At 38.7% G+C, this 60948-nt stretch overlaps 2 protein-coding genes across 6 annotated transcripts; one reads left to right on the top strand and one right to left on the bottom strand.

Moving 5' to 3' along the window:
- Nucleotides 1-246: 246 nt before the first annotated feature.
- Nucleotides 247-19583, top strand: klhl32 (kelch-like family member 32). Of its 5 annotated transcripts, none has more exons than XR_010895944.1 (12): nucleotides 247-390; nucleotides 1025-1253; nucleotides 1981-2096; nucleotides 4452-4632; nucleotides 8324-8431; nucleotides 10126-10224; nucleotides 11112-11327; nucleotides 14199-14925; nucleotides 15081-15139; nucleotides 17357-17572; nucleotides 17923-18017; nucleotides 18101-18129. XR_010895944.1 is itself a non-coding variant. In XM_067394403.1 (12 exons), exons 3-12 carry the CDS (start codon nucleotides 2074-2076, stop codon nucleotides 18260-18262), a joined length of 1863 nt encoding a protein of 620 aa, XP_067250504.1. In that variant the 5' UTR covers nucleotides 247-390; nucleotides 1025-1253; nucleotides 1981-2073; the 3' UTR covers nucleotides 18263-19583. The 5 variants fall into 5 exon arrangements, 4 of the variants coding, with proteins under 4 accessions (XP_067250504.1, XP_067250513.1, XP_067250522.1 ...); XM_067394403.1 differs by having other exon boundaries at nucleotides 17357-17549; nucleotides 18101-19583; XM_067394412.1 differs by having other exon boundaries at nucleotides 247-399; nucleotides 17357-17549; nucleotides 18101-19583.
- Nucleotides 19584-20670: 1087 nt separating this feature from the next.
- mms22l (MMS22-like, DNA repair protein) lies at nucleotides 20671-39361 on the bottom strand. The gene is made up of 25 exons (XM_067406136.1): nucleotides 39293-39361; nucleotides 38766-38967; nucleotides 38567-38692; nucleotides 38422-38474; nucleotides 38238-38325; nucleotides 37945-38122; nucleotides 37123-37216; nucleotides 36887-37017; nucleotides 36680-36793; nucleotides 36430-36606; nucleotides 36292-36354; nucleotides 36013-36132; nucleotides 34473-34708; nucleotides 31159-31668; nucleotides 26575-26762; nucleotides 26151-26301; nucleotides 25927-26057; nucleotides 24737-24876; nucleotides 24503-24659; nucleotides 24205-24374; nucleotides 23430-23641; nucleotides 23107-23273; nucleotides 22014-22110; nucleotides 21763-21930; nucleotides 20671-21632 (listed from the first exon to the last, which is right to left on the bottom strand). The coding sequence occupies exons 2-25, from the start codon at nucleotides 38939-38941 to the stop codon at nucleotides 21557-21559; spliced, it is 3723 nt and encodes a 1240-aa protein (XP_067262237.1). The 5' UTR covers nucleotides 38942-38967; nucleotides 39293-39361; the 3' UTR covers nucleotides 20671-21556.
- Nucleotides 39362-60948: the final 21587 nt, after the last annotated feature.

The following is a 60948-nucleotide window of genomic DNA, read 5'->3' as shown; positions in this document are numbered from 1 at the left end:
ATTATGACTAATTAAAACATAATTATACCCTTTCAAATAATTTTGTAAGGTTCTATTTATTCAATAATTAAGTTTTCAAATATAAAAACGTGCCTCATTCTAATTCAAAAAGAAAATCGCAGAATGTTTCAGTCATGATTTGCTCTTCATATTCGGCGCCTCGTGGACACGCATGATCCCGGGCATGTGACCGCAAGAGGCGGGGACTGATTAAGACTCCAGCGTTTACAGTAGCTCAGACGCATTGGGCATAGACATAGCGAGTTACACCCCCAGTCTCTGGACAGTTTTCTCCTGGGGTCGATGCAGATATTTTGTTTGGGTCAGTCAAAGTTGACAAGTGACACGACGTCGGATAAAATCCGAGAGAAGAAGGCACTGGACGCGAAGGTACACTGCGTACGTGCGTTTTTAGCTCGTGAATGTTGGTATATTTACGACATGTCTAACATACAGGGACGCTTAGACAGTGTTTACAGATGGATGCTGAAGGGATGTACCGAAACAGTTCACAGCTGAATGTCATGAGGTTGCAGTTGGGCGGGTCTTCAGTGAGGATTACATTTATTGTTGCCCAAATATTCTTGGTTCTGCCCTGTTGCTAGGAGACCTTTGACAGTTGGGGTTTAAAAGTGATTGTGGACGGACTCGAGACCAAAGCACTCTAATCTGTATTTAGTGACAGCTTTTCTTTGGGTTCGTGACGCAATTAACCTGTCAAAACAATATTAATAATAGACAATATATCATCCGCCTACAGGTTATTATTGTTATTTTTAGCAATGTAACCTACTCGTTGATTTTAACACGACGGTACCTAACTGTCATTCAGTCACCCTTAGTTTGATGGATTAAGGGTGGACTCTGGTAAAGTAGGTCAGTAACGGGCTAGAATAATCGATGGGACCATTTGAGTGACAGACCAAAGCTATAAAGGAAATATCTGTACTACTGTATGATGGACATTAGATTTATTGCTATTTTCTTCCCTCCTCTTTTCTCCTCCATCGTCCGTGGACTACAGTCTGCTGACTGAAGGTCATTTTGTAATCAGATCAATATCTGCTGGGATGGCTCAGACACAATGGGCCAGTAGGCTCCAGTGAGTCCTGCTTCAGATCACCTACTCTCTGCCTTAACACCAGTTGACCATCACATGAGGCTCTATGAGAGGAGCTGCACAGTCTGATTTTGGATCAGAATGAACTTTGACTGTAGCTGTTTTGTATCCAAACACATTGTGCATCAATAGGGTGAGTGGTGTTTTTAATATTTCTTCTATTGTGTTTTCTTTAGATAAATATTTCTCTTTTGTATTCTTCTGCTTTTCATACAGGAAATAATGCTTGTAATTAACGTTAGCTCCATTAAAAAGTTAGTTCACCCAAAAATAAAAATTCTGAGCTTCCGTTTTCCGTTCAGTTTTGCACATATCACCCCAAAATTATAATTAATTTAATTTGTACAGATGTTTTACTTTTGAGTTTGTTTGCAATTGTAATTATTCTCAATTTCTCAATTTCTTATTAGATTATCTTTAGAATATCCTAATTTTATAGTAATAAAAATCAGTTTGATGACACAATAATTTTATTTAGATTTTTATTTTAATTGATTTTTTTATGTTAGCATAAAGCTAGTGGAACAAATGCTTCATGTTGTATAAAAACAATTTAAATAATGTATAATTAATTTTTGTAGTACAGTATAAGAATTGGTGGAGGAAATGTGCTTAATTTTCATGAAATTAATGTTGGACTTCACTTTCAGCCTAGAAAGTCTATAGCATGCAGCATACATCGGATATGTTTCTCGAGGGATATTTCAATCTGTTTTGCGCAGACGAATCATTTCAATCTTTAAAAGCTCTTCATCTCAATAGCTCCATCGAGATGCTCATATATTCAGGCTATCATAGGCTTCTCCGATATGTGTCCTTATCCAATCTCAGTCTTTGCTGTTTCTGTTCTCTCATTGTAGAGTGCTGCACATGCTCAGTCGGGCCTGTTTGGTGTTTTGTAGCATCAACAGGAAGCACTCCTTCCTCCGCCTCCTCCTCTCTCCTCCAGGAGCATGCCCTCTGAGCCTCCTCCCAGGTACATTCTCAGTCTACCTTAAGAGATTACCTTGTCCTCACGAGTTGAGTTTTAATTTAATGTAGACGCTGTTGGATTTGATGGGTGGTGTTGTGACATGGTCAGCGTTATTTAAAGAGCTCTGGAGGATATCTGAGGTCATCCGAAGCTTTCATCTCCCAGAGGGCTGTACTACTCTGTGTTAACCAATACTGTAAAACATTTTTGTTAAAGGGGGGGTATCACACACCATTTTTCTGCCAATCTCATGTTAATCTTGAGTACCTATAGAGTAGTATAGCATCCTTCATATCTCCAAAAAGTATTTATAAAAGATACATACGCTGTACCAAGTATTTCCATAAAACAGCCGAGTGCCTGGAGGCGTGACGTGTGAGCAGAGATAGTGAAGAGCACTCGCAGCTTTTGTGTAGAGATTGTGTGCAAGCTGTCAATGGTCAGCTAAACATATAGTGAATGATGGTGTATAGTGAATGATGAATAACGAATTTATGAATTCACTACGTTTGTGTTGTTTACAAAACAGACATTTGAAGCAGTTTTACTCACCACCTGCGGTTCTGACTCATGACCGGGATCATTATCGCTGTGACTGCTCCATCTTTCAGTTTCAAACTTTCTGTAAATCCAGCATAGAACTGGGCCTTGTTTATGAAACCATAAGTGCCAATCCCTAGGGCTCGAGCAGCCATGGAAAACCACGAGATATTCTCCATTCATTTTAACCAATAAAAAAGTGATTGAAACTATCAGTTTCTATGGTTATTTTAATAACAAATGTCGAGAACACATCAATGTAATGCGAGAGCACAAATCTCTCAGCTCAACTTAACGCTGGGTTCTTTAGGAAGCAAGGTTATCTTTCCCTCACAACCAAAAACGCACTTCTTTGGTGTTGATTTCGTGAAGTCAATATATATTAAAATGTCCAGTGGCCATAGCTGTATCCCTTCTAGTCTTTACCCTGTGACCTGTGCAGCGCTGCCGTCGACTTCCGTAAAGCTGAACGCACGTTGATGGGCGTGCTTTTGCTCTCTCGCTCTGGTTGACATGTGCGCACGGGCCCTTCCGTGAGAAGTGCCTGTACAAGGAATTCTGCCCCCGTTTACGTCACTTAGGCCCATACTTGAAAAAAAGACCCCGAATACTGTAAGCATTTGGAAGAGAATTTTTGGCACAGAAATACTCCTTCATACGTCCAACTCGTGTTTTGAAACTTTGGCCATGTTTAGCATGAGAATCCAACTCTTTAAAAGTGTAAATAAGTCAGAATACATGAAATAGTATTACACACCACCTTTAAATTTACTGCAAAAATAAAAAATAAACAATGATAATGTCACTGACATTGTGGCAGACATTTTGGTGACTATATTGTCCAATTCCTGTCAGTACATTTAAGATTGAAAACATATAAGATTAATATTAACCAGTATTAAAATGTGTTTGTTACTGCAAAATATAGTGAAAATAAGACAGTTAAAATGGATGGCTTCATCAATAGTCACATGATGACTTCATCAGTACACCCACAGACCATCAGGGTAATACATCACACTACTATAATGCAATTAACATGAATGAAATAATGTAAAATGTCGCATTTAACACACCAATGTGAATAACTAGCAAAAAAGTCTAAAATAAAATCTCAACAAATGTGATGGTTTTTGCAGGGACTTTTGGTAATACCCATATGCATACAAATTCAAAGGAGGTTCATACTGTTTACTTATTGAAAATGTAATTTTTATTGTAAAAGTGTATATTGCCTTGTAAAAAAATGTTATAAATATACATTTAAAATTTGTTTACAATAAATTATTGTAATAAAATACATATAACATAATACATGAAATATATTTTATTAAAATATATTAAAAATAATTGTATTTTAATAAATTAATAATAATAATAATAAGCTTTCAATAAATTAATTTAATACATATATATTAGTCTTTAATACATATAAGTCTTTACAGTAAAATTACATGTGGTGTTTTTTTAATCATAGCTTTTTATGTGGTAAGGTAACAAAGTTAATCAATGAACATGTTTTTTCTATAGCATTTCTGCAGTCTTTTTCTGCTAACATATATAACATTTTTTAGTGTACAGACAGAGAATGAGTGCTAAATCTGAATGTGCTGTGCTGAAGAGAGCTATTCATGGCCATGGGAGCAGTGAGAATCAATGACATCTCACATACTGAATAGATGTATTGATAGACCTAGTGGACAGCAGGGAGAAAGACACATACACACACATGCACACTTCATTGTTTCTGGGCACATGATTAGATGATGAGAAAGTCCAAGCATGGGCTTGTCTTGTAGTGTTGTTTTTGTGTCTCAGCTCTCAGGACATGCTGACAGGACAGAGGCTGTGTCAATCCAAATCCCACCAGGACTCTGTCCTCTCTGCCCTTAATCAGCAGCGGAAGGACGGACTGCTTTGCGATGTCACCCTGGTCGCCGGGGAACAGAAGTTCCACGCTCACAAGGCGGTCCTGGCAGCCTGCAGCGATTACTTCCGGGTGAGATTGTATACTCTTCTTGCTAATCCCAGAAACATGATTAAAGGGTTAGTTCACCCAAAAAGGTGAAAATTTCTGTCATTAATTACTCACCCCCTCACGTTGTTCCAAACCTGTAAGACCCTCAGTTGTCTTTGGAACACAAATTTAGATATTTTTGATGAAATCCGAGAGGTCGGCTATTTTAACAATGTCTACTTTTCTGGGCTTTGAAAGGTGCAATGACATTACTGCCTATGGGTGGTTCAAAAACCTCTCGGATTTCATCAAAAATATCTTGATTTGTGTTCCGAAGATGAACGAAAGGTCTTATGGGTTTGGAACGACATTATGGTGAGTTATTAATGACAGACATTTCATTTTTGGGTGAACTAATCCTTCAATAGTGAAAGTGTTTGCCACACAAGTTGCTTTATATTTCTATGCTCTGTAAAAAGCCATACTTATTCTGATATCTATTAAAGGAACAGTTCTGCCAAAAATCTTTTAGTTCCATATTAGGGCTGACCGATATATTGCATGCGATTGTTACGCGCATTTCGTCAGTAAAGCCGGTTCCCTGATTACCGCTAAATCGCCATCACCTGATTTCAAATGGAGCGGCATTTAATAGACAGAGCCGTAGTTCACTGACAAGCCACGCAATATCACGTTCATATCGCAGATGAATCGCCTTCGATAATGAACGCGATATTGCGTTATTAAAATATTGCGAAATAAAATAGAAATGAGTGCTGCCAACCTCTAAAAACGTTTACTTTCAGTTGTGGTGTATCAAAATGTTTAATGTCTGTTTTGAAATCAGTGCGAAATTAAGAGAGAGGTACAGCATCGTTGTCTTTCTTTACACGAAAAGAGCAGCCTAAACGCACAGTTGAACATCTTCTTTTGTGTTCCACAGAAGTCATACAGGTTTGGAACAATGTGAGTAGTGAGTAAACAATGACAGGATTTTCTTTTTTAGCTGCACAATCCTGATGCAAATATGTACAGTTCACACAGGAGACAAGAGAGCAACAGACCGGAAATGAAAAGTCGTCAGCAGCCTGAAAACCGTATCAGTGAGATTTGATTTTGGTTTGTTCAAAAGATTACAAAGAAGAAATACATCCAGCCTTGCATCAGAGGGAAAGATTATGTGCACAGTCCAAAGAACAGAATTAAATAGGGCAGGTATATTTATCTCTATATGTCTCCTGAGAAGCTCTCCACCTCAGTTGGGCTGGAATGATAAGATATTATCCCTCTGTTTTTGATTTTAGCCCTAGGTTTCTGATGAGAACACCTTCTGCTGTTGTTAAGGCTAGTCGTTGTAGCTTATGTAAAACATGGACTGATCCAAAGCTTCAGTCAATATAGTTACTGTGTAAACAAATCAAAGCTGTTGGCTCTGTTTGACAGCTACCCTTTGACATAGTATGCCTGCAAGGTTTGTATTATTCCTGATTTCTATTAGGTGGAACGGTTGAATGGGTATAAATAGACAGGCGTGTACATGAGTATGTGTCTTATGCTCTATTGTGAATATCAAAATGAGTTGTGTTTTGAAAATTAATCCCAATTCTTAGTATCTAACTTTGATATATTATTGGTCCTGCCATGTGCATGAATTATACCTCCAACTTTAGGGCTTGTTTAAGAGAGGTGTATTATTCATCATCTGAAACACAATTAGTGGGTGAAAATCCCTTAGAGGGAAGGAGGGATGCAAGCCATATTTATGCACATGAATACAGTATCATAGAAAGGTGGGCTGTTTTGACTTTGTCCAGTAAGCAATGACCTAATAACCATCCAGAACTTCCTAGCAACTCCATAGAATTTCAGGAAAACTTCTAAGAACCCTAGCATCCACTTAGAAACACTCTGGGAACCACCCAGAAAAACGTAGAATTGTGGCAGTGAGGTATGTAACAAACCAGTCATTTTTTTTTTTTTTTAGAAAATGTAAAAATCACACCAGTTTACCCAGTGGCACCTGACTAGTTTTATTTTTAGGCCTGATATTAAAGGATATTGCACCCTTTCGAGCTTTAACACCTCAGTGGCACTAATGAATAAATGCGAAATGTGTAATCTGCGCCTGTGGCACTGGCATTAAAGACAAACACTGTAATAATGTCATTACACATTTGACCAGAGAAGATTGTTTAGCAGAGTTCTCTGAGTAAACACAAATTATATATACTTATATACTGTAAATATAAATGTGTATCTTTAATGAGTAATAACATCAGCAACAATCAAGAGTAATGGTATGTACACAAGCTTGCTTCATTTACTGAATATATTGATTAGCCTGACTGATTCAAACTGTTAATTCATCTTTTTGATTCATTAAAAAAAAATCAACAGCTCATAAAAGCTCATAAAAGTAATTTGTTTGGGAATTAGACTACACTGTTTGCATTTTATGTTTTTTATTTATTAAAAAGAGCTGACTCATATGAGTCATTTGTTCGTGAATCAGACTACACTGGTAGTGCTGTAACTATATTGCTTTTGTCTGCAGTCTCTGAAGGCAGCTCAATAGAAAGACAATTCCTGCCATTAATTTCGTGGTACACAAGTCTTTTTATTCTATTGCTTTCAAAACAGACATAAAACTCGCAGTCACTGCTCATGTGAAATATGATTTTTTGCATGGTGCTGAAGAATCAGCAGCTACTATTTAGATTCACTGTGCAGCAATGCCAGAAACACTGAAGTGAGGCGTTGATTGATTGTGTATTTTCATATGGCTCATAAAGCATGCATTGTAAACTCACAAAGCTGCTGTCTGACCAGCCTGCATTGCTTTTCCAAGGTCAGAAGTCATCCAGCCAGACATGTGACACAGGACTAGTCATCCTTATTACCCACAATTCCTTTCCAAAAACCCTTAAGTCTTGCTTATGGGCAGTGGTGTCCCAGTAAGGAGCTCTCTGAGTAGCTGTCAACAAACCAACAACCCTCTAATGAGTCCTTTTGAAAGTCTGAATGTGAGCCGAGGTCAGTCATTAAAAACATGCTGCTCTTAAAATAGAAAAGAGAAAAACAAGGTAGACTTTACCAGGCACATTAAATGTGACGCACTTCTGGGGAAACAGTTTCTGAAGGTGAGGTGACAAAGATAAAAGATAAACATTTACCATCTATTTTCAACACACCGAGGCTTCAGATGGAGCCAAGACCTGCAATAAATGTCTATTGATTCTTACAAAAGACTATGCACTGATACTAATTTCAATCCAGAATGTAGATGGATAGATAGATTAGATTATAGATAGATAAATAGATAGATTTCTCCTTTATTTCACACTGGAAGTTCAGTTAGGTTTGATCAGTGGAGTTTGGTAGGTGTAATGATGATCCAGTGTCCTTTGACTTCCTCTTCTCCATGGGCTTTGATCAATGACCATCCCACACTTGCTCTGTGACAGCAATCAATGCTTTTGATTAGTGTATTCCTGCCAGAGAACACAGTGGGACAGCACTGGCCTCTTGGTCTCTTTATTCTGTGACTGTGCGTGTGTGTGAGAAAGTACAGTATGCACTGATTGATGGTCATGGACTCATTCTCAGTATGTAACTCTTTAGACTTGAATGAACAGTTTATTGACATTTTTCTTTAACACCTATTTACAAGGTGCTATATTACTCTAGTTTTGTGGTGCATCCTACTTATGAGCTTGTGTGTGTGTATCTTCAGGCCATGTTCAGTCTGTGTATGGTTGAGAGTGAGGCAGATGAGGTAACTCTCCAGGGTGTGACGAGCGTCGGACTGAAGCACGCACTGGACTTCGCCTACACAGGCCAGGTAAATTCAGCACAGCCCACACAGCTACATACAGCCCAGAACATGCAAAACAAACAAAATTGACTTTGCTTCAAGCAAAGACAGGTCTCTAGATTCTGGAAAGACACTATTATGAATCATATGTAGCAGATAAGTGAAATACTTGTGAATAATCATATTCATTCTGGAGCTTCACAAATGGGCTTACACACTTGAAATTCTAAATCCGGTTAAATATAATCCTAGGTTATCTTATCCCCTTTTCAATGCTGTTCTCGTTGTGTTCCATCTTCTGTTTTGTATTTCCACACTATGAAGGTAATGTCTTACGGATTTATGAATGGAGCAGTGAGATTTAATTTAAGAATTGAATACTATTATACAGCTAGGATGCATTAAATCAATTAAAAGTGACAGTAAAGACATTTATAATGTTAGAAAACATTTCTATTTCTAATGCTGTTCTATTGGACTTTATATTCATCAAAGAATTCTGAAAAAAAATATTCCTCAAAAATATAAGGCAGCACCTTTTTCAACATTGAAAATAATAACAAATGCTTTTTGAGCACCAAATAATTGTATTAGAATGATTTCTGAAGGATCATGTGACACTGAAGCATGTCACATTCAGCTTTGCATCAGTGGAATAAATTACATTTTAAAATGTATTAAAATAGAACATTTTAATATAAAATTAAAAATAAGAAAAGTTATTTTAAATTGTAATAATATTTCACAATATTAATGTTTTTATGGTATTTTTGACCAAATAAATGCAGCCTTGGTGAGCATAAGAGATTTCGGTAGCACTTTACAATAAGGTTCATTAGTGAAACATTAGTTAATGTATTAACTAACATGAACTAACCATGAGCAATACATTTGTTACTGTATTTATTAATCTTTGTTAATGTTAGTTAATGAAAATACAGTTCATTGTTTGTTCATGTTAGTTCACAGAGCATTAACTAATGTTAACAAGATTTTAATAATGTATTAGTAAATGTTGAAATTAACATTAACGAAGATTAATAAAGGCTATGTAAGTGTAGTTCATTATTAGTTCATGTTAACTAATGTAGTTAAATAATGTTAACTAATGAAACCTTATTGTAAAGTGTTACCGAGATTTCTTACAAAAACATTAAAAAAATCTTACCACCCAGTAGTGTAAATGAATGGGCGAAATTGTAATGCTCACTATCCTTACAGTTAAAAGAGCCAGTTGTTTGTGTATGCACTTTAATTGGATCAGCCTGAAAAATAAACAATTTTTTGCATGATTTGAGCTAACCATCTGTGACACAGTAAATGTAACATTTTTTGTCTTATTTTTTATTTACTCTTAAACCTCTACTCTTAAACCTCTTTTTAAAATGTGTGTCCTTATTTAATTTTTATTCAAATTAAAGTGCTTTTGTATTGTCACATAATACACATTAATAATGACTATTTTAATGGCTTTGCAATCAAAGCATCATAAATATGTAAATATGTTAATATAATAGCTTGCTATACACATCTTTTATAGAGCAGGTTTATGCAACACTCAGTTTTATACAAGTTTTAACACAGGGTCCCTGCTCCATGTCTTTCTTCATCAAGGGGTCCATGGCCTGAAGACCCCTGATTTGGAATGGGTGGAAACATGGAATGAGGAAAGCAATGTTGTGGTTTCTTACAATAGTCTTACTCAGGTCCTTTGTCTGTAGATCATGCTGGAGCCAGGAGTGATACAAGACGTCCTGTCTGCTGGAAGCCACCTTCAGCTGCTGGAACTGCTCAGCCTCTGTTCCCACTATCTCATTCAGGTGTGTTTACGGGTTATTTCTGCCTTGAAAACATGCATAGTTTTGGTAAAGCTTAATTTGTGTTTTCAGCAAGTACTACATATAAAGTTACTGTGTAATCAGTAATCATTTTGTAAAAGTTTTACTCATTTCATGCTTCTTACATGCTCATTTTTTATAGTATTTCTGAAAAAAATTCTGTCATAAGTGATTCACCCTTCATTGATTTGAGTTTCTTTCTTCCACAGTTTTACATGCTCTTTTCAGTTTAATCCCAATGAACACATACTACTAGAGCTTCCAAGATAAAAAAAAAACACAAATAACCATAAAATGATCTTAATAGTAGATTTTATGATGCTGTTATATTCCAAGATTCCTGAAGCCTTTGTGCGAAAAACCTAGTCATCATTACCTAATAATTTTGCCCTTTTTCTGCAGAATTCCATAGATTTCCCCCTAATTTAGCCCAGAAAATGTTAAAAAGATTCCACCTGAACCTGTTCATAGCTCATCACTTGTTATTCATTTTAACCAGTAGATGGCAGTCTGTCTCTGTGTGAAGCGTCTTTCTTCATCCTGTATATGTGGACCAGATTTATGTCTCCGTTGTTCCTTTTTTTCACTTTAGGTTTTCCAGTCTATATTTTTGGATGTTGTGGACTTACATGAGATAAAGATCCCAATAATCATTTATCATAACTTTATTATTTACTGTATTACAGTATTAAATGACTGTATGTATGCACTCATGAGGGTATCTATTATTGTATGCGTTTGTGTGCTTGTATGTTTCAAGGCATGTAAGATTTAATTTTGGATTTTAATGCTCAACTAGTTTTCATACATGAATAATAAAAAACCCCCTTAGACTGTGAATCTGTCTGTATTTATATCTGTGCCTGTAGGAGCTGAACAGTTTTAACTACCTGGACCTGTACAGGCTGGCAGACCTCTTCCACTTGCCGGCCCTGGAGGAAGCAGTGGTGGGCTTTCTGGTGGATCACCTCTCTGAGCTGCAGAAGAACAGACAAGAGGAAGTGCTGCTCCTACCTTATCGGCTCCTCAGGGAAGTGCTAAAAAGCGACCGGCTCACCTCTCTCAGTGAGGAGGAGATATGGCAGGTGTGTGGGCCGCAAATTCACAGACTTTAACTCTTCAAAACATCTCTGAACTGCTAAGATAGCTTTAATGCAAAATATCAGCATGGGGTTAAAATTCTGAAAACTTTACAACAAAGAACATTTACGAAATATGTAAGCATCTATATCATTTATAGTACATAAATGTGAACCTCTATGTTCAGATGCTCTCATCTCGAGTCATGTTGGACAATATGATCATCAGGTTTTACACAAACTTGTGGTGCTCATGCAGCTCAAGTGCTGCTGTCATTAAAGCACCACTTTGTAATAAATGTAAATTTCTTAGTTCAACTTTACATATTCAAATAATTATGCATATAATGTCATTTGGTAGTGAAAAGTATTGTACTGAATCAGAAAAAAAAAAAAAAAGATTTCAGACTTTTGGACCCCATGACAATCTCTATAACAGCTGCCAAACACAAAAAGCCTTGTTAAGTAAATCTGAATGCTTAAGGTCATATTCACACAAACTCCTTCTGTTTAATTTACGGTATAAGAGTGAGAAAAGAAGGTGTACGGACAACGTGAGCATGTGTGTGTATATGTACACACGGGCGGAGGCTGTAGTCAGGGGGCTGTGGTGTGACTATTCATTTGCACCAATCAGGCGCCCCCCACCACCCCGCCCCCCAACCAGCCTCTCTCTGATTAGGCCCACCGCGGCTCCATCAGCGCCTCAATCCCCCAGCTGTCACTCCGGCCGCCCTACTGATTGAAAACAATCAGGCCTCTGATGGCACAATTACCCTGACCCTTTAACCAGTCGCTGCTGCCATAATCAGGCCCTGATTAGGCTGCTTTGGGCCTCCTTCACTTTGCAGAGAAGGTTAATTTGGGCATCAGACGGAAGCGTGATGGGCACAGGGGCTGGTGCTGCCGTCCGCCAGTCCGAACGTGCGCCCGCCAATACTACCCTCGATATAGTTTGGCTGTCAATCATCGTCATGCAGAGTTCTCTGAGTCTCATGCTCTGGAAATCACATTTTCTTCCTCTTTGTTTTTTTTTTTTTGTTCTTTTTTCTTCTCTCGCACTCACTCTCTGTCTGTCTTTCTCCGTGCGGGAGTGGGTGGGGGAGTTCATTTATTTTCTGCCCCGAGGAAGTTCTCTGATCCAGTGTGACCTTCACAGTCAACAGACGCTGCCTCGCTCACACCTCACTCTTTCTCTCTCTCTCTCTCTCTCTCTCTCTCTCTCTCTCCCTCCCTCTCCCTCCCTCTCCCATTTTCCACTCTCACTCATTCTCTTTCTTCTTCTCTTCTGCTGGCTGTGAAAAGGAGGAGGGTTGGGAAAAAAAACAACTAAAATTCAGAGAAAGGAAGAAGGCGAAACAGAACCTCAGTAGAGCGTTACATGATTAATGACGGCAAACATTAATAGAGGGTTTTGCTGAAGTCTCTGTACACTTAAAGCTTAAATATGTAATTATTTAGGAATGCACACTATATAGGTTATTGATCAGTATTACAGACCATTTTATTTATTGGAATCGGTCCATTTTGGATATATATTGGCTAATAGATCTTTAATTTTCCATGCTCAGTTGTCATGTAACGCTCACTTGAAGTTAATCAATGTTTAAAACATTAAGAACTGAATAATCTGTAATCCATAATATTACATAAATATCCATTTTCCATACTGCACATTATAATGTTGTGATTCCTAAATTCACTTGTAGCCTTTAATCAGATTTTTTTAGTGTTTTTTTAGACAGTATAATATGAAATTTTATCAGTAATTTATTGCTTATTAGCCATAACATACTGTTACATATAAAATAGACATTTTAATTTGAGTAAATGTTTTATTTTATTTCTACTGAGTTTAATTTATTTATATATTTTTTTAGACAATATAGTATACAATTGTATATACAGACCATTTATCTTTTCTCAGCAATAACATAAAAATAATAATTATATGCTTATTGGTATTGGACATAATTTTAATATAAGTAAAAATTTGTATCATTTTTTATTTAATTTGAAAAACTATTTTAATCCTTAAATATGCTTAAGTATGCCATAAGTAGTTTAATGGTCTCTAAAAGTGACTTTGCTCTATTTGAGCATCTGACATCTCAACCAATGGCATGAGTTTGGGGCCAGGATTACCTGTTTGAACGACCAATGGCAGATTGGGGGAGTTTTTGGGAAACCTGTCTGACGGCAGTCATTATCTCTGCAATTCGGTGCTGCTAATAGTACAGAAATAACACAACGTACCTTCCTCAAATTAGTGTACTGTAAATCGTTTTGTGTAAGTAAAATCTAACCATTTCACAGTTGAAATACTCCAAGAAAAAATATATTACAAGCATTTAAATTTGCCATTTGTGTGTAGGAGATAGCTGCGGAACGTCTAGAGGTGGTGGCCCATGATCTCAGGATGCTATAATAAGTTCTCTGTCTCAGGGCTGATTGTGTTAAAAGCCACTTTGTTTCCATGAGAGTGGCATCGCTTATCTCCTGCCATCTCCGCCGTACTCGCATGCCTCTGCAGCTAAACAGTCTAGATTGCTCTCAAGTTCAATTAACTCCCCTTTGTCTAACTCCCTTGGCTGTGCCGGAGTGCATATGTGTGTATGCATCACACGCACACCTCATGACTGCGCGTGTGTGCGTGCTCATAGATCCCACCCTCCCATCTCATCTGCAGCTGTCTTCTCATCACTGTATAGAGACACAATATCTTAAGCATTAGCATGCAATGATACAAAGCGTTGGCCCTGCGTAGACAGACAGTATTGTGTGGATGGTGTGAGCTGCAGCCTGTAATATGAGCAGTGTGATCTCCTGATCCCGAATCGTTGCTGAATACTGATGAGCCACTCTGCCCTGCTGTAGTTATTGGTGCGTTGGCTGGAGCACGACTGCAGATACCAGTACATGGAGGAACTGCTGCAACACGTGCGCTACGGCCTGATGGAGGTCTCCGCCCTGCACCGTGTGGCCAGCAGTCACCCCTTCCTCAACTCCAGCAGCACTGTCGCCGCCCTGGTGGAGGAGGCGTTGGATTACCACCGGTCTGTATTTGCACAGCCTTTACGTCAGACGGCCCGCACAACGCCTCGCTTTCAGTCACTAACTTTATATATCATCGGCGGGCGCAAACGGGAGGTCAGCCGCGTACGGGAGTTGCGGTTCTTTAACCCTGCCGCGCAGGAGCACACGCGTGTCGCCGGGGGTTCGAACTGGAGTGAGTTAGCACCCATGCCTGCTGGACGAAGTCACCACTGTGTGGCTGTCATGGGCAACTTCCTGTTCGTGGCTGGCGGAGAGGTGGAACACGCCACTGGAAGGACATGTGCGGTGAGGACGGCATGTCGGTACGATCCGAGGGTGAACCGCTGGACTGATATTGCACCAATGAAGGCGTGCAGGGAGCACTTTGTGCTGGGAGCTCTGGGACAGTATCTCTATGCCGTAGGGGGGAGGAACGAACTAAGGCAGGTTCTGCCCAGTGTGGAGCGCTACTGCCCCAAGAGGAACAAGTGGACTTATGTGCAACCTTTTGACCGTTCGCTGTCCTGTCATGCAGGATGTGTGGCTGACGGGCTGCTCTGGGTGTCAGGTAATAATACGTTCCTTCACATTTACCCCACTATTCTGCATATATCTGGAATTTCCCAATACATGTAAGACTCTCACAGAGGTTCTAGGCCCAAAACTAAAAAAAAACATTACTAGCATCAGTTTAACATATAATGTTGACTTCTTCTGTTGCAGGTGGTGTCACTAACACAGCTCAGTACCAGAATCGACTGATGGTGTATGACCCAGGACAGGTAACATATTGTATTTATGTGGTTATGTGAGAATAATGTGGCTGGATAAGTGCCTCTTCATCTTAAAAAATTAAAATATTATATAACTATGAATTACCTTTAAATGCTGTTCTTTTGAACTTTCTATTCATCAAGAATCCTGAAAAAGTACCACGGCTTCCACAGAAATATTAAGCAGCACAACTGTTTTCAACATTGATAATAATAAGAAAATTTTCTTGAACATCAATTCAGCATATTAGAATCATTTCTAAAGGATCATGTGACACTGATTCTTTGCCATCACAGGAATAAATACAATTTTAAAATATACTATAAAGCGGTTAGTTCCTGTCCTTTATTCTAATTGGTCAATAGCTGTGTTTTATCCACGATAAAACACAGCTATGACCACTTCACCGAAGGGTTTAGTATTTCACTATACAACACCCTTAGCAACCACTCTTAGCAAGGTAAGCTGTTTGTTCTCGGTTGATATTGTTCATTGAAGCTTACTGTATTCTGCAGAACTAGAAGAGTATTGTGAGAAAGAGATCGATTGAACGAGTTTATTACCTGCATTCAGATTTAGCATTTTTCTTCAGGTCAGTCCTATGTTCATAATAAAAAATCTGTTTAAATGTCCAATGTATTATCTTTTAACAGTTAAGGGGTTTTCCCATGACTGACAGCGCTATTCAAAGCATTTGTCAGTTGTGAGTTCACAACAATTCAGTCTTTTCAATATAAAAGTCTTCGCTACTGACTGACACACTCATAAAGACATAAAGAAGTCTTTGCCGCCATCTAATGGCTTAATAATGTAACTTCTGTTGCTGTTCATGGTCAGGGACTATATTTTCTGGTGGAAGGAAAGCTTTTAGTTAAAGTTTACTTCATGACAGTTGCATTGATACATATTTTGGCTTTAATATTTGTATTGTGTGGTAACCGCTTTATAAAAGCAAGGCTAGTGCTGTATCGTGAACAAGTCAAGGCGGAAGGGTGCTGTGTGGCTGTCCGCTTTGCACGTGCCTAACAACTCCCTTCAGCCGTCACTTATTCACGATACAGCACAGCCTCTCATACCTTATTGCTTACTTAAAGTAGAAAATAGTTATTTGAAATTGTAATAAAATTTGACTGTTTTTATGGCATTTTTAATCAAATAAATGCAGCCTTGGTGACTTCATTATAAAATCTTGTTGTATAATTGTAGTTTCTGAAAATTTTAATGTGTTAATATTAAGTACATGTTTTTCAGAGTTTTGTGTCACCAAGAATTGTTTTGGAAAGACATTTTCAGTTTTGCGTCAACTAAATGATTGACAACAGAGCTAAAAAAACATTGTGACCTATCGAAAGGGCTGTCCATCTGTTAGCGAAAAATTACATATGGCATCCACCCTGATTAAGGTCAATGATGTTGCATACGCCTTTTAACATGCAAACTGCATTTAACATTGAATAGAGATAAAATATTAAGTTACATTGGGCTCAAAAAACAAAAACAAAAATCAAAACAAAAAACCCAAACCCACTCAAGGGACTTTTAAAATCCTCTACACACCACTGTAATTTATTAATGTTACATTCAAAAAGACTTAAAAATAAGTATCTTCTAACTTCTGTGGTCAGTGCAACTGTGTGTTTTTCAAAGAGAGAGATATAAAGAAAGAAGAGAGGAGGAAAGAACAGGAGGCAGAGGCTCATTGGTATTCAAAGTGGCTTTGCATTCACCTGCCAGGAACAGCAACCCCCCACCCACACTACCCTCAACAGATGGTCGCCAAACACACACGTGTATATTCACACTCTCACTCACCACTGCTCGTGCAATCTCTGCTTATACACGCACCTCTCACAAATAAATGCACACGCACATGCCCTGGAATATGCAAAAGAAATTAACGTTAAATGTTTGTTTTGACAGTGGTTTTGAAAATGTTTGTTTTTTTCATGGAGAAAAAAAATAAAATAAAAAAAAAAAAAAATAAATATATATATATATATAGATATATATATATATATATATATATATATATATATATATATATATATATACATATATATACTGCATGTGCAGTTTTAAACTATACCAGGAAAAAACTATTTATTCAAATATTTGGTAAATCCTTTTTTTCCTGCTCATTTAGTTGCATAGTTTAAAATGGTTGTTTTTAACAGTAATTGAGTTTTCATACTGTTCTTTCTTTTGTAATACCCTCTCTGTCTTAGAATCAGTGGCTAGCGCGCAGTCCCATGTTGCAGAGGAGGGTGTACCATGTGATGGCAGCAGTCAAAAGGCAGCTGTATGTGCTTGGGGGGAACGATCTAGACTACAACAATGACCGCATCCTGGTTAGACACATCGACTCTTATGACATGGACATGGACCAGTGGACACGCTGCTCCTTCAGTCTCCTCACAGGTCACCGCACGCACTAAAATCATGTAATAGATATGATAATTCACCTACTCTCCCAGAACACATTTTCTTTTCTCTTTAAAATGTAGCTTTACTGTATATACTGTTTTTTTAAGCATTATTACAAGTGCTAAGCTTGTAATGTGTGCTAAAATGAACCTAGTTTAGCTCGTAAGAAATTTTTTAAAAGCACAGACTTTGGAGACAAAACTACTGTCATCCAATCAAAACATAAGATTGTAAAGAGTAATACTTTCACTCAAAATGAGCAACAAGGTTTTTTTTTTTTTTTTCACAGTATCCACTGTGCCTGAAAGGGTTAATAGACCTTGGTAATTCTTTTTTTGTGTGCGTAATCTTTACATTTTCCTCATAGGCCAAAATGAGGCAGGAGTGTCTGTCCATGATGACAGAATATATGTAGTTGGTGGATATTCCATCTGGACAAATGAACCCCTTGCTTGCATTCAGGTGAGTTTGCTTGAATGCTGCATATGTTTGAATGACATGTTGCATAATTAATGTTGAAATCCTATCATTTGTCTGTTTGGCAGGTGCTAGATGTGAGCACCAAGGGTAAAGAGGAGGTTTTTTATGGGCCAACGCTCCCATTTGCTTCAAATGGAGTGGCGACGTGTTTCTTGCCTGCACCGTACTTCACCTGCCCCAACCTGCAGACCCTACAAGTGCCACATCATAGGATAGGGGCTCTCTAACCACTCCACTCATTACTCATTGAGGATATTCCCACAAACACACTATGAACCAGAGGAATCATGTAAGAGCCTATTGTACTCTCACAAATTGTGACAGTGGAGTCATCGCTGAACATACATTGATCATGTAGAGCCAATATGAAGTGTTCTGATGGATGTGGAAACATTCAAAAAGAAGTTGTTTTTTTTATTGTCAAGCTTGACTGGCGATCATGCATTTCTGAACTGGATATGCTATGGTGCTGCAGCATGCTAATCCAGTTTAACAAGCAGTGTGTAAATCTGTCTGAATGATTAAGAGACACTTTATGGTCCAGGCCCAAATGGCACACTTGATGTGAACCTCTAAAAGACTGTAGGTTGTCCCATTTGTCATTTTAACATTCAAAAAGGTGTTCATACGGCACAGTCAACTTTTACTCAACAATCCATGCAGAATTACATCTAAGGAAAAATGCAAGTGCATTTGGGACAGGGCGGAAGTGCGAGGGACCGGTTTTCATAGATTCTTAAGATTCAATCCACTCCGACCTTAATGTTCTGCAACAATGTTGGACTCAGCTGAACATCAGTTGAAGTTCCTTTTCATTCCATGTCATTTCTCAGCATGTGAAAAATTGTACTTTATCAAAACTCAGGATGAAGACTGTATTGTTTACTGAATGTGTATCATCACAGCTGACGACAAATACACACACAGCATCTTCACAATCTGCGTCAACAGCGGCATCGTGACTGTTCTCCATCCTACCACCAAAAACTGCCCATTCCATAAGAAAATATTTAAGGGCACACTTTTTTTACATAATGTCTATAATAAATTTATGCAGTTGTGCAATAATGATTAAAATGGTGGGTTCTTTCATCTTTGATTCACTGGATGCAAACAGACGAGCGGTAGCTTTATTCCCAAAGTGTTTCCGCTCTACTTTTTGACCAGTGAAGTTTTCCAGTCATTTGTGATCGCTGGCACTGTTGGGGAAAGTTACTTTTAAATGTAGTGCATTACAGTAATAGCGTTACTTAGTTACTTTTTATGGAAAGTAATGTTAAGTTACTTTTGCATTACTTTTTCTGTTCTGGGCTGGGCTTTTCACACCAAAAGTAAAATGAATACGCCTCAGGCTGAAGGAAATGGAAATTCACGTGCAGCTCAAACAAACCTTTCAGCCGTGCTGCCATTCTGGACTGCAGAAAAATAGGAGTAGGACACGAGAAGAAAGTTCAACACTTTTATTTTAGTAATAAAAAACAAAAAGAATTAACACAAATGTGATGTTTCACTTAAAGGGTTAGTTCACCCAATGTCACTTCCTCTGTCAAGATCCATAAAGGTACTAAAAACATATTTAAATCAATTCATGTGAGTACAGTGGCTCAATATTAAAATTATATAGGGACGAGAATACTTTTGGCGCGGCAAAAAAACAAACAAAATAACGACTTATTTAGTGATGACCGATTTCAAAACACTGCTTCAGGAAGCATCAGAGCATAAATGAATCAATGTATCGAATCATGAATCGGATCGCGGGTCAAACCGCCAAACTGCTGAAATCACGTGACTTTGGCGCTCCGAACTGCAGATTCTACACACAGATTCACAATGCTCCGATGCTTTCTGAAGCATTGTTTTGAAATCGGCCATCACCAAATAAGTCGTTATTTTTTTTTTTTTTTTGCCGCACCAAAAGTATTCTCGTCGCTTAATAATATTAGTATTCACATTTGCACTAACTTCAATTTTCTCTCAATATGGAGACAGAAGAGGTGTCAGGAAATAAATGGAAAAACAAACTAACTTGCATGTTTGAAAAAGTAACTCTGCAATTTTCTTGTTAGTAAATTTAAAAGTAATGCGTTACTAGCTACTTGAAAAAAGTAATCTGATTACATAACATGTTCCTTGTAATCAACAATATACTATATAAACAAAACAATAAGTAAAACAACATAATATAAATATATTTATGACTATAATATTTTATAATTAAAGTATTTCACTTTTAAAAAAATCTGACTAGAATTTTTTTCAATTTCCATGAATTTACAGACCTGATATTGTCTTTTTTCCCCCCATGAATGTGGGAACCTTGAAGTAAGCTGCCTACCTAGATAAACTTTACTTTTGCATAGCAAGGCAGCATTACATATCTTTCGTGGAGAAATTAATAAAATATGGCAGGGGATTGAAAATGTAGGACTGACTTATTTTGTTCAATATCAAAATGTAACGAAAAAATGAGCTGCTTTTAAAGGCCTAAATGTTGGAACAGAGCTAATTTCTCATTGAACTATAACAATTATTCTATTTGGTCATCTTAGGGGGTGGAACTTACCTCATAACTGTTAAACCATAAAAAAATAGTTACTCAGATTAGCTCAGAAGAGCGACGTGACAGAGATACGCGGCGATTGAGGTGAGCGAGACAGCGTGGCTTATTTGATGGCTCTGCTCTAATGAAGTGTGATGCCTGTGCCACACTGCGACTGCAAGAGAGGACCGGGAGCTGAGATGGAAATGGAAGGAATGATTGGGATGGAGGAGAGGGGAGGAAAAAGAAGGGTAGGAGGTAGAGAGTGATGAGAGGCTCTTGGCAATTTGTGCCCAGAATTGCATGGAGATTGCAAACAGTATGAATAGTTAAAGGAAAGGTTTCCTGTCAAGGTGATTGAGCCATAGGTGTCATATTTGTGGTTTCGTGACTGATTTTGATTACTAGTTCAGTTGTCAGAAAAGTGGACAGTCCAGAAGAGCTGTTTATAATAGTAGACCATTCAACATCTCGCTGTAGATGCAACTGGCAGAAACGGCTGTATTTTCTGATGAATCGCAAGCTTTATTTAAGCAAGCAAGCTATCTCAATGTCCTTTGTTTGGAAACACTTTCTTTAGAGAAACTGAGCAAAAATGGACAATACTATCTCTAAAATGTAAGTCATTTAATAAGTTCTTGTTTATTAAACAGTTTTATAAAAGCAACAACATATTTGCAATCATGCTGATATTCAGGAAAAACAGGCTTGTGTGATATTGCTCAACTAAGTTTTAACAAGAACTCATACTGGGGCATTTTTTTGCATCCATAGCTTAAATTTTGGCAGCATTTTGCACCAAACAACCTTTAATTTCTGACCAGCACCCTAACCAAAGCACTGTATTACTAAGACAGATGTCAGAACACAAGGGTATTCATACAAAGTTTATTCACAATATCCACACATGAATCCACTACAGTCTACATCATGTACAACGTTTACATCGGAGGATTGAGAGTTGATGCATGCACTGAAGTCAGTCTTCCTCTAAACTAATCATCTCAGCCTGCCCGCCGTCTCCAAGCAGGGCCAACAACCTCCTATAGCCATTCCTAAAACAGTAGAAGAGATTAAGTTGAAAAAATGATGCATAGTAAAAAGCAAATGGGAATGGATAGCACTGGTTTTAGCATCAGGTTTCTTCTCAGTTCTCAGCTGACATGTAGGTTACTAATGCCGTACCTGAGTGAGGTATTCTTTCCCAGACCTCTCTTGCACTCTGTCTTTCTAAGGCTCATGGACAGAAAGGGAATAAGAGCAGTCACTGTGGAGGGGTGAAGGACGGCTACAACTTCTAGAACATTATACACTTGTTGGTCATATACGCCTTCATTCTCTTCCATGAAGGCCCTGGGAAAGAAAAAAAGAAAAGAAACTTTAACTCAGAGTGAGAGTACAGTCTCTAAAGCAGCACTGAGTAATGTCTAGCTTACCGTAGAATAGCAGTGGTGTGTTCACATGGCTGATCTCCTACTGCAGCAGTGCACCTCTCAACAATAAGCTGCGTGATCTCTGTGCTCAGCCTCTTTACTGTGGTAAAAACAACAGAACTAATTAAACAACAATGGAATATATTCCATTTTAATTTTTAGCAGTAGTTAGGGGGTCTTTTTCAAAGATGATCTCTCTAATTGACCCTTTGCCGGGAGTTTGATTGACAAGCGATCTAACCAATCAGAACGCCACATCCGCCATTTTGTCAGACAAAGCAGCCAGTAGTTAGAAGATTTACCTCGGTGGAGTTAAACTTGAAAAATTGTGTATATTGACGTATCTAGGCGTTTGAAACAACATTCATTCTCATGTTCATTCATGTTTATTTGACGCTATAAATGGACTAGTAGTAAGAGATGATCGGTTAACGAGCCTCTTGAGCTGAGGCGCTACAGCAGTCTGTCACGACATATTAAAGAGCCACAATGTTTGAATTTCTTTAATAACTACAGTTTGAAAGCTGGGACTTTGTTTAATATCATAAGTAACCTGCTTTGTCTTGTCTGTCGATGTGTTGTCAGTGTCCTCTTTGTTCTGAGATGTATTTTTCACTGTGTGTGGCGTGACAGCGCCACGACTTGTCGGACAAAGCAACAGTAACCAAGGGGGGCGGGTCTTTGTGAAGGGTCAATTGCTGGGTTACAATGTCTTAATGTCTCACTGCTTGTTTTATTAAGTGTTTTGGTAAAGTAAGGCTCTGGAATTCATTTTACTGATCATATTAGGCCTGGTGGGTAACCATATAAATGAGGGAAGATTTTTGGGCTCCCCCCTAGTTATTTTACATTGTAATAATATTTCAAAATATTGCGGTTTACTGTAATTTAAATAAATGCAGCCTTGGTAAGCGTAAGAGATTTCTTTCAAAAACTCCAAACTTATGAACGGTAATATATAACGCTAACAGAGGAACTATATCAATGACTCAAAACAAAGTGGTGCAGTTATGTCGTCAGAACATGACTGAAGCGCATGTTAATAAACTATGGTTCTTGGTGTGAACGGGCCTTTATACGGTTTGTCTCTGCCTACCTTGTGCCTCGTTGACCAGCATCAGTGAGCGTAGCACCAAAGGAAGGGGTATCGTGAGTAAGGAAGGTTCTCGGTCGCTGTTCCTTTTCAGCAGCTCAAACAGGAAAGCGAGAACGGCAGCGAGTCGTGGGGGAGGAGCAACACCTTTAAACTGGAGGAAGTTATCTCTGCAGAAAATTGTATTCATTGTAACACTAGTGTGAAGTTATTCCTGAAAGGTTGGACATCTTCTACAAGACTATGCAAGAAGCTACATAGGATTTATTTATTGTTATTTATTTAGTATAAATATGAAATCATGTAAACAGAGAAAAGACTCATACCTCAGCACGTGTAGAATGCTTCTTCTGAGTCTTTCCCCCTGCTGGGTGGCTGTTGATTCGCAGGCTGCCAGCAGGACAGGATGATTGACCACCGCTCCAGTAGAGGGCGAAGCTGGGAGGAAGCGGCTCAGGTACTGGGAAATGACACGGTGCAGCTGCTGCTTCAGGTACGCCCCCTGAGAATGGGACACACTCACCGCCATGGACAAACCCTGAAGATGCCAATAAAATATTAGATCTATCATGACAACTCTCGGAAGATTGTTGGCATGGTAATGGATATAACAGTGTTAATGTATTTGGGCTTGGCGGAATAGATCTGCTACGCTACTGCAGATTATTGCTGTTGCAGTAGCAAGTACAGGAACTTGCTACTGCCAATACATACACCGTTACACTGCTGCGAGTAAGACATAGTGCTGCTGCACAAACAGCAAATATCAATAACCCATAGCAGGTCTATACAGGTGGAGCTGAAGGTGGAGAGTTTTAGAGGAACTCTGAAGCGTGCTGTAAACTGCTATAGTAAATATAACCAGCCATTGGACCAATCAGCTTGTGCCAAGTAGTTAATGCTGTTATTATCATCTGCTTGTGTTAAGACCCATCAGTCTGCGCCATCTAGAGTTTCGTGACAGAACTATGTACTTATGACAATCAGGGAATTAACACTTATCCACCATTTTCTACAATCCTGAAATCAACAATGACCTTTAGATATAGTTTCAGCAGTCTAAACACAGATTTGCACAGAATGTGAAGTAGGTGGGCTAACCTGCAGAAACAGAGGCAGACTTTCTTTGAGGGCCGACAGCATTTGAGTGTGTGCGCCACTGTCCTGCTGGATTAGAGCGTGGGGCAGTAAGAGCACATCTACAATGCGAAACAGCAATTGTTGGGCTCTGGAGGTGGCCAACAGGTGACTCCAGTGCTTAACCAAACAGCCTGAAAAATGCACAAAACCACCATAAACTTATAGTAAACATGAAGTGCTGTTTGCAACCCATTTTACTTCAGTCGTAAGATGCATTTAACAAGAAGAGACAGAGTACATTGTATCAAAGAGCACAGACCTATGGTCCAGTATGCCAGCTGTAGACCCTCTCGGCTCTTGTTCAGAAGGTAAGGCTTGATGTATTTGAGGATGTCTCCCACATACTCCAGTGCTCGAGACACCATTGAAGAACGCTCAGAGATGATCTGGAGCTCACAGTATGATCGACCCACAGCCTAGTAAAGCACAAATACACAGTGTTGGCAATGCAGTATGGCTTATATATTAGACCTTCTGGTTTGAGTGTGTGTACCTTGATGAACACAGCCATTGCAGGTTTGGGATCTTTGACAGCAGCAGGATGTAGGCCTGCTCTCTGCAGCACAGACTCCACTTCTGGAAGCCGTAGGACCTGTCTGGTTAACTCGGCCAGCTGTTCATCCAGACTTCTGCCTGTACACACGATACCACAGCTGCTCATTCTGACCCACCCAAATCATATTAAGAATACAGATTTGCTACAATTTGTGAGCGACTTGGGGTTGAATGGATAATTTACACAAAAATGAAAAATCAATCAGAATTTATTATGCATGTTGTTCCAAACCTGTATGGCTTTCCTTTTTTTCCTGTGGATTTTTTCTTCTTCTGAGATAATTTAATGAATATCTGGTTGGGTGAATTTGATTGCAGTATATGGTGACTGACTTCAGCACTTAATAAAGGCCTAATAGTGTCAACAAAAAGTATCTGAGACTCACTGATCGTTTTCTAACATGATATTTAAGCAATTTAAACAGTAAAATCGTGCCAGCTGCCATTGCTCTTGTGTTCCATACAGTCCAGTAGGAAATGCATCTTTTACATTGTCATAAAACATCTTTGCATCTTTGCCAACAGTCATAAAACATCAGGAGAACCACTATCGGACTGCAAGTTGGTTCACTCTTATTACTATGAATGGGAAAAATTGGTTATCACCAATTGTTAAAGTCATCGCATCACTGCAGCTGCTGTTAGATGCTCTGGTTCCCATAGAAACAGTGTCCTGAGATGCTTAGGACTGAATATGCGTATTGGCTGGATCTGAAATATATGTTTATTTACTATTTGGGTGTAAAAACAACATTTATGGGACAATTCATGTCAGGTTTTGTTGCCGATTTAAAATGTTATTTAAACGTGAGTTTATGAGATTTCAGTATTTTCCCATTCAAGTAGATAGGAGCTGATCTTGCATGCCTAAAATAGCAGACATATTTGTAACTCCTAGAGGCAGCTGACTTTCCTTGAAAAGGACTTTGACCGAAGTGTTAAGTGCAGGATAGCCACAATTTCACTGTTAAAATTTATTATACATCATGTTGTTTTTACCAAAACCAAAACCAGAAAGTCATACAAGTTTTGAATGACATGACATTGAGTAAATGAAAGAATTTATATTTTTACATGATTTATCTGTTTAACCACATGTGATACCGGTATGACTTGAGATCTTTGTACCTGCTCTTGTATCTGGGGCATCTTGACTTTTATGGAGGTACTGTTGTAGAACACAGCGGATCCAGGCACGTACACACAAAGCCTGGGCTGAACCTGAGCCTGGCCCACAGCTGACCCAACTGACCAGCTCTCTGTGAGAGAGAAGAAGAATTGAACTCACACTCACAGTAGAACCAGTTTAACTACACACAGGAAGAAAGAGTAAATTGAGAAAAGACACTCACCCATTTTGCAGCAGATGATTTAGATAGTGGGTTACCAGCAGGGGGTGGAGCATCTCATCCCAGCCGAAGCTCTGCATAATGGACTGGATGGGGTGGGGTTGTAGGTTTTGAGGGGCAGAGCCAGGCATGTCTAATGCCAAAAGTGTGAAGCCTAATAACATAAAATACTATTAGATTTTACACATTCATTCCCACATTTCTAATTCTAGAATAAGAAAGACCCCCCGACCAAAAAATCAAAAAAAAAAAAACAAACAAACAAAAACACACTGATGAGTTCTCATGGATGTGTGCATCAGAACGGCCGCACATGCACAAAATTCCCTTCTATTCAGCTCTTTTAGAGCATAGCCCACAGAGAAAAGGCAGCCATGCAAAGAGAGCCCCTGAGAGAACAAGAGTTCATTTTCTCCGTTTCCCTGACCTGCTGCGGCGTCTGCGAGCTGTAGCGGGGGGGTCTGGGAAAGCCTCATGCTGCACAGGAAGGGGAAGAAGTGGGACCAGAGTGTTGCTGCCACCGCTTGGTGGCGCTCTTTAGCCACGCTGGGGAGAGGAGCCCAACCGGGAGATTCTACGGAGTGTGACGGCTGTCCACAACGCTGGTGAACTCTCCTAAAAAGATAAGCAGAAACAGATTAATGCCAAGTGCACACTTCAAGACTTGCAGTTTATCGGCTGTAGTGTTGGTGAGCACTTTACAACTAATTCCTCCAGAAACAACAAAATGGGGAAGAAAAAAAAACTAGGTACTGAAAACCTTGAATAATGATTTATAATGAACTGAAAGTGGCTACATATAGTACAAATATTCTAAATACACAACCATTCAAATGTTTGGGGTCAGTAGGATTTTTGTAATGTTTCTAAAAGAAAGTTCTTATGCTCACCAAGGCTGCATTTATTTGTTAAAAATATACTGTGAAATTAAATTAAAGGTTTTCCATTTTAATATATTTTATTCCTCTACTGGAAAAGCTGAATTTTCAGGCCTCAGTGTCAAAAGATCATTCAGAAATCATTAAAATGCTCCGATTTGGCGATAAAGAAACATTTGTTATTATCATCATCAATTTTGAAAACAGTTGCACAGCTTAGTATTTTGGTTGAAACCGTGATACATTGTTTTCCAGGATCCTTTGATAAATAAAAAGTTAAAAACAAAGTATTTCTTTAAAAAAATATATATATTTCTGACACCAAACTTCTGTACTACACGTATATTATACAAGTATCCTAAATATAACTATATTTATTATATAAATTATTTAAACTACATTATATGTGATAATATATACAAATATTTTATGTAAAAATATATATTTTTGAAAAAATATATATTAGTCAGAATACTTTGCTACTTTTGAATGGCTAATATGCCTTCCAAAACAGCAAATCTGGACACTGAACTGTTCTTGACCTCCTTGGTTCTAAATTTGTTCTTACAAACGCTTGCTCAATAGCAGCATGGGAAAGAAGTCTTGACGACATGTCAACAAACATTGAAGGAGAGTTTCCAACTGCTTTTATGTTACAAAGAAAAAGAGGAGCTTAAAAATAAATGGTTGGGCAGATGCGAGGAGCAGTTTGATGTTTGTCCCACTACCTTTCCCATTTTTTCCCATTAATCAGGACAGCGCACACACCTGACTACTGGTCAGCCCGTGTTTGAAATTTATCGTAGTTGCATTAACCTTTTTTTTTGCAGACTGAAAACAAGCATGAAGAGCTTGAAAATAATCGTCCCTCTCTTCTTCTTAAATCTCACAAAAGTTCTTATGTTTAATTCCCCCATCTCATCTTTCCAGATTCATCCTTATTATAGCCTTCTTAAATTTGACTGCTGGCTTTCTCACTTTCTGTATTATCTCCGTCCCCCTCTGCCCTCTCTTTCTCTGTGAATTCTCCTCATCTCTCTGGACAGAGGGATTAGACGGTGTGCGCTGGTGTGGGGCAAGCGGTTCCTCCGTGGCCTGGCGGTAGCTGTGAGGCTGGGTCTGAATGGGAGGCTGAGAGCACGAGTCTGGCTCTGCAGCGGCTGGCATTAGCTCAGATAAGCAGCTGAAGGGGCTGTAATCTCATTTAGACTGGAGATGATCCTCCTGTCCTGTCATTCTCAGCGATGAAAGCGAGAGCGCCAGGAAAGGGCCGGGGTGAGCGTCACGTGTGCGCGCACATGCACACACCTTTGCGCCTTCCAGCAAGGTTGCATCTAATCCACGGAGAGCTGAGACAATCGATTAGAGAGTGAATTCATTAGCTTCGTTACCGCGGCGGAATGGGCCTTTCACACCCATCAACCCTCATTGTACAAGACATCGTCAGAGACCCCACTTAATCCCCTCACTGCGGCGTTTTACACGCACACACCCCATACCATCTGAACACTCGTTTAATCTCTCCCCGGACTGCAGCACAGATTTTGAACACACACCTCTGGAACGTACACACAGACTTACACGATCATGCCGGGCGCCCTCGTGTAAACTGACACACGGAATCACACACTCAGATAAGCATCGTGAGCACGCCATCTGACAGCGCGAAAGCTCTGATATCTCGGTATCGCTCAACACACACCCCGTGTTGATGGAGGACCACGTCCTTCACTGTGACATTAAGCAATAGTACTTATTTCTGACCATGCATATGTTATAGTATCGGCTAATCTGCCTTTCAAAATAGTAAGTAGGTACACTAGAGTGGGGTGGAGATGGACCCCATGAAATTTTGTGAAAGAAGTTTTGTGGCTTTTAATCTATGTCTATAAGCTTTGAGGCTAATCCATATGCTAGTGTGCTCCTTAAAGCAGATGAAAACATTTCAATAGTAAATACGTCAACACAAGCATCCGTCAAACCATTTCACTGAGTCTTAAAGGTTTTAGTCTTTCAACTTCAACATTTCAAGGGTAAACCGAGTACTGAAGAGTTATTGAATAAAATTCCCATCAGTAAGGCTCTAGGGTCTATTTGCTCTAGGGAACATTTCTGTACAATTAATGTAATTCAAGCATGCTGAATATTAATTAACAGCAAAATGCCAAGTTTTCAACGCAGAATTCAAAGATCTCTTGAAATTAAAATTCAAGTTGTGTTAGTTTTGAGGTCATCTATATGCTAGATCATTGGTTTCAAATCATTCTAATGTGCTGATCTGATGCCCAAGAAACATTTCTTATTATTATCAGTTGAAAACAGTTTCGCTGCTTAATATTTTTAGGAAGACCGTGATGCATTTTTTTTCTGAATTCTTTGATAAATAGAAAGTTCAACAGCACATTTATTTGAAACAGAAATCTTTTGTAACATTACAACTGTCTTTATTGTCATTTTTGATTAATTTATTGCATTCTTGCTCAATAAAACTACCAATTTCTTTCTTTTGAATGGTAGTATATATTATGTGAAAAAAAGAAAAGGTGTGATATTACAAAGACAATATTGTTTAAATTAAGTAATTAGCATTTATGTTATCATTGTACAAAAACCAGAAGAAATTATTTAAATATTAACTTGAAAATAATATTAATTTAAAATTATTAAACACTTCAGATGTATTTTTTTCTGAAAACCCTTATGCAAATGTAAAACATCATTTAAAATGTCATTCTCTTCCTAGAAAATGGATCAAAAACACTGTATTTTTATCCAAACAAATGTCTGGCCTACTAATACCACCTGGAACTGGATAGCAAGTAGCAAATTATAGTTCATGGCTGTGATGTAACTTAACTCTATTTTAAGGCAAGTAAAAACTGGTTTGTGTTCTTAAATGAGTTGGACAAACAGCCCCTGCTGTGTTGAACAGAAACAGAGAAACACAGAGATAATGCTCACCACCTCCCTTCTTGGCCTCAGTGTCACCACGCTCTCCGTTTTCCTGAGGGGAGATGCGGCGCACGGTTGAAAGCGCAGTGGGAAGGAACCAGATTAATCGATTGGCGAGAACTCGATTAGTCACTTGGCAAAGGCGCCACCGTGCTGCAGGGGTCACCATTGCGATCTCACTGCCCACACACACAGAGGATCGTGACAGGGAATGCGATGAGGAGAATTAGAGCGTGACTAGAGCCTGGCCTGTGTTATCTGCGTGAATCATCCGTCAGTTACAGTCTGCCTTACATCGCCCTGTAGCCGCGTGCTTGCTAATTCACGCAAGGCTTGCGCATGCTGCCTCCAACCTAACAGCCATAATGAAGCCAAGGTTCAATTTACCAGTCCACATAATAACGCATTAATTGTGTCAGTGAAAACGCATTAATAAAAACGATACAACAGAAACATGGTGAAATTAAGAGTAATTTGTAAGGACACGTTGAAGTGCGCCCTGTCCCTTTAAAATGGGTCAGCGGGATCTTCATGCCAATGTGAGCCCGTTCGGGAAAAACGTACTCGCCTGAGTTTTATCGCCATTAATGTGCAAATGAGTGGCCCCCCCACCTTGAGACCCTGCCTGGGAATTGTGGGAATTAGTAGCGTTAAAGTGATTCAGAGTTAGATGGGTAAAATGAGAATAGCGGACACTTAAGCAGTGGATTCTTTACCTTGGAGGACTGTGTGTGTGCGCGCTCTCAAACTCAGACACCTTACTTGATCGCACCCTAGCCACCTCTGACACTGTTAGCCGTGTAAGTTACACCGATGTCCCTGCCATGAACTCATCCCTCCCTTCAGCTCAGTCCACACTCAGCCATCTCCATCCAGGACCGGACCCATGGGCTGAAACTCAACACAGCTCTCTTCCAGCACCTGTACGGTCTGACCCAGGTGCCGCAGGCCCCTAGAGATGCACAGGGGACCTTACAGGGGCTCTGCGCACAATGGATAAGCTTATCTCCACACACTGCGTTGTAACTACGGCACAATCAAGCCATTGTCAACATACAAGGGATGCAGGGGAGAGATTTGAGCTGCGTGGGGGCCAGGGTGCCATATGTATAAGCTTCTGGGATCACTGTGTGTTTGTGTGTTCGAGGAACTGCCACATCTTAACGTGTGTGTACTCTCACCGTAATTGCGCCAGCACCGTCTGCAGGAAGCCCAAAGCTGAGCTGAGCTCTGACTGGCGGCAGGCAGGCAGCAGCAGTCCAAAGCCCTCGTTCAGAAGCCTCTCCTCTGACAGCGTAAGATTAGGACTCGTCTCAAACACCTCGCTCACCCCCTCTAGGTACGAGCTAAGTGGTGTCCAGAGAGCTAGCTTGCGCGAAGGCTCGGTGGTCTTCAGGTAGAACTCGCGGGCCGCTTGGCTGAAGTAGGCGGCCAACTGCTCCGCCAACGCGCCAGCATCCAGTCCCTTCTCCAAATACAGCAGCACGAGAGCCAGCTGGCCTCTCCACTGCAGCGCACGCAGGGCTGGGGGCGTGGAGTCGGCGGGCAGCATAGCGAGTAAGTCGCACGCACGGCTGGCCACGTCCTCCAACTCTGCACACTGAGCCAAGACCAGGAAGAGCAGCAGGAAGTGCAGAAGGCCAGTGTCAGAGAGCTCCACCATCCGCCTCTGGTGGAACTTTGAGTAGAGTCTGTGGACATGTGAGACAGACATGGTCATGATGTGGAATAAACACTGCTAATATGATGTTTATAATTAACTTAAATGATTAGTTTACTTTCAAATGAAAATTAGCCCAAGCCATCCTATATGTGTATACGACTTTCTTCTTTCTGATGAATACAATCGGAGATATAATAATAAATATCCTGATGCATCCGAGTTTTATAGTGGCAGTAAGCGGGATCAACGAGTATGAGGAAAGTGCTTCCATCCACATCATCACAAACATACTCCACACGGGGGGTGGGGGGGTTAATAAAGGCTTTCTGAAGAAAAGCAATGCGTTTGTGTGAAAGAAAAAAAAAAATCCATATTTAACAAGTTCTGAAGTAAAATATCTAGCTTCCGCCAGACCTCCTTCCGTATTCAAATTAAGGAAAAAAGGAACTGGCGTCACAGATTTTCTGTAAGTTTAATAAGGAATGCGTAGGACGTAGCGTAACCTTTTTAAACTGCAAGAGTTTTACACTTTCTTCGTTAGTAGAATACGGAAGGCGGTCTGGTGGAAGCTAGATATTTTACTTCATAACTTGTTAAATATGGGTTTTCTTTTTACACAAACACATCACTTCGCTTCAAGAAGGCCTTTATAAACCTCTGGAGCCGTGTGGAGTATGTTTATGATGGATGGATGTGGATGGAGGCACTTTCTTCAGCTCATACTCGATCCTGCTCACTGCCATTATAAAGCTCGGATGCTTCAGGATATTTTCAATATATCTCCTCCGATTGTATTCATCAGAAAGAAGAAAGTCATATACACACCCAGGATGGCTTGAGGGGGAGTAAAGCTTGGGGTAATTTTCATTTGAAAGTGAACTAATCCTTTAACAAATCAATATTATATCTATATGTTCACATCATTTGCTACAGTTCAATTACCTAACAAACAGATCATCTAAAGTGCAAAACAGTTGACATTTTTATCTTAATGTACAGAGTCTAAAATTTTGAAAATGAAGCTATCATAATGTAAATATTATGTTAGCTGAATGTGAGCTTGCAGTTGATTGTAAGACAGGGTGAGGTTTAAGCGGACTAAATGATTGGAGAAGTCTGACATACGTCACAATGAAAGTCTGTTGTTTCTCTAGAATATTAGAGTTATAACATTTTAGAGTTATGACATTATGATCAAGCATTACAATGTAAAAAAACAAAAAACAAAACAAAAAGAACATGCATGAATGTTCACAATAAGACATTGATAAAAATGACAGTATGCATTTTCATTTCATGCCAACTTTAAGTTAGCAATGATGATGTGTAAAAAATGGCTGTAAGATATCAATAAAATGTAAAATAGTGTCACACCATGGGCCATCTTTATAGTTGTGCCCTAAATGATATTACCAAAATAACAATTAAAAAAAAAAATAAATCCTAAAAGTTTATTTCTGGATTTTGAATACCTGATTTTCAGACTCGCCCCAGACTTTCAGGTTGTGAAATATGTATTGTGATATGTAGTTGGCTATACTCTATGCCCTAATGTACAATCAATGTCTACAATATACCAAAGTGTCCTTATGGACTCAAGACTGATCAATATTTAATCCATTCCAATAATATTTCCACCACACAAATGCTGCCATACATTTAAAAAGCTGTGAAACAGGTGTTGGGGTCTATCAGGATCAAACATTTCAACAACACTTTCACTCTAACCTAAGCACTCAACTCATCGCTAACCTCCTCCAGACGTTCAGTCTTCCTGGAGAGCTGTGTGCCTGTGAGCAACGTGTGCAAGCTTGCTTCTGTGTGTGTGTGTGTGTGTGTGTGTGTGTGTGTGTGTGTGTGTGTGTGTGTGTGTGTGTGTGTGTGTGTGTGTGAAAGAGTGTTGTTTGATCCTCCGGGCACCACGGTGAAATGCCTTTAAAAGACCATGTTAAATGTCAGAAACACTCAGGCACACAGTGGTAGCTGCACTGTCGTGTGTGGCTCAATTTGCTGCAGCACAGGAGGAGAAATCAATATTGAACCCCTCCACTACCCCCCCCTTCTTTCTACTGTTGACTGTTTGGCCCAAACAGAACCCTGCAGGTTCCATAACAAACACACTGCACTACAAGCAGGCCTTTGAGCATCCGTTTAATGTTTGGACAAAAACACATCATGCAAGGCTGTGGGGAGTAGGGCCACATCACGGCTACAGATAGACGTGGAGCAAGAAAGTGTGGCGCAAGCTTTTAGAGACTGACCCGAGATAGAGAATGAGCCAAAGAGAAACGGAAGGCTGTCGAGATATTGTTTGCGTTTTTCGCCTGTCTGTCTGGTTGTTTGTTTGTTTATCACGGACAGCTTTTTTTTGTGCCTGCCACGAGCAGATGCTGCTCATTCCCAGAGTACGAGCTTGAACGCACTCCCTGCCGATCTCATTAATGCGCCGTGCGCCGTGCCTCCCACCGAGCGCGCTCCAAGCCCGAGTGCCATCAGCACACAGCCCACACCTCTCCGTGTGGCATGTGTGTTTGTGTGTGTGTGTGTATGGGGAGGAGGAGGTGGTCCTGAAGCCAGCCAAGTCAGCCTCCGCCACGCCACTGCTGGAAGCCGAACGCCTGCGTTAAGGTGAATTAACTGCTATGCTCGTTAGCTAATTAGCCTTCGCGGTTGCAGCACGGCTGAGCACGGTCCAGACAGAAAAATTCATTATCCAAATTTTGTTCGTTTCAGCCTCTCATCAGAGCCCTACCAGGCAAAATGGATTGATGACAGATCTGAGATCAGCACACAGAGGTGAAAAATCTAAATAGTCCCAAGGCACATTCTCACCTGCCCTTGATCTGTCTCCAGGGGGCACCGCCAGCGTGTTCTTGGCTCAGGTGAAGGGCCAGAATTCGCAGAAAGATATGGAAGGAGTTGGTTGAGCGGTAGAGCTGCGTGTGAGAGCTGGAGCCGACAGAAGCAGGGCTACAGCAGCTCTTAGCCTGCTGCAACAGACAGAGGGGTGTCCTGCTGATACTGCCCAGCCCCGACACACCTAACCATGGCACAGTGAAAGAGCTGTTCTGTGTGCACATGAAAAGAGAAGAGAGAGTACAGAATTAAAACCCCAATATACTCACTGTGAAGTTCTTTGCTCAGGGATAAAAAGAATTTTAAAATACGTGCCCAGCGATATACTAGTAGGGAACACGTCCCAATACCGTCCACACTGCTGAGAATGGCATTTAGATGAATATGTAAATATGTGTTGCACACGTTCCTCTCAAGAACAAAATAAAAACACAACAAAAATGACAGTGGTGAAAAAACAGCAGTTAAGAAAGCTTCTGATCATAGTGATGCTCTCCAGTCCAGTCACATCATGTTTATTCATATACCACTTTATACAATAGATTGCTTAAAATCAAGCAGCTTTCCAGTATATACAACTTCAACTTCTACTTTAAAAACAGCTATCCAGTGTTTTTTTTTTTTTTTTTTTTTTTTTTACCAGCGGACATCTTACCTCGATGGACTGAACAGAAGAAATGAACTTGAGAAGATTTCCATGTCAAAGGAGATACAGAGCCACCTCTACCTATAATGTCATCACCATAGACCAATGGTACTTCAAAAGGTTTTACCAACTGGAGCAAACTTTTCTGGAAAGTTTGCTTTGGCAAGATGTTTCGAACTCCCAAAACGAACTCTAAACAAAATTCATTTTGGCCTGATTTTGTTCCAAATGACATCACACCAGTTTGTTCTTCAATTTTGCTTATCAGGTCCTTTAGAAGTATATCGGGGCCTTTAGAAGTCGTATAGAAGGGTGTCTTTTATTATTTTATGCTGATCTAATCAAAGCATTAAAGTCAAGTCTATATCAAATGTTCTTCAATTTACTGAATATATTCTTCAAGTCTATTAGAAACTCTACAAAACAATCTGATTCAGCAGGGATCTATCAGGATGGATATCAAAATCATAATATGATATATAATATAATATAATATAATATAATATAATATAATATAATATAATATAATATAATATAATATAATATAATATAATATAATATAATATAATATAATATAACTGAATGTTATTAAAATAATATTTAGCTGTAAATGTGATCTTGCAGTAATGAGGTGATATGAATATATTATTATTTACAATAATATAATATAAATGTTTTTAAATTATTAAAGCTTTATTATTATTATTATTATTATTTCCATTTACAACCAAATCTAAACATTCTTAACTGTTTAATTTTCAGATTTAAATAGAGAAATAAAATGTGGACTTTGGATGTCACTATACATCATGCTTCCAATAACTGAAAAAAATACTTAAATGTGAATGTGATCTTGCAGCAATGACTCACTAGATTTTTGCTGTAATATTCCCAGAGCGTTGTGACAGCACTGACGTTTGGGCCCCACATTAAGCTGAGGCTGAGGCAGCAATGGACCACCATTCGTATCTGCTCTTCCTGTGCAGCTTTCTGAAATGTAACCACATTGTCATTTACCTTTCAGAAGACGTGTGCACAGTACAAAAAGTATCTGCTGCAATGCAACTCATAAACACCAGATAAGGTAAATGAGCATATTAACCAAAGAAACACATAATACACAGGAATATGCAACATTATTGTAATCACCTTTGGATCACAGCTAGACTTCAGCAGCCCGATGACAAAAGTCCAATTATCCTCAAGTTGTTTCTGAAACAACAAACCTACCATTATAGTTCATCCAAAATTAATCTCATCATGTGATACTAGTTAGTGTTGATCTACCTCCTGTTGAACAGTGCCGTTTCGGTTGTGCATCCCAATCTGGGCCAGGTGTGTTAGCAGCCACCAGGAGAAGCCCTCAGGATCTTTACAGTGCATGGGAAGCCCTGGGTCACGGTCTCCTGGAGGAGTCCCCTTCAGAACAGTCTGCAGCAGGGCATTTACATAACTCCAAAAAGACTGGATTGAAAAGTAAAATTAGAATCAAGAATCATACTAAACTATTATCCATGCAGAATGAGTATGTTCTAACCTGAGTGTGTATGGTTTTGCTCCTGTGCTCCAGTAAATGCATGAGAAGAATCCATAATTCCTTTGTGCAGAGGCAGTGATAGTGATGAGTGTTCAGAGTCTCTGTTGGTCTCACCTGCAGAAAGAGAGAGAGAGAGAGAGAGTATAAAAGATTCAACCACCTAACCTTTACAACACAATGTTTGCTATATCTGTTAAAAAAACAAACCTTATTATATTTGTTCATGGCCAGACCAATGAGATCACAGAGCAGGTTGTTGACCTGGTCCTCAAACAGACTGATGTTTGTGAGCGTCTCGCCCGTCAAATTCACGAACTGGTGTGCGTAAACTACCTGACCTTTCGAAATCATCAAGATCCAAAACTCATTAGTATGACAGTCCAAGATTCAGGATCACATGTGTGATCTACGATCTCACCCCATTTTGACCTATTTCAACATACCCATCATTCTTTGCTCCAACAGGTGCAGGATCTCCAGAACAGACCAGAGAATGTCCAGGTGCAGATGCAATAATTGCCAAGATGGAGGAAAGAGCTGTAAATTGGTTGACACTGTTAGTTTCTTTCCCGTATGCCACTTTCTTTTGCTACTATGGTGAGTAATACGATAAAATATGAGTGTTGCACAGTTGCAGATCTAAAGTCAACCAACATAGTGTGTATCGTATTCATTATACATGTGTTAAGATAGAGATATTATAATTGCAAAAATGCTTATAAAGTTCTTCTTTCAACTTGTCTATTTTAACAAAACAACCATTGCCATCACAGGAATAAATTAAATTTTAAAATATATTAAAATAGAAAAGTTAAATTGAAAATATTTCACAAAATTATTGTTTACTTAAAATTCAATCAAATAAATGCAGTCTTTGTGAGCATAAGACACTTCTTTCAAAAACATTTAAAAAATATATTCTCGACCCCAAAATTTTGAATGGTAGTGTATTTAAAGGTAAATATTGCTGATTACTACAGGTATATGATGTAGTTATATTGGTTGATATAAGCAAAAATGATCAAATGTCACTCTTCCTGTATTGATTTAACATTAATTTAGTAGAAAACAAGGTTGATTATTATTATTATTATTATTATTAAATTCATTTAACTGCATTTTTAATCAACTTGGCAACAATGGCTGTTCAGTCAAATGACGATTCCTATAAAAAAATACCATCAAAAGGCAGAAAGGTATCATTTTATATTAACTATATTGCCCAGCTCGACTTGATATCTCATGACACACATGTTCTGCAATACCTTCCCCTGATGCTGAATCGTAAAAGCACTCTGGACATTGGCTGGCAGATTCTTGATTCGTCCAATAAGCAGCGTGATACTGAAGAGCTCCTCCAGCAAAACTGAGGGCAGTTGAGCTTCTGTGTCTTTAAAGGGGTGAACAGGACCTTCATATAGGGATTGCGAGGGCTCCAAAAACCTGGAGATCAAAACACAATGTGAAACCTATTTCTGATATTATTACGCTTGTACTACCAAGCCCAAGCACGTTGACACTGACAGATCAAAACCATTGAGCTCTCTAAAACGTGTACCTGTAAATGAAGACTTTGATATAGCTGAGGAATAGCACACACTGCTGTCTGAGCTCCTCTGCCTCATAATGAAGACCGCTGGCTTGACCTGAAACCATCAAAACATACTTATTCATATTTCAACGACTAACGTATTGTTGGAATGCAACAACTTTTCTTAACACGACTGTCTCCAGATGCTTACCAAAATCATGCGAGCTGGACTGCACCAGCGTCTCCAGTTTTAACACCTTTTGTCTGAAAGGAAAGACAGATTGTCAAATTAGCAGACTTCCTGTTTCAGCAGACAACATGGCAATCCTCCAGAGCCAACACACCTGCACTCCTACCTAAACAAGCCAAACAGAAGTTTGGTAGATTCTACCAGCGCTGTTTCCGTCACCCACGGGAAGTCAAAAATATCAACCGTATCCCCCTCAAAATCCACAGGAGCTGGATCGAGCTTTAACAACAACCTAATCATGGAAAAATAAGATATGAGTTTAATATACAGGTTGACAGATTATATCATCTGGACTAAATACAAACCTCTTCAGGGCTCCTCTGCTGATGTAGCCATTTGATGACAGTCGTCCTGACTCTTCTCTACCTGGTTCATAAGCACAGGTGAAGCAGGGAGGCCGACTGGGAGCAGATTCACCATAATGATCCAGAGCAGACGGGGACACAGGTGGGGTGAGGGACTGCGAGAATTCACCCTCCATGTCAACAGGGTGGAACAGACCACTGGCTGTTGAATATAGACAATGAAAATAATGCAACGCCATACAACAAAACCACTTTTACCAACAAATTAGACCGAACAATGTAATCAAACAACCTTTTAATAGAATTTTTTAACCAAAAAAGTCAGGCTATAAGACAACCTTAAACCAGAAAAGACCAGCAAATAGCTGAGGCTGCTTTAAGTTGTTGTTGTTTTCAGCAGTGAACACTTCTCTTTCGAACCGCTAAATTGCCAGCTATCGACCTGGAAATTGTGTCAATAGAAAGAGAAACCAATATTTCTTAACATATATAACTATTTCAGTCATTTCAAATGTAATAACACTTACTTCAACACTGTTGACAACTATTGCGTCTATGAATGACCTTCTTCCCAGTGTATCAATGCTCTCCCGCGCTACAGTCATACCAACAACTGCGCATGCGCACGGACATGTCGGTCACTCAAGCCACTCTTTGATTGGTCAGAAGTTCTCGGGGGCGTGGTCAGGAACTGTTATAATATTACTGCATTGGAAACAGCGATTGAAAATCTTGAAGTTATTGTGCGCGCTCTTGTCATTGTTAGTAATGAAGCGTATTAATGAATTCAGAACAAATACGACGACAATATATTGACATTACATGCGAAATGTGTCGTTAAAATCGCTGCTCCACGCTGAAAGTTAAGAAATAGGAGAGGCGATGATGCATTAATACGTCTTCTAAGTGCCTTGGTCTGCCCCACATTACTCCAGTCTAATTAAAAACCAGTATATCACTGTTAAGTAAAATTGGACCCAGGGTTATCCTGATTTCCATATGCAGATCTATCTCCGCCGGCTGCAGCTTTGGCCATCACCATGCATACATTTAAAAGCATCTTTCCAGATCCCGCATCTGAATGCAGATATCTCGATTCTGATAATCTTTTATTCGACGCTCAGGTCTTATCGGCTAGTTTTACATACGGATGTGTGTCTGGATGTTTTGGTAAAAGCAACATATGTCGTCCGACTTTCGCATTTTAGCCATTATACCTACGACAATACGACAAAAAGCACATTTTTAAAGGAACTGGTGTAATTCTGCTGCCCTTTCGTATCCAAATTATTGTTGCGTCTTGCGGTACGTAAGTGGATTTGTGCAGCTCAGCGCGCGCACGGATAGAAGGTAAGAAAAACAATTAAAGTCATGTTGACTCTAACCATTGTTTTCACTGACCGAGAGGGAGGAGAGATCTCTCTAAAACGCTGTCCATCCTCTCTGGGTGTGATTTTGTCATGTGTCTACGAACAGGACACTGAAATGGGTGTCATTATTTTCATATTTTAAATACACTTGCATGCATGCATAGGCAAGAAAAGAAATATAAAGAGAGGTTGTGTCTCAAAACCTAGCAAGCCCCCTACTTAGACAGCTTTGAAAATGCTGTCCAGATTGACAGATTTTCAGACACTCAAAATGTTCAAGGTACTTCCATTTTGCAGCAATTTATTTTAGTAAAGTGATTAGGTTATCCTAGAGACTGCCGCCGTCTGTCTCAATCTATTAGCTCTGAATAATTTACGTCCTTAATTTGTGAATGAAATGATGTTCCTATGTAATCAGAGCACGAAGACGTGTCAGGCAATATGCTGATTAGCGTGCATGAACTCACTGCATTTGTAAAGATGAGATGAGCTAGTCTTTATATGTTGCAACATATAGGGAGACGTATTTCTTCTTATTATCAACAGGTAGGACCCTTGTGAAAACAGAGAATAGTTTAAGGGCAAATGCAAAGTATTAATGCAAATAGGCTAGAAAATCATGCCAGCTTGAAGGGCATCCTATGGCTATTTAAAACAATTAATTTATGTTAAACTACTTATTTGACCTTTTTAATTCAGTTTCATGAAGTGCAAAAAACAGTTTTTTTTAGTTAACAATTAAAAGGCAAGGGACATACATTAATTTATTGCTATTTTCTAATATAATAGTACTGCAATTGCATCATATATTTATTTTTTCCTCAAATACTACTTTTATTTTCAGTTTTACAGTTTTTACTTTTTATTAAAAAACATATGTAGGCTAACAGATATCAACATCAAGGTGAGCGAAATTCTCACTATGCTGCCGTACTTTTAGAAATATAGTGAGTTAATGCAAGATTTTTCATACCAAGTCTTGACCTGAGTAGTTACAGCCCCCCCCCCCCTTTTTTTTTTTTTTAGAAATTAGACCAATTGCCCCATGTGTCCCCCAGAATAAGAAAAAGAAACCTTAATGTTAAGTATAAAACAAGTACTCGACAGAATACATCCCTGACTCTAATAGGTCTACAATAAGCGTACCTTTAAAGTGACATACAGTTAAAGCTCCATAATGAGTAATATTTTACTCCTTATTGGGTTCCTTCCAAAAAAAGATTCCACTATTGTACTTCAAAACGTTCCCGTCTCTTTTATCTGAAGGTGCCCCCCATGGCTTCGTCTTGATCAATTAAACTGCTGAAAGGCCCTTTCCCTCAGCCTTTTCAGCACAGCGCTTTAGAGAAATATAAAGTTATCAGTCGTCCTAAGCGATATGAGGGGAAAAAATAAGTAGTTTGTCTATAAAAATGTGGAGGTGCTTTATCAGAGTCCCTGTAGGCCTCAGGGCCCTTGTGCTGGATGTTTGCTCTGCGGAATGGATCATCTGTATGGCAGACCCCTGGCCCCCTCCTTCCCCACTTCCTCAGGCCGAGCAGCTTAGTGTGAATACGTCCTGGCTTTACTGAAAGATTGACTGTGCGATTTTGAGGAGCAAAGAAAGTCCATCCATATTGAAGTGCATGAGAACAGAAATACTAGTACAGTACAGTATTTTAGATGTGCTCTTTCAAATCACGGTTGTTGTCAACCAAACCATTTGAGCATTCCAAAATCAATCCATAGGTGATTCATATTAATGTCTTTGTTATAATGTTAGACAGGAAAACAGTAGAGCTAAATATTCCTCTAACTTCATTTTAAATGTTCAGTCTGTGCTTCCTGAACTCAAAGAATATAGTCGAGCCCTGCAGATGGCGAGTGAAGGTAAAGTTAGATAAATGCATCGTTTGCATGCCAAGAGCAACTAGCGTTAGCACTGTGTCTTATTGCTGAAGACATTTGCATCGAAACCTGTAGATAGAGTGTGTAGGAAGAGATAGTGTGGGTGGTTGTTATTCGTTTCTGTCAGAGAACAGTGACCTAAGGTGATGGACTTTTTTCTGCTGTGGCGGACAGGTAATGTTTGTGTGAAAGATACTTAACATATCTTAGCAGGGAAAACTTTCAGATCAGTTTGCGAAGTGGAATGTATTTGTAAAATGTGCAGTCAGTGTAACGGTATAATTTTTGTATATTTTGGATTTAGTCAATATTACATGTGTAGTGGCCAAACCCTGTATTTTTAATTTTTTTTTTGTATTTTTTTTTTAATTTAAAAGTCAGTACATTGAAATTGCGCTGTTTGACATGTTTTCCTTTCAAAGCAGTGAAATTAAACATTATTTACATTTATTTAACATTGTTTTATGTTAGAAATTAAAAAAGAAAGTGTACACTGAACTTGTTTTATGGTATTGTATTTAATTTATGTCATTCTGGAACATTACAAAATATAAATAAATATGGATTTTATTTTTAGGTAAACAGATTTAAAAATTCAAAAAAGTAATTAAACCTTCCTTATTCTGAAAGTAAATTTAAAGCCTGTCCTTAATTAGTTAGATTATTATTAAATAACAATTCAAATATTTGTTAATGCTGTAATTTACTTTCTCAGTATTTAATTACTGTTATCATTTTTAATAATATTGCTACAAGTATTTGTTTAATGCTGCCAACACACCATCATGTTCCCTACCATTTGCATTCATACCTGCAGGTTACTAGCAAATATCTCTCTTTCCTCTCTTTATTTTGCTAAAACATCCTCTTTTAATTCAGAATGTTACTCTTGCTCTTTTGTTCCTCTGTTTATTATACTGGGCTTTACATGAAATATGCATGAAGCACAAATGGACTCTCCAGTTCAAATGCATTTTCATAAGTGAATGCCCAGTGCAGATATTCATGTAGACAGACAAACTCTCACTTTTCAAACCATGGTTCTGGTTTTGTTGCCTGTTAACTCAAGAGTGTTTCAAGAGCAGAGTATTGAAACCAGTAGACTAAAACAATTCAGACACTGAATTGGGTCGCTTTGTATTAAATCGCTTGTCTGTCAAACCTGTTTGATTGCTGTTTTTTTCCCCCTCGAAATGTGGTGTCCTGAACGTGTTTATTTGATGCAATTTTGTTACGGCCCCATCTTTTCCCATTTCATTTCTTAACTTTTAGTATATTTCCTTTTTTTAGGACACTACACCTTACAAACTGAGGTCACCTTACATAATACAATTAAATCAGTCTTTTAATATTTATTAGTTTAATCAATACTTTTTTGTATCGTTGTTTATTTTATTATATGAATGGTTGTCTGTTAATTAATTCCCTACAAGCTTAAAAAAGTCTTTAATGAAGATTTTAGAAATATTGAGAAAACTAATGGGAAATATAGTTAAACCTATAAGCCAAAACATGAATGCTCATTGTTCCTATCATATTGCTTGTCAGTTTTCCAGTTAGATTTTTGTTCTCTATTCAGAAATTTTCCATGGAATGGTTTGTGAGACGGTCCACAGTTTGAGAAACCCTGGTGTAAAAATATTTGATTTCTTTCATGATGCCTGTCTAGTTGGCCCACATTAGTGACAAATGTATTTTCCAGCATTTAGCATAGACCTGTTAAAATGTCATATTAAGACTGAGCTTAAGCAGGTTATATTCTTGAAATAATATGACTCAATTTCAACGGGGCAACTAGTAGGACTGTACTTTTTGTTCAGGCCCAGCGGTGATACCCCCCTTCAACCAATCAATGCATTTCAACCAGTCATCAGTCCTTTTGAACTGCTGAAAGGCTTCAGTAAATGTATGTATTTAAGAAAGAGTACAAGCAGCTCTTAATTGATACCATTGTGTATAGCAGGGCATGGATTGGAGAGGCCTGCTGTGCTGTTGTGGCTGCCCACACACTGCTGCAGTGGCGCGGTTTGGCCGCCGGAGGGCAGCGCGGGACCGAAACCAAGTGCCAGAGGAGGGAAGGAAAGGCGGTCGCGAGATCGCTGGCCGTGCAACACGGACTACAGTTCATCTCACGGGTCAGCGCATATTTTAAACAGCCTTTATTACCCTAACCCAGACCCCCGTTTTCCCCCTCCCGTTTCTAAATCCGTTTACTGAGGGTCTTTTATAAGCAGAAATGTGAAAAGTGCTGACTGCTATTCCCATTTTGAGGATATCTGACTTCATCAAATTACAGTTGGGTTTTTGAATATTTCATATTTGATCAAAAGCCCTTTACAAGAGGCACACGCACACGGGCCCACATGGGGCACGATCAATTTTTAAAACTCCAATCATTATGCGCACATTGACCCACAATGCCCACTTTAATTCAGCTATTTATTAAGAAACCTTTGCACCTTTTTCACTTGTATTATTTCAAAGGCCTTTAATTAAAACCTTGGTATATAGTGTGTAGCATTAGCCTATTGTGCTATAAGTTTGGGGCTCGCACGTAAACCGATTCATGTGTTCGTGTTGCTATCGAACTGCACAACGCTGCCATTCCCCTTTTAACCCCCCATCTAAAACACTTTAAAATGGCCAGCCTAGAACGATGGCCAATATTGGCCTTGGCTGTACCTTGAATAATGAATAATTCATCTGTTTGACCTTTAGCTGAAGTTTATTGGAGGGTGAAGGCGTCCTGCTGGCCTGCCTGCTGCCTGGCTCAGCTTGAGCTCTGTTTCCCCTCTCAGTCATGTCCCCTTCGATATCCTCGCCTTTTCTCGCTGTCGCCAAATGAGGTGCGAGGACACAAGATGTCTTGACCATCAAAGTTCCTCAGCGTGTCTCGGTCTTATGTTTTGACTTGTTTTGAAGGTCAGGTTTGTTACGTCCACCTATATTAAACATAACCTCTGAAGCACCGTAGAGCTCGCTTGGTATCGTGGTATCTTCCACCTCCTGTATGTCTCAAACATATTGTATGTAAACGTAAATCCAGTGTGCAGAATGACAGTGAGTGATTGCTCTGAATTGGTTGTGCGTTTGTAGAACTACATTCATTTTCAATTAATCCTCTGTACCAGCGCCCCATCAGTCCCTTGAGCTCTTTCGCAAAGAAATGGCTGACTGGACTGTTTCACCTGTCGCCTTAGGCTGGTGCTAAATGTCATTGACATTAAATTCCCTTTGTTGAGTTTGATTTAATTGTGTCACTGGTGATTTTTGTCCTCAACTGGCCAAATATGTCAAGTTCTGCTCGTTCCATTTCCCTTAGCTTATGTTCTCAAATGGTTTATGTCTGCTCATCCTGTTTTGAAATATTAACATGTCCTTCACGGCTAAGACTGTGGGATTGAGTGGTTATCAAATGGATACGTTCGAAATATCTATATATTGATACTTTGTTTGAAAACATTTGCATCTGAAAGGTTTTATCCCTCAAGTATCCCCAAGGACACCATCAAGGATAATTTGTTTGCTTTTTCTTTATTATCCAGTCCAGAAATACCCATCCATGTATTTAAATAAAGAAAAAAGAAGTTAGAGTTAAAGATAGACTTTAAGATGTAGAAGACTTTGAGTTTGAATAGGTTGTAAAAGTTGCAACAGTTCTCTGGAATACCCTTTCATTTTCTCAATAGGAGAATTTATCTTTAACCATAACTTATAAACCTTTAAAAACAAACTTACTCTGAGCTACAAAGTTGTTAATTAATGGAATATGCTATGTTTAACAGTCTTATTTTCTCCACCAATTATAGAATCTTGACAAGCAAATTGTTCCAAAAGAACTACACTCTACACCCTACACTCATAACTACTCCCTAACTACTTAAATATTTATACATATAAATATATAAACATATATATAAATAATATCCATATTCTGCAATAAATATAAAGTGTTTATAATCCATCTTTCATCATTTTTAATTTGACTTTGTCATTCGCAGTGCATCAGGGGACTGTAGTTGTTTCCTTCATTGAAGCTGTTAACTAAGTTTGCACCCTCTAGCAGTTTAAAAACAAAACTACATACATTTTGCAGAAGAACATTGTTTTGGTTGTGCTTTGGCTCTGTGTGATTTGGTCAACCTACTGCTCATTAAAATCATTTTGGATGTATATCAGATACAATATATGACAAATTTTCTAGAGGAAAAAAAAATCTCAACTAATGCTGTAAACTACACATGGGAGTCAGTTGGTACTACATTACTATAATATTTAAGGTTAAAATGTAACTTATTTATATACAAACACATAAATTACACTCAATGTTTTTTTATGTAATAAATAAAGTTATATTTCTACTCCAATTCATTTTTTTTTTAAATATAAACATTTAAATTGTGGCTGTCATGATTTATTCAAATGCATTAAATATTAAAGAACATTAAAAATTATAATGAATATGTAACGGGGCATATATTTATCAGAACACTCCTCTCTAGAGTTCATTTTTCTAGCTGACTAATGATTTTATGGTCACTGAATATGGTTTTTCTGAGGTAACGTTAAATGTGATGATACGTGCCATTGCTTATAAGCTGTTTTATTTACGTCTTTCCACGGTTGAAACACTGATTGAGCTATTACATGAGACATGATATGGATTTGATAAGTTACCATACCTTTAGATGTTTATTCTTGTTTATTTCGCGCTGTAACTGGTATTAAAGCGGAGGAGAGGATGTTCACATGCGCTCCGTGCTGCCGCTTCTCTTTAACTGAAGCGCTACAGCGATCTGTCACGCCACATTAAACAGCGCCAAAACGGTATTTATTTTTTGAATTTCATAATAAGATGGACGTGATTTGAAATCTGAGACTTTGCTTCATATAAAAAGTAACAAAACACAAAGATTATTGTGATTTATTGGATGGGAGGCGCACTACATGTTCTGTTCATTTATCAACTTAAAACAGGATAGACTAATCGATTCTTGGGATTTAAGAATCGATATTGGTTTGTAAAAATAAGAATCGATTTAAAATCGAGAAATCAAATTTTTTTTTTACCTAGCCCTACTTTACAATGTACTCTGTTAGAGATCTACATATGGCAATTTATCTGTTCAATACCTTACTCACCTGATCAAGTGACTTTTACAACATTTCCAATCCCTCAGTTCTCGCCATATCCAAAAAGCCAAGCCAATGTTGATTTTCGTTTTATTACAAGCTCTGTCGCATTCTATTTTTTCAGCATACTCTGCTCTGTTCTGTGTTTGTTTAAAACGAGTGATTCCCCAGAGGTTCGAGATTTATTGTGCTCAATGTCAATCTTTCTCGCTCATTGTGACAACTAACCTATGCCATTCCCACAGCATAAATGCATCAAAGTAGCCGGAGCAACTTTTCTCTATTTACAGATATGACGAGACATGTATGTACACAATTTCCCATGAAAACCATCCCACTGGGTCTAAAATATAATCACTAGACTTACCATAGTGAATCAGGGTAAGACAAAAACATGGTTTGGAAGAAGGATTAATGATGCATTGACTCATTATTTAAAAGTTACATAGTGTTCCTTTGTGTTTTTGGCAAATTTTCAAGTACTTTTTTGCCTCAAATAAAAAGTTTGTAATGTTGTGATTCAGCAGGTTAGTTTGGTTCATGGCTTATAACTCTTTAACAAAGACTTTTAAAAAACCCCTATGGGAAAAATACTTCCAGAATCAAGGCTGCTGAAAAAGTGGGCTGTCACAGATGCGGTCACAGTACCTGTATCCAACAAAGTTATCGATTTCGTTGACTTCAGAGGACTTAAGTATTAATATTACACATTTTTTTTGCAGTGATGCTGGATGACTGATTGTTTTGTACATTGTAGTAGACTTTTTTTAGGCCTAATATGGGTAATATCATAAAATACTTAAACTTAAATATCGCATGTCTACTTATTTATTTGTATATTTGATGAGTAGCTGTGTAAAAAGTGGGATAGATTTAGAGTCAGCCTTAGAGTCTTACTTGAGATCCATGTAAAAAGGAAAAATTGCAGCTTTCTTTGACATATGCTGCATTACATATGCCATGAATATCTTCTCACATTCATATGGGATTGACCAGCTGTGCCACAGGAAGAAAGATCATTTCTTGTCGTAATAGAGGGATTTTGCAGAAAGCGTCCATAGCATATATAGGCTGTACCGCCTTAAAGCTGCCACCCCTCTGTGAAGCAAATCTTCACCCCATCTTGCTAACATCCTCTCCCCATGTAGTCGACCAAAGCACTTTGCACTTAACGTCTGCCTCACACCTTTCAACGACGTCATGTGCATTTGAAGGTCATTACAATATGTTTGTGTTCTCAGTTATGGGCTGAAGCTGCTGTCATAGTGTGCCTGCTTTTATTTTATGTGATTTATTATGTTCTCTGTGACATTATGTCACCATTTCCAGCCTCTTCAGTCCCATCATAAAAGGTCACTGATGAATCTCTTCGTCTGCAAGGGCGATATTAAAATCTCAGAACATAACCGCTTACACGCTGGCAGGCTAAATGAAAACCCCATTGAAACCTGCTGACGCAAAGCTTAAACAGGTGTGGACAGAGGAGAGTTTGTTTATATGAAGTTTTTCTATGTAGTCTGAGACTTGTATCGTACTGTAATGCAATCTGTGTGCAGTTGTTGGTGCGTGTTATGAGTCGGTAATCGTCCTACAGTGTGGTAATGAGTGTCCAGGCACATGTCAGGAAGTGTTCCAGAGGTTGTTTGTGCATTGTTGGGTTGAAATGGGATCTGTGTGTTGTGTGAGAATTGTGGGCATGAGCACGCAGATGCACGTCAGACAGATAATGGTGGCTATTATGGGTTTGAGGTTTCATTTGAAGTGCCAGGAAAATATCTGACACCTTTGCAGCGCAGACGTACACATGCACGCTTGTGCACACTGCGACCTCTGGTGAACGTGAGAGCCAGTGGTTATTGAGACCTCTGCACGTGCTCCAATTCATTAGACGCAAACCCCCACAATGTTAGTGTTTGTGTTATTTATTTAGTGTGCATCTTTGCAATTGTTTTTTGAGTGAAAATAGTGAAAAGTCCACTTACAATGGAAGCCTGTGAGGCAAGGCATTGCAGCGGAATAAGTGTATTTTATCCCCATTGTGAAAGTATACCACGAGACTTAAATATTTTACATGTTAACAAAAAACTTGTGTGAAAGAATCACTTACCCACCTTGGCTCTGTTTACTATTTAAATAGGAAAACAGAAAATCACACTTAGAGTATGTTATTACATAATAAAAGTTACTAAAACTGAAAAACTCTTCTAGGACAAAAGTCCCACCACTAAAAGAATGATATAGACAGCTTTACAGCTCAAATAAAGCATTCTGTACAGATGAATTCTTTAACAAAATTATGAGCTTCACATTGTCCTTGCTCCATAGACTTCCATTGTAATGTTTTTACAAGTGGAAATTATCTGTGGTAATCAACAGCATGTCAGAGATGCTGTTTATTAAACTTTATTGAAAGCGAAACATAAGTTTTAAGAGGCAAAATGTTTTATCCTATTTCATTTTGATACAGGACAGTTTGTTTGAAGAAAAAGAATAAAGAATGAATGACAGCAAGCAAATGAATGGTATTTTCCCTAAGTTTATTTTGAAACTGATAAACCTGTCTTTTGAGTATAGAGAAGGCTGAAAGTGTGTGTGTGTTCCTGGTAAACCCTACAAAGATGGCAATATCTGACTGAAATCCTTGTCCTTGGGGATATTTTTGGACCAAAAATGGAAAATGGCTTATAAACCACACTAAGTGATGTGTTTTGAAAATGTAAAAATGCAAAAAGTTTTCTGTGATGGGCAGGGTTAAAGGTGCTAAAGAGGATTTTTTTTTGTCGACTGAGAAACCAAAGACTGTTACTGAGTTTTTGAAATGAGCGCATGCGTAAGAACAACCCCCCTCCTTTGAAGGAACGCCTCCCAAAACTCGTAAACACTCGTATTGGAACTTGAGTGTTTACCACTGGCATTCGCTGTGTTGTGTTAGTGGATTCATTATGTCGGACTCACCGCAGGTAACTCATAATCTGCAGTTGTTACTCCTGTCTCAGGACAAAAACATTGCATGCGGCGCCTGTGGAGTGTGGAAAGTTACTGGAGCACACAGCCGCGCTCATCTCTTACAAGGAACGTCATGGCAGTGATTGACAAGCCAGAGGGCCAATCATTTATGCGATGATCGCGTAAACGATTGGCTGATGTTTTTAAAGCCCTACCTCGTGCACAGATGATGTATATTAATATTATTCCTTTCAGTGCACCTAATAAATAGTCTTTTATCAGTTAGTAAAGACAGTTTCAGGTAATATTGCAAAAATGTATATAACAAAACATCCTGTTTAGCACCTTTAAAGGGATAGAATATACGGTTTGCATAAAAATCACAATGTCTATGGAATGTCCTTATAAAACATGAAATCTCAACATGTGTGTGTTTGTGGTGTGTACACTGTGGGATAGAGGTCTTTCCTTTGGTGAAGGGTCTGACTGAAATCCTGTCACACCTCTGATATGTAACCATGTTTCCGGATTAGCATATCATTAGCTTATCATTACCATGCCATTTCCTCAGCGCAGTTTTGGTTAGTGTGTATGGACAAGGTTTCACCCAATCAAGAGGTTCACCTCGCCACACACTTGTCTTTTACATGTCTTTGATCCTGAAAGAATCCATGATATCAGTATTGTTTTTGTTTTTAGGCTTTTAGCCAAGTTACTCCTGTTGAATCTAAAAGATGACAAATTAAGTTCTTAGAGTATATTTTTTATTATTAGAAATATAAATAATTATAATATAATATATATCACCTGATATTAGATATTTAACTGATTGATATTTAATTTATATTATTAGATATTTAATTAAGGTTGACATTTAGATTATGTTTGCTGTAATCTAACACACTTAAAGGATTAGTTCACCCAAAAATGAAAATTCTGTCATTAATTACTCACCCTCATGTCGTTCCAAAAGTGTAAGACCTTTGTTCATCTTCGGAACACAAATTAAGATCTTTTTAATGAAATCTGAGAGATTTCTGTCCCTCCATAGACAGCTACGCAACTGCCACTTTGACGCTTCAAAAAGATCATAAAGAGATCATAAAACTAATCCATATTTTCAAATTTTCTGAAGAGACACGCTCACTTTATATGATGAACAGATTGAATTTAGGCTTTTTATTCACATATAAACATTAATCAACTCACACATCAGTTGTGGTAAACAGAAGCTCAAGCATGTTCACTTGACGTCCGAGAACCAATGAGGTTCATGATCGTATGTTACTCAGCACATTGTAGCTTCCATGAGAGGTTTGTTTTCACGCGTCAAGCAGATTCGGCTGAGCTTCTGTTTATGTTCGTTGATCATTGATCTTCATTTGTGTCCCGAAGAAGAACGGAAGTCTTACGGGTTTGGAACCAAATTAGTTTGAGTAATTAATGACGGAATTTTCTTTTTTTTTATTTTATTAACTAACCATTTAAAGTTATTTAAACACTAAAAACACTAACAATTAATAATAATAATAAATTAATAATGCTAAATATAATCTTTAGCAAATCTCCAAATTTTCCTTGCTGTACAATATATATTTTGCAATACCTGAATTCACTTGTAGCATTTGAAACAATTGATTTTTAATTTATTTAATATATCTGCCATTACTGCTTATATTATTATTGGCTTATCTGTTTCGTACAGTACCGGGATAGTAATGTATTGCTGCATCCATATTCACACATAAATCGACGTTTACAAATTTTTGTTCAATTAAAAGTTCTCCTAAATCATAAACCCCACCTGCTTCCATATAACTTTTATTTGTTTATTTATTTTATTTTAATAAATTTACTTGTGAAGAAACTGATTTTGTGTGGTTTTGCCAGACTGTGACATTTTTTTTGTTTATATAGTCTGACAAAACCACTCTCTCTCTATATATTGTTTTTTTTAAAGAGAGCTTGTCAAACAGACAACTTTCTGTTTCTTGGAAATTCATCGATACAGGGATGAGAACTGCACTTGTTAAACCATTACACAGGATCTTTAACGACAGCCCCCTTCTTATGATTTTTGTTTGTGAATAAAAAAAGAAGAATTAAAAGAACATCAGCGCTGGCATGAAAGCACCATTACGTCCACTGGCTCTACCATGTGCTGTTTGTGTGAGTGTAATTTGCGTCCTCTGTGTTTTCTTAGTTTATAGAGATAGTTTTTCAGTCTGTGGTTGAGATATGATCTGCCAATCTGTGTTTCGATTCTCACATCTGTTTTGGCCATTTCCATTCTCCAGCTTCCCCATTTATCTTGGATACGCCTGTCCTTTTTATCTGATATTAAGTGTTAATGTGCATTTGAAACTTTTCCCCTCTTTATTTATTTTTTATTTTTTTCCCCAGGAACATTTCAATCAGTTCTGTCCAACGTATGAACGTCCCACTGTCAGCCTTTTTAGATTCACATAATATCCCATCAAATGCAGGGCAAATGTTGTGAATGCTCTGGTGGATGTCAGGCGCTGTAAGTATACAGTACATTTGGAGTGAAAGATTGGGAGTGTGTGCGTATATGTGTGTGTAATCATGTGGACACAAGGCAATGCTCTAATGGTAGTGAGGGAGCTTGTGTTCTATTACAGAGAGCTGTGTGATAGATACGGCTGTGCCATTTACTGTGCAGTGGAGATGGAGACAGGTTTAGGCCAGGGCAGAATGGAGGGAGGGAATGCCATTACACACACACACACACACACACACACACACACACACACACACACACACACACACACACATACACACTGTGGTGTTTAGCCTCTCTCTCTTTAGCTCTGTCTGTTATTTTTTTATTTCTCCCCTCGATGTACTTGCTGTTTCTTCCCGTCGCGTTCTTCCAGAGAAGGATTGAGGTGAAAAAGTGCTGAGGGCAACGCTCCGACTGAGGCTACGGAGAGACAGAAACATGTCTACATCTCTGTAGGCAGGAGAGATAGAGATAGATTTATAGACAGAGAGAATGAAAGAATGTGTGAGTGAATGAGCGAGCGAGAGAGAGAGAGAGAGCTGATGCTGTATGCTCTCTGCAGGGTGAGATGATGTATGACTGGAAAGGCCACATGTTGGCCGTGTGATGGATTAAAGCACTTTGTAGGAAAATTACCGAGAGCGCCTCGCCACCCCCAAGTCCTGTCTTTAATAAAACTCTACACACACATACACACACACACATACACATACATACAGTACATATATGCAGAATGAAAGAAAGTGTGTAGTCCAGATAAACACATCTGGACTCAGGTAATGCATGTTAATCTACATAAATTTACAGTCTTTTGTTCAGCATTTAATTCAATACACCTGAGCACAAGAAGAAAAGACCTTGAATAATATAGTAGTGGTGGAAAAAATAGGCTGGTTTATAAAGATTTATAAAGATTTGAGATTATAATATGTGGTTAAAGTCTACTTGAAATAGCACCCGCAACTCATTTGACTTCTGTATTGTGCTGTATTTATGAGTTAAACAGAATGCTCAGTGAAAAAAAGTGAGGATGGGACTTGATTTTAACTATCAGGAATTTATTGGATATTGAAAAGTGGGTGTTTTTTATTCCAGAATGGAACCAGACCTGAATGTGAATTTGCAGTCGATTGTGGAGGAGGCTGAAGGCCATCTCGATCTATCCTACAGGTAATGCTTATTTTTAAATTAAATCTATTGTTATTTGCTATTATTGTGATAACCATTATTATAGTAATATTAAATGGTTAATTTACCCAAAAATGAAATTTCTGTCATTAAGTACTCACCCTAATGTCATTCCACATCTGTAAGACCTTTGTTCATCTCCGGAACACAAATTTAGATAGAAAGCCATGTAATTACCACATTCAAGGTCCATAAAAGTAGTAAAGACATTGTTAAAATAGTCAATGTGACTACAGTGGTTCAACCTTAATGTTATTAAATGATGAGAATACTTTTTGTGCACAAAAACAAAACGCCTATGCTGTTTACGTTTTATAGAAATGCAGTAAGACCATCTTGCATATCTCATTAAGGTTTTGATTAGAATTGTTGGACCAAAATAACAAAGTTATGTCTTTTTTGGTCTCACACAAAGCAAGCATATGGATGACTCATGTCCTCTCACCTCCCTGAATGAAAAAGAAAATCGTACAGGTTGGAAGTAAAGGTATAAAATGGAAGTAAATTAATCAAATTAACCATTAAAACATTAACCAGTAGCCTGCATGGCCTATGTGAAATAAAAAAAAAATAGTTTTGATAAATCATGCACAATAAGACATGGATCAATAGTAAATGGGATCAGTTTTGATTTCATGTTTACTATGGTTTGTGATGTTGGCTGATACGAGGGCTCCATGTGGTGGGTAGGAATTTAATTGGTCAGGGTTAGAGCCCTATAGCAAAGTTCTAATTTCAGTTCACCTCCTGCTAAAGAATCATATGAATATTCAATGAAAGATTGAGAGGAAACAAACAGCAACAGTGAGACAGAGGTTGAGGGCAGGAGGCAAAGACCAAAAGGGCTTCATCGTTAGACTTCCCTTTTGCCCTCAACAGAGCTGTACATCAGGCTAACAATTCATCATCATCATCATCCTCCCTCACAAACCACCACAAAAACATTAGGGCTCTCAATTAGGTTGTATAAATTTACACCATTTTTTAAATAAACACCCTGATGCCCAATTTATATAATGGAATCAAACCATCGTGATAACACTAGTATTTAACTACAAATTTAGACGCACTTTATATTAAATCATGGCTGTTTTTTTTTTTTTATATAATTTTAAAATTTTAAAAGGTTCACTTATAATGTTAAAGTCTCTCCCCCCCCAAAAAAACCAAAAATGCATAAAAAAAACATATCAATGTCCACACACTACTGCACGCGAATAAGGTTTTTGAAAACATTATCCATATAAAACTCATTTACAAATAAAGCATTATGACATTGGGATGCAGCTGCTGTCAGATCCAACAGAGACTCTTTGCAAACTCTCCTTTACACTGTGCCTCGTTTACAAAACAACCTGCAGTCAAACGCTCCGAACAAACATACAATCCTTTGACACGATTCGGGACACCATTAAAAATAAACCATCCACTTGTTCCTGAAGCTGGGATCTTTCTGAGTTCTTAACAGAGACGCACATAAGTTGTTGGCTGCCTCAAAGAAACCGTTCTTTCACTTTTCCATTTGTCCTGTTTGTCCAGCAGACTCATGCGCGTGGAGTATGTCAGAAATTGAATGCATATCTGTATTCTGTATCCAGTGTAGACAGCATCAGTGATTATAATCTATTTGCTTTTGACATGACACTTGCATCTGGTGTTGACAGGTGTTAGCCGTTAAGCAACTGAACGATGGTATGAGTGGGGCCTATGGTGTGATGAAGTATAACTATTCACTGATGTCTTGCTCTAGAGACAGTCATATGCAAATGTTTTTGCCCATGTGATGTCACAGATCCCACAGCTGTTTATGGAGCTTGAATAAATAAATGCAGTGTTTACAATGAGGAGGATGTTTTAAGCTATGGGTTCAAGGTTCAATAGTACAAAGACCTCTTAAATGTCAAAAGCTCAAGAAAAATTTGCCATGATCCCTGTAACCTAACCATACCACAAAACCTGTCCCTAAACTTACCCGCGCTCCACCTTAGTAGTAGCAAAAGTGTTTTGCAATACAATATAGTACACTGTATCAAGCAATTAATTTTTTTGGCGCAAGTACAAATATTTAATAAAAAGACAATATTGGGCAGTTTCCTGGACAAGGTTTAAATTAAGACAAGAGTAGGCCTAGTAGGAATAGTTAATCATGGCTTAAAAAAATGGCTTTCTGAAACACAAGGGCCGTTCATGCCAAAAGAATCAAATGAATCCAATTTTCCGAACAAACAGATTCACTAAAATGAATCAGACTTCTAATGCAACATAAATGGGACATTTAATGAAAATCCATCGGTTGGGTTCGGTTGTAAAATAATGAAATATGCAACTAGAAATTTAGTTAAGTTGTTAGCATTATTACTTTGAGTTAGTTACTGCATCTGATACTCTGCAACCTTTTTCGCTAACCTCATGTTTTTCTTCTAATCTTTATCACACAGACATCCTTTTCATATTTCAAACAAAAACGGCTTTATCTCCTCCAGATTGTAGGTCCACAGCACCTCAGCAGAAGCAGCAAGAGTGGCATTAGTACTGCTTGTGTGTGAATGTTTACAGGACGTGTGTGTGTATTTGTTACAGTGTGCACTGGAGTCCACAGAGCAGCCCCGTCGTACAGGCCGTGGCATCGCCGTTTGTGTCTGTACGTCCCCGAGGGGACATGTGTTCCACATAGTTTATGATTATGTTTTCTGTGGGGGAACAAGATGCGGCGAACTAACATGTGAGTTATACACCAACAGCCACGCTCACAAAAACACAAGAGGTAGGGACCGCACCATAGAGCTCTGCCTCTCCCCTTAGCGAGGTCTGATGTCTTTGTTTATTTTGTTGTTTTTTTCTCGCACATTCCTTCCCTCCTGTCATCTTTTAGATCTGACAGCGGGAGCAGCTCCTGGCAGCAGCTTGATAGACATGTCAGGAGTGTAAAATACCTGTGTGGTATGAAGCGCTCGCACACACATGCCGAGTTCAGCTGTGCCGGGTTAGAATTATTCATCACAACCCGATCCCTGTTGGTCTCTGAACCGCAGGATAGCTGAAGCATTAACGCTGCCTGACTTCCTTTATATAGTATTCAATTAGCAGGCGGCATTTCAGGATGCTGTATTTAAGACCAATTATTGACTTAAGTGTAGTAACAAAATAGCATTTTTGGGTAGAATTTATAGCGTTGTTTGTGAGCCAGATATTGATTTATTTTTCCAATGGCCTTTTCTTGGTGTTCAGACTGTGTTTTCCTAGAACTTTAGGAAGCAGAAGAGCAGTTCATCTGAGTAATGGATTCAATTTTTTGTGCAATTCAATTTCTGAGAGTTTGTTCATTCTGCAGAGATACATACTGAAACCAGGTAGTATTTATGGACCCTTTGCCTTTGTCCAACTCAGAAAAGTCAAGAGAGATAGGTCAGACTTTATCTGGATTTTTATTTTATTTTAGCTTGAAATGGCACATTTATAAACTCTGTGGGGTACTTTACTGCTCCTTGGACAGTACCATGGTCATTTTGGACATGTACTATACCATGGTATTTTTTGAGTCCCATGTTGATAGCATTGATTATAAATATGGTAATCATTCAGTAGCATGTATTACTGTTATTGTACCAAATTACCACCACTTTGCTTTTTTGTAAGGGTGTTTGCATGGTTTTTGTGAGATGGAGAGAGTGTGGTATGATTTGCGACTTTTTGTACACTCCAGGCATTTTATTGTATTTTATTTTATTATATTGAAAAGGCATTTTAATTACTGCCATTGCAACAGTAACTCTGTGCTAGTGATGAGGACCTGATTCACTATTGGACACAACTAACATCACGGTGCATCATCTCAAAGTTCACTTCGTCCAAATTTCATAATCTAAATACTCCAACGTTTGATTTATTGCTAGAGATGGTTGCTAGACCACATGAATATAATTTCCATGGCTACAATAACAACTAACGAAACACTCCTGTAATTAATGTTGTGGGTGCGTTTGCATTGTGTTACACTGATACGCCCATTTACGAGGACGTTCGAGCTGAAATATGATTATCACATTAAACCCAGATATGATTAGTGTGTGTGTTGTGCAGGAGCTGATGGAGATGATCAGTGTTTTGATGGGAGTCTGAGGGGCTGATCCTGACCGAGATTCAGAGACTGAAGGCGTGTGTAATTGATAGTGACAGTCCTCTCCTACATTTAATTGCTGACCATGAATCAGATTACTTCCTCAAACTGCTTTCATTAGCGATGAGAGATCTGTGGCAACACAGCTCGCACTGGCTTCATATTGGCCTGTGGTGGATGTCTATATGTGGGTGCTTGTGATTCTCAAATGTTGATAGATGTCTTGTTTGATTTGTGACAAAATTTATTATTTTTGGTATTGTAAAGCTAAAAAAAAGCTTTTAACTTGTTTGCTATTCCTAATACTAGGTCTGTTGAAGTGGCAGTTTCAGTTGATTTAAAGCAAAATTGACCTTCTTTACTTTCTTAATGCACCAAGCCCCCATTTCATTTCATATTATGACTTTTCTGTAAAATCAAAATTTACTTTTTACTTTACAGAAATATATAATAGGCATATACGTCTGCCCAAATGTAAGAGATATCATTGGCCAATGGATGAAATGTTAGTGAGGGCTGGAAATGTATCTTTGTTGATGTAGTATAGTTATAGGTATTAATACTTTCTCTTTGAGATACTTTACTACACTAACAAAACAGTACAAAGCTTTTTGAACAGTAGTCTTTTTTCTTTATATACTCTTATGATATCTTTTTTTCAGTTTATTGGAGTATCATGCATTAAATATGAATATGGTAAGCTTTGCACGGCATGGCTCGGCTTGTTTTACTTTTGGTTTGCTTTTCCACTGCAGTTTAGTACCTCTTCAAAGTATGTGGGATTATAGAGTGATATAGTTGAGCCGCCTTTACTGCCGTGGATCCGCTCCTCGGCTACTAATGAGCCTGCACCTCATCTACTGACCACGATACAGTCATTTTTTTTTTTCAAGTTGCGTGCGACGGTCGTTTAAAGGAAGTAATTTTTTTAAAAAAACGTGCGAACAAATGATACTGCGGTGGTTGTTGCTGACTATTTAAATCAAGCGGGTTTGGTGTCTCGTGGTTCACATCCAATGACGCTGGTAGTGATGATTTTCTCTGACCAATCAGTGATCTGCAGCATTTACACGTCACATTTAGTATCGGTACGGCATGCTTGGAACCTCAACCGACTATTTAAGCGAGCCATACCGTTCCGTACCGAGCTGTCCCAGCAGTGGAAAAGCGCCAAAAAGTGATCCGTACCGAGCTGTGCCGAACCGTCCAATGCAGTGGAAAAGCACCAATAGTCAGCTGTACATTGTGTGCCTATGCATATATGTTCTCTTAAAACAATAAAAAATGCAGTTTTCTAGATTAAGGAATCGCCACAGTTTACCCCCTGACACATCTTACCCCACTCCTACTGTAGTCCTCAGTATACTTTAGTCTATTTTAGTCAGTCATCTCTTCTGTGATACAGCCTACTGTTGCAGCCATTTTTGTGAGGTATACTGTCATCTCTGGGAGATACTTTTACAGTCATTTTGGAGGTACTTTAGTCAGTCATCTCTGGGAAATACTGGAGTCAGTCACGCTGAAATAGTATAATATACTCTGAGGATGACAGGCGTGTCATTGAAGATGACATTTGAGCAAAAACACTTTGAAAGGAAGCCTGTGCTATTAGAATGACTCTCACAGTGGGGTTTATCAGCTGTCTTTGCTGCCAAATGAAAGTGTGTTTCTGTTTGCTGCGAGTTTGTTCACAATTACATACCAACAATGTAAAATAAAGCATGTACGATGATTTTTCAGCCAGACAGCGGGAGTTAAATGGCATTAGTACAGGTTGAATGGAGACAGCCTTGGTTCGGTCCACTAGTGTTAGCATTGCGGCCACATGTGACCAGACTCGGACCCCGTACACAGCATGGGGGAGTGTGGTAGAGTTCTCCCTGCCGCTATCCATCAGCGCAGGTCTCGGCTAGCCCGAGCTCGGCTCCCACTGAGCGTAATGGGGTGTAGGAGAGCCCAGGGAGCAGTGTGCGCTGCGCTAGGCTCGGCCCTGGCAGCATTATAAACTTACTGTGTGATTATTGTCAGAGCGGGACTCTACCGCCTGGGGGTCCGCTGTGATGGGTAGTGTGTCAGGGAGGAGAGCGAGAGAGAGAACGCAAACTGAAGGAGAGAGAGGAAGCAAGGGGGAGGGGGAAGATAGATGGCGTGGTAGACAAAGGGAGCTGGAGGAGAGAAATACGATGGAAGAAAAAGGATAGAGAGGGACAAGCAATGGAGAATCAGTTAGAAAGCAACTCTATGGTGAGGGAGAGAGAGAGAGAGGACGGAAATTAGAGAAAATTGTTAAGAGCCTGACTGTGCCAAGATTGTTTTTTCCCTTGTTTTTTTTTTTTTTTTGCCGCCTCTAAACGCCGGAGATGTGGCCTGTCTCTGGCGAGGAGAGGGAACTCAATTTGGGACAATTTACTCTGCAGTCTTCTCGCTGATATACCTTCGGGACAGAGAATAGGGAGCGAATGAAACTGAAGGAAGATAAAATCAGCGAGACACTGACACACACACAAACACACACTCTCGTACCGCACACACGTGGATTTCACTTAGTTAGCTTGAACTCTCCCAGTTGGTCGATATGATTTGGTCTCTATGGCAATGAAAATGAAAAACCTTTGAAAGGGTCAAAGGAAAGCCACTGGATTTGATTTAGCTCCACCTTGAAGATTGATGTGGCTAGACAGGGTGTGTGTGGATGCGTGAGTGTGTCTGCTGTGGATATTTTGCGCCCTGTGTTTGCATGGCACTACCTTTACGCTTCCATTTAACCTTTAACCCCACATTTAATCATACAGGACTGACAAAAATGACCAGCAAAGTGTTGGGGAAGCTACTTGTAATGACACAAGTTACTAAGAAAGTTTATGTTTTACTACCAGATTATATGTAATATCTAATTAATTTAACTTGCATCGCAAAATTTTTCTCAACATCTGGCAATTTTGGGCCTGAAAACGGGGACATTGTTTTGCACTTACATTCCTGTATGCACTCTAAAGTAGCCAAGATCGCAAGGGTGGG

Source organism: Chanodichthys erythropterus, chromosome 2, assembly GCF_024489055.1.
Source record: "Chanodichthys erythropterus isolate Z2021 chromosome 2, ASM2448905v1, whole genome shotgun sequence".
Lineage (NCBI taxonomy): Eukaryota > Metazoa > Chordata > Actinopteri > Cypriniformes > Xenocyprididae > Chanodichthys > Chanodichthys erythropterus.
This window is presented reverse-complemented; position numbering and strand designations above follow the sequence as displayed.

Coding starts and splice junctions, on each gene's coding strand:
- klhl32 (XM_067394403.1), top strand. CDS start 2,074: ATGCCCTCTGAGCCTCCTCCCAG. Junction 17,550..17,922: donor CTCCTTCAGTCTCCTCACAG/GTCACCGCACGC, acceptor TTTTCCTCATAG/GCCAAAATGAGGCAGGAGTG. Junction 18,018..18,100: donor AACCCCTTGCTTGCATTCAG/GTGAGTTTGCTT, acceptor TCTGTTTGGCAG/GTGCTAGATGTGAGCACCAA.
- mms22l (XM_067406136.1), bottom strand. CDS start 38,941: ATGGAGGGTGAATTCTCGCAGTCCCTCACCCCACCTGTGTCCCCGTCT. Junction 38,123..38,237: donor ATCAAAGTCTTCATTTACAG/GTACACGTTTTA, acceptor TTTGATCTCCAG/GTTTTTGGAGCCCTCGCAAT. Junction 22,111..23,106: donor GCTGGTCAACGAGGCACAAG/GTAGGCAGAGAC, acceptor TTTTTACCACAG/TAAAGAGGCTGAGCACAGAG.